The 61,970-nt window shown below is 47.2% G+C and overlaps 2 protein-coding genes across 5 annotated transcripts in view; both read left to right on the top strand.

Moving 5' to 3' along the window:
• Window positions 1-9,428, top strand: part of LOC141133827 (asialoglycoprotein receptor 1-like) — a 51,782-nt gene extending 42,354 nt beyond the window's left edge. For all 3 annotated transcript variants that reach the window (XM_073623389.1, XM_073623391.1, XM_073623390.1), the window contains exons 8-10: window positions 556-707; window positions 8,278-8,384; window positions 8,834-9,428. In XM_073623389.1, the coding sequence (XP_073479490.1) occupies window positions 556-707; window positions 8,278-8,384; window positions 8,834-8,981 (407 nt within the window). In that variant the 3' untranslated portion in view covers window positions 8,982-9,428. The remainder of the gene's footprint in view (window positions 1-555; window positions 708-8,277; window positions 8,385-8,833) is intronic.
• A 28,207-nt stretch (window positions 9,429-37,635) lies between these two features.
• LOC141133826 (asialoglycoprotein receptor 1-like) lies at window positions 37,636-61,639 on the top strand. Of its 2 annotated transcripts, XM_073623387.1 has the most exons (9): window positions 37,636-37,832; window positions 42,207-42,320; window positions 45,603-45,698; window positions 45,787-45,843; window positions 46,018-46,089; window positions 48,640-48,714; window positions 53,237-53,388; window positions 57,399-57,505; window positions 60,987-61,639. In XM_073623387.1, exons 1-9 carry the CDS (start codon window positions 37,643-37,645, stop codon window positions 61,144-61,146), a joined length of 1,023 nt encoding a protein of 340 aa, XP_073479488.1. In that variant the 5' UTR covers window positions 37,636-37,642; the 3' UTR covers window positions 61,147-61,639. The 2 variants fall into 2 exon arrangements, with proteins under 2 accessions (XP_073479488.1, XP_073479489.1); XM_073623388.1 differs by lacking the exon at window positions 42,207-42,320.
• The last annotated feature ends 331 nt before the right edge of the window (window positions 61,640-61,970 follow it).

Raw genomic sequence — 61,970 nt, 5'->3', positions numbered from 1 at the left:
TCTCCCTATCTCTCTCTCCCTCCCCCTCTCTCTCTCTTTCCCCTCTTTCTCTCTTTCCCCTCTGTCTCTCTCCTCTCTCTCTTTTCTCTCTCTCTTCTCTGTCCCCCTCTCTCCTCTCTCGCTCTCTCTCTCTCTCTCCTCTCTCTCTTCTCTCTCTCCCCCCTCTCTCCCCCTCTCTCTCCTCCTCCCTCTCTCTCTCTGCTCTCTTCCTCTCTCTATCTTTTCTCTGTCTCTCTAACCTTCTCTCTCTCTCACTTCTCTTCTCTTCTCTTCTCTTCTCTTCTCTTCTCTTCTCTTCTCTTCTCTTCTCTCTCTCTTTTTCTGTCCCTCACTCTCCTCTCACCTCCCCCCTCCACTCTCTCTATCTTTTCTCTCCCTCACTCTCCTCTCACCTCCCCCCTCCACTCTCTCTATCTTTTCTCTCCCTCACTCTCCTCTCACCTCCCCCCTCCACTCTCTCTATCTTTCTCTCCTCACTCTCCTCTCACCTCCCCCTTCCACTCTCTCTATCTTTTCTCTCCTACCTCTCTCTCCCTCCCTCCCCCCATTTTCCAGGCACAGTGGACCCGTTGTGTGGTGAAGACTGGATACATCATGGCTTCAGCTGTTATTTCATGTCATGGAATGTACGTACCTGGGAGAACGCCGAGGCCTACTGTAAGAATAGGAAGGCGCACCTGGTGGTCATCAATGGCGTGGACGAGATGGTGAGGATAGGCAGGTTGACTCTTGTACTCCACGTAAAACCAAACATCTCTTTTAGAGAAGATAAGTGCTATCACTTTTATTGTAAAAAATTGCTTCTCTGTGCCCCTCTCAGGTTTAGTTTCACTTTGCTACTGTAGTCTAATATCCCTGATTTAAGGCTAAGCACTATCAACTGCCATATCCCCATCCATTATGAGCTTCTCACTCGGGCACACAATTTTGGGGTTTGCGTAAAAAAAAAAAAAAAAAAAAATAGAAAAACTGTGATGGTATGGTACTAAAAATTCAGTTAGCATTCACCCTGCACTGGTCTGAATTCAGTAAGGGAAGCCAGATTGGTTGTTACACTCTCTGAGTTTGGAAAAGGGTGATAATGAGTGGGTAGGAGTAGGGGGGGCACAAGAGACAAGTGGACAAAGGATCTATTGTACAGTAGATGTTAATAGATAGACCACACACCTCACATAGGAAAACAAAGTCCAATCTTTAAGGGACACTGCCTGCTCTTGATTCCCCCTGTCTGATTGAAGGGAAGTGTCTCCATGATGGCCTCTCAATGAGGCCAACGGAATTCCCAGGGAAGTATCTCCATGATGGCCTCTCTCCATGAGCCCCACTGAATTCCCAGAGAAGTGCCCTAATGATGGTCTCTCCATGATCCCCACCTAATTACCAGTGAAGTGCCTCCATGATGGCCTCTCCATGATCCCTGCTGAATTCCCAGGGAAGTGTCTCCATGATGAGTTTCTCCATGATCCCCACTGAATTCCCAGGTAAGTGCCTTCATTGTTGGTTTCTCCATTATCCCCACTGAATTCCCAGCAAAAGTGCCTCCATGATGGCCTCTCCACGATCCCTGCTGAATTCCCAGGGAAGTGTCCCCATGTTGGGTTCTCCATGATCCCCAATGAATTGCCAGGGAAGTGCCTCTATGATGGCCTCTCCATGATCTCTGCTGAATTCCTGGGGAAGTGTCTCAATGATGGTGTCTCTACAATCCCTGCTGAATTCCACAGGAAGTGTCACCATGCTGGTCTCTCCATAATCCCCACCGAACTTCCAGGGAAGTGCCCTCATTGTGGTCTCACCATGATCCCCACTGAATACCCAGGGAAGTGTCTTTATGATGGTCTTTCTATGATCCCCACTGAACTCATTGAAAAGCGTCTCCATGATGGTGTCAACATGATCCCTACTGAATACCCAGGGAAGTGCCTCCATGGTGGTTTCTCCATGAGCCTTGCTGAATTCCCAGGGAAATGTCTCCATGATGTTCTCTATATGTGCCTTGCTGAATTCTAGGGAAGTGTCTACAAAATGGTCTCTCCATGATCCCCACTAAATTACCAGAAATATGTTTCCATGATGGTCTCACCATGATCTCCACTGAAGTCCCGGGGAAGTCTCTCTCCATGATGGTCTCCCCATGAACCCCACTGAATACCATGGGAAGTGCCTCCATGATGGTCTCTCCATGATCCCCACTGAATTCCCCAGGGAAGTGTCTCTATGGTAGTCTTTCCATAATCCCCACTGAATTCCCAGGGAAGTGTCTCCATTGTGGTATCTCCATGATCCCCACTGAATTCCCAGGGAAGTGCCTCCATGATGGTTTCTGTGGATTTCTTGAAAAGTGTCTCCATGTTGGTCTCTCCATGAGCTTTATTGAATTCCTTGGAAAAGTCTCTTTATGATAGACTCTCCATAGGCCCATGAGAATTTCTGGGAAAGTGTCTCCATGATGGTTTTCTCAACGGAGGCCATCACTGAATATATATATAGACACTGCTCCATAAATGGGAAGGGAATTCACCACCTAATAAATTCCACATAATTTTTCCTGCCAGGTAAGAACCTCCAAGGCTCTTCCGCACTGTGTGGTCCAACTCTCAGCAAATCACTTCAAACACAAGATTGGTGCAATTTGTAAGGACACCCTCCACTGTGCGTATATCTTCCCAACATTCCTTGCCTAACAGCACATTCAACACTCTCCTCTTTTGAATTGGCTACTACTGAAGTGGTTACAAAACTTTTCTCAAATGCCCAGCTAACCAGTTGTCCCTTGGATCCTGTTCCCTCACAACTACTACGGTCACCTTCTTCTTCTATCCTATGCTCCCTCACTCACATCTTCAACCTCTACCTCTCTAGTGGCACCTTCCCCCTCCCCTCTAAAAGATGCGCAGATCACTCCCATACTTACAGTAAAAAGCCCTCACTGAATCCCACAAACCTGAACAACTTAAGACCCATCTCATTGCTCCCATTCACCTCTAAACTTCTAGAATGCTTAGTCTGCAACCGACTTAGCTCCTACCTCTGTGAAAATAACCTTCTTGACCCCTTGAAGTATGGATTTCGCTCGCAGCACTCCACGGAAACTGCCTTACTAAAACTCACTAACGATTTACTAACTGCTAAAAACCAACGGCCACTACTCCATACTCCTACTACTTGAGCTCTCTGCGGCCTTTGATACTGTTGACCACCCGCTCCTTCTCAATAAACTACATTCCCTTGGCCTCCAAGATTCTGCTTTATCCGGGTTCTCTGCCTACCTAGTCACAGCACTCATTCAGTGTTACCGACAAACTCTGTCTCCTCCTCTCCCTTGCCCCTTTCTGTGGGGGGTCCCCCAAGGCTCTGTTCTTGGACCCCTTCTCTTCTCTACACCTCCTCCCTTGGTCACTTGATAAACAGCACGCGGCTTTCCAATACCACTTATACTCTGATGACACCAAAATCTATCTGTCTACTCCTCACCTCACTCCTTCAGTCTCCTCTCGCATTAGTAACGTACTAACTGACATATCAGCATGGATGTCACACCGCTCCCTTAATCTAAATCTCTCTAAAACTGAGCTATTAATATTCCCCCCGCCCTCCCGTGCCCCCCCTCCATGACTTTTCCATCAAAATCAACAATGCAACCATCAGTTCCTCCTCTCACGCCAGGGGTACTAGGTGTAATCCTAGACTCTGACTTGTCCTTTCAGGATCAAATCAAATCATTGTCAAATGTTTGTAGAATTCACCTCCGTAACATCTCTAAAATTTGCCTCTTTTTATCAAATGGAATCACCAAGCTCCTCATTCACTCACTTGTTATCTCTCGACTTGACTATTGCAACTCCCTTCTCATTGGCCTGCCTCTCCATAGGCTCCTCCCCTCTTCAGTCTATCATGAATGCTGCTGCCAGACTTATCCACCTTTTCCAACCGCTCAGTGTCTGCCAACCTTCTCCTCCAATCCCTACACTGGCTCCCAATCACCCAGCAAATTAAATTCAAAATACTAACCACAACATAAAAAGCCATTCACAACTCTGCCCTGAGCTACATCACCAATCTTGTCTCCAAACATCACCCAACCCGTCCTTTCCGCTCTTCTCAAGACCTCCTACTCTCAAGCTCCCTCGTCTCCTCCTTCCATGCTCCAGGATTTCTCCAGAGCCTCTCCCATCCTCTGGAACTCGCTACCTCAAGCTGTTCAGCTATCCCCTACTCTTGCTACCTTGAGGCGATCCCTGAAAACTCATCACTTCAGGAAACCTATCGTGTCTCCAACTAATCTTTTACCACTTCCATCAGCTCATTCCTACAGTTACAACTTTTGGACCACCTGCCACACCCTATAAGATTGTAAGCTCTTCTGAGCATGGCCCTCTTAATCATCTTGTATTTTATTGTATTATAACTGTATTGTCTCCCTTTTATATTGTAAAGCACTGCGTAAACTGTTGGCGCTATATAAATCCTGTATAATAATAGTAAGAGAACCAGCCATGGAACATATATACTGTAAGAATAACCTGAACCGAGGCTTACTTGGGGGCAGTGGCATCTGGTGCTGGAGGATTTTTGGGGGGGGGGGCGTGGGCGGGCCCCTCCAGGTCTGCACTCACCCTTCGGGCGGAGCCCTCCAGCAGTCATGGCTCCCCTGGTGCCTGGCACCGCAGCTTCTGTGTTGACCTGATCTTTCTGGATTCTGCATTCTGGGTCTTCAGCCTCCTTTCCTGATTTGCCAGTGTAGGAAGCTGGAAGCTGATGGCGAGTGTTGATTCGCTGGTATCGCAGGGTGGGAGGGTTTGGGGGCGCAGTGCTCTGCGCCCCGAGGACAACATGAAACAGGCCAATTGGGGCATCGGGCTCTAGTCACGCTTGTGAGGGGGTGATGGACCTGGTGAAGAGCTGTTGGTCTGGCGCCCTGCACAGTGCACAGCCACACACATGGAGCAAAGATTGCGGGGGCTGGGGGGGGCAGCGCCCCTGTGCCCCTTGTGGACTGCCTGCCACTACCTAAGGGTCTCTCAGACATCAAGACTCATACTAGCACAGTGTAGGGAAAGTCCTATGCCTAAAACAGGCATCACCAGGCTTCATTTTACTCCTGTGCTGCAGAGACTGATGTGACTGGCTCAGTGATCTCTGTACAGCACTGCGGTATATGTCAGAGCTATATAAATGTATAATAATAATAGTGTGTGACTGTGGGGGAGGGGACATTAGAGTGTAAGCTCCTCTGGTACAGAGACTGATGTGACTGGCTCAGTGATCTCTGTACAGCACTGCGGTAGATGTCAGAGCTATATAAATGTATAATAATAGTGTGTGACTGTGGAGTGTAAATTTTGTTTATTAAAAAATCATACAAACATACAGCTCATTAATAAAAACATAAAAAACAATAACTAAACAATAAAAATATAATAATAACTAAACAAAAACAAGTGTGCTTACATCAGCAGGTAAAGAAAACAGCTTTCTGCTAAAATAACAGAGAAAAAAACAAAAAAGAGACTACAAACCCCGAACCTCAACTCAAACACAATCCAGGCTAAGAAACAATTTAAGATTTAACTGCCATCAGGATTTTTTAGATATACGCTTCTTAGTTTGCTCACCCTCTCTCCCTACTCGGAGACCCTACTCGTTTTAATATTGTCTGCGATTCCTCCTCCATAGAAGTCACCGACTTCTCAGCAGTTAAACCTTCACCCTCAGAAAACACCTCTAACGTATTTGACACCACCACCCTTACCGATTCCAACGCCCCCCCCCATTAACCCTTCTCCTCACATCATTCACCCCAACTTCCATATCATTCACCTTGCATTCTGCACCAGCCACTCTCATTCCCTTCCCAACTCCCCCCCACCATCATCCAATCCATCACCCACTCCACCTCTCGGTGTCTGCTGAAATTCAGCTGCACTTCTGCCACGCCAAGGAAGAGGGGTTGGCACAGCCATACACACTGGTCCAGAACCCTCCACTACTTTAGGAGAAACAACAGGTGTAGACACAGGCTTGAAAACCACACTTTCTGACACTGACTGTGGAACCACAGACTGGGGGGACACAGACACAGATTCTGACGGGACAGAATCCAGAAGGAAGAATTCCTCCACTAACTCACGCAAAGCCTCAGGTCACTGGCTATAAGGGTGACCAACCTTATCACATAGGTTACATTTAATGATCTTACAAGCCCTTACCAAATGCCCCAGTTCCTGACACAAAGAACACTTCTTTTCTGGACAGGAAGAGGAGAAATGTCCCTTGGCTCCACATTTATGGCACAGCTTAGGTTGACCAGGGTAGAAGATGGTTATCCTATCTCTACCAATAAAGGCAGAGGAGGGCAAATGCTGGACCACATTCCCACACACACACTCAACCTCATTGACACCGACCACCCACCCGTCCAGATTCCTCTATCGTCCACAATCTTTTTTCCAACGGTTGTTGTGAGATTACCTTGGGGACAAGCTGCTTCCAGTGTGGCTGGCCACTATATATATATATATATATATGCTCAAATCGCCCCCAAAACAGGTCCAGTGACTCTGGATACAAAAATGACAAATCTTATTTATAGGAACATGCCAGACTGATAAGAGCATAAATATCCTCCGCCTTAAATCCCATGGCCACAACCACCCTCTCGATAGGTGGAATAATCCCTCCTTCCCACCTGAGCTGTACCACATTCCTTCATTTAATGGAAAAAGGTGTGTTAGATGAAAGTCCCACAACTGGCTCCCTTCCTCCAGCATCGTGACTTTGTCCCGACACAGCCTTAGCATAGTTCCTACCTGGGAAAGATGACACATTAACTGGCTGTATAAGAAAATATAAACATTTTTCACAATTTATAAAATATAAACTGGCTGCATAGAAACCTCTGAAGTCAGGCTTGGCAAATTACCCAACACCTGATCCTCCCTCCTTCCCTCCAGCAATTCAGTCCCACTCACCATAGTCCCAGAAGTACCACAGTTACAAGCAGTCCCATTATCAAGTTAAGTCTTCTGTTTAAAAAAAACACCAACTGTTTCATCGTTCATACGGCATTCCTGCTCTGCAGTTTTAGTGTTCATGCGGCACTCCTGCTCTGCAGTCTTAGTGTCCATATGGGACTCCTTCTGGCAGCCAGCAGAAACTTCTCTGTCTGGATACATGCCATCTCCTCCTGCATTCTCTGCCGATTGCAAGGATCTTTTGGCAGGTGCAATCTCTTTCTTTGTAGCAGCAATCTCAGGAAAGTCCTCCACACACTGAGAGAGATTTTCAACAAGCGTTCCTTTACCAAGATCTTCATCTGCTGAGTCTGTGTCACTCAAGGGAGATTCCATTTCTGTAATGGCCTGCAGAAATCTTCCATTTTCCTCTACCTCCTCCTGAGATAGCCCAGGCTACTGGGGAGGGAGGGGGACATATACTGACTCAGACATGACAGATCCTGAGACAGGGATAGTACTGGGGCCACCATGTGAAGCCACTTCCTTACCCCCCAATACTGTCGCCATTGCTGTGGTATCCACCCTCTGGCTGGTACTGGCATAGGCACTCTCATTCATCTGTTGGAATCTCTCCTCATTCTCATTCTTCTTCTTGAACACACCTCTGCTTTGCTTCAGAGAGGTGACCAGCTTCTCCTGCTTTTTCTAAGCCTCCTCCAGAGACTTCAGCTTGGATTCTTCCCTCTTACTGCTTCCAGATTTACTATGCAGGGATTCCTTTTCCCTGAAATCTGCTTTCAGTACAGCAAGCTTCTGTTTCTCCTCAGTAATAAGTATCAGTATCAGTTTCAGTATCCTGAAAGTCTGGTAAGGACTCCTCTTGCATAGGGACAAGCCCAGGATCCAATGCAGCTTGAGCACATGGTGTAGGCCTCAGAGCCTCTGGAGAGCCTGCACTTTCGTCTTCCACAGCACGTTCCATGATGGCTGGGGAAAAGCCTGCAGGAGAGGCCCCAGGCTTATTGCTTTACTCACCTGAGACCAAAGCAGAATGCGCCAACAGCACCCTGCAGAACAGCACCACCTGGCAGAAGCTCCTCTGGTGTGGAGACTGATGTGTATGGCTCAGTGTTCTCTGTACAGCACTGCAGTATATGTCAGAGCTATATAAATGTATAATAATAGTGTGTGACGGGGGGTGGGGGAGGGCATTAGAGTGTAAGCTCCTCTGGTGAGCAGTATAAAATATGGATAATTATATAAACCTAGCAAATTTCCAGCAGTCACTTTCTAAGAATTTGTATTTTTTATTTTCTTTCAGAATTTTCTAGGTAACATTTCACACATATCAGGATGGTGGATCGGTCTCAGGCCTTTCGATGGAACCTGGACATGGGTAGATGGGACACCTTATGAGACGACTCCAAAGTAAGACGCATGAAAGCATGTCTCCAGTCCCCAAAAACCCTTATAGCATATCCACACTGACCATCTCCTGTACTATGTCTGCAGTCTCTGACCTCTCCTGCAGCATGTCTGCAGTCTCTGACCGTCTCTTGTTTCATGTCTACAATCTCTGACTGTCTCTTGTTTTATGTCTGCGGTCTCTGACCATCTCTTGTAGTAGTTCTGCAGTCTCTGACCATCTCCTGTAATATGTCTGCAGTCTCTGACTATCTCTTGTGGTAGGTTTGCAGTCTCTGACCATCTCCTGTAGCATGTCTGCAGCCTCTGACCTTCTCCTGTAGTATGTTAGCAGTCTGTGACCATCTCCTGTAGTATGTCTGCAGTCCCTGACATCATTTTTCAGCAATCACTGAATTTTATGTATGAAGAACGTGGACCAGCACTGTTGTAATGTATCTTGTTTCCTGCAGGTTCTGGAGGGAAGGAGAGATGTCCAGTGTGTACAGTAGCCAAGTATACGGATGGGAATATTGTGCCCACTATGGAGATAGAGGTGAATGGGAGAGCCGTATATGTTCTTGGGCCAATCCGTACATATGTGAGAAGAAGATATTGTAAGCCCAGAAATTCCTAATAATCCCCCATCCCCCGTGTTTCCTCCTCTGCCCTGCTTCAGTGGTCTGGAATCCACTAACACCATATAGACCCGACCCCGCTCCACATTCTGGGACTTGGAAAAGATCTACAGAGGAAAATGACAACTTCCACAATCTTCATTGTAAGAAAGACATGAACTCCACTACAACCAATCAAAAAAAAAAACACAGCGTGTGTGTAGTGGGCGGAGCTCTACTGTTTTCTTTGTTGCAAGGTATAACTTGCACTTGTTTGTAGACATGGGTGTTGCCAGGTCCAGAAAAAGAGAGAATACTAGAAACTGTGCTGGGCTAGGTCAGTAGGCTCCTCAGGGGCGGGGAATGTTTTTGATGCCTCCTGCTTTATGTCAGTATGTTGTACAGTGCAGTGTGCCTAGATAGCCTAAATCAATAAACTCAGCAAACTGTGCCTTTGGATGTACATACAGTTCTTTATGTGGCATTGTATGGGTGGTTCTGGACCCAGGTCAGTTCAGGAAACCACCAGAGGCTCAGAAATCAAAAAGGGCCCATGGTGTCCTCCACAATTCTACCAATGGCTTTACAGTAAGAGAAATGCCTAATTGCATTATATAATGAATAGGGATGAGCTTCGTGTTCGAGTCGAACCCATGTTCGACTCGAACATTGTCTGTTCGCCCGTTCGGCGAATTGCGAACAATATGGGCCATTCGCGCCAAATTCGTGTGGCGCGTCACGGCCCATAATTCACTGCGGCATCGCAGTGCATTGCTTGCTGATGATTGGCCAAGCATGCACTATGACCCGCATGCTTGGCCAATCACAGCGCCGCGTTAACAGAGAGCCGTAATTGGCCAAAGCCAAGGAGGCTTTGGCCAATTATGGCTCAGGGGATTTAGTACACGCCCCACTCTATATAAGGCTGCCTGCACGGCGGCCCTGTGCAGTGTGTTCCGGTGTGCTGAGAAATAGAGAGAGAGAGAGACAGTGTCATTTCATTTGAGTTAGCTAGATTAGGCAGGACAGTCAGTCAGTTAGCTGCACTTAAAGTGTATTGTCTATATATATGCATCCCAGGTGTTGCATATATATATATATACACTGTATTCAGTTTAGCTAGATCCGTTCCTGTTATCTTCTAGACTATTTACATTTAGTGCAGTGCGTCCTGCTCACAGTGTTCAGCTAGATCCGTTCCTGTTATCTTCTTACTGACAGGCAGGCTTGTCTTGTTACAGTATTTTGAAGAAAATTACTGGTGTTCTTTTGATCCTATTAGTATCACAGTCAGGCAGCTAGACTATTTACATTTAGTGCAGAGCGTCCTGCTCACAGTGTTCTGCTAAACCTACAAGTTAGTGGGGTGCGTCCTGCTCACAGTGTTCAGCTAGATCCGTTTCTGTTATCTTCTTACTGACAGGCAGGCTTGTCTTGTTACAGTAAATACAGCTACCTGAAGAAAATTGCTGGTGTTCTTTTGATCCTATTAGTACCACAGTCAGGCAGCTAGACTATTTACAGTTAGTGCAGTGCGTCCTTCTCACAGTGTTCAGCTAAACCTACAAGTTAGTGGGGTGCGTCCACCTCACAGTGTTCAGCTAAACCTACAAGTTAGTGGGGTGCGTCCACCTCACAGTGTTTAGCTAAACCTACAAGCTAGTGGGGTGCGTCCTGCTCACAGTGTTCAGCTAGATCCGTTTCTGTTATCTTCTTACTGACAGGCAGGCTTGTCTTGTTACAGTAAATACAGCTACCTGAAGAAAATTGCTGGTGTTCTTTTGATCCTATTAGTACCACAGTAAGGCAGCTAGACTATTTACAGTTAGTGCAGTGCGTCCTTCTCACAGTGTTCAGCTAAACCTACAAGTTAGTGGGGTGCGTCCACCTCACAGTGTTCAGCTAAAGCTACCTGTAGAAGGTTGGTGGTGTTCTCATACTACAGGCAGGCAGTTGATTTTGCTAGCTGCAGTATCAGTACATATATATATATATATATATATATACATATATATATATCCCAGCTTAGTGCAGCTACAGGCCATTAGTATGTCTGGAAGGCCAAGAAGGAGAGGCAGACAGTCACAAGCCAATAAGAGAGGGCAAGCAGGCTCTGTGTCTAGTGCTGGTCGTGGAGACGGTGCATCCTCATCAGCACGTGGCCATGGGACACGCTTGGCCTTTTTTCCGGCAGCTGGCCATGTTGAGCCGCAACATGCGGAAGACTTGGTCGAGTGGATGACCAAGCCGTCCTCATCCTCCTCATCCTCTCTCACCCATGCCTGGGGTACTTTGTCTGGCAAAGCAGCGGCCTCTTCCCTCAGCTCAATGTCATCAGTGACTCCTTCCCTAGCCCCACCATGTCCTCCTGAGGAGTCCCTCGAACTGTTTGACCACAGTGTTGGGTACATGCTCCAGGAGGATGCCCAGCGTTTGGAAGGCTCTGATGATAATACTGAGCTCGATGAAGGCAGTAACATGAGCACGGACAGAGGGGGTGCCCAAGAAGGACAGCAATCTGGCAGTCATGCTCCTCCTGCTGCAGCATACTGCCAGGTTTGCTCCAGTGATGAGGAGGGAGGGGATGATGAGGTCACTGACTCAACGTGGGTGCCTGATAGGAGAGAGGAGGAGGAGGAGGAGGCGGCACATCACCAACGAGGCAGGATGCCCTCCAGGGGCCAGCCTAAGGGCAGCACATTGACTGCATCACACCCCAAAGCTCCACATGTGCAGGGCGCTGCAGTCTCTGCGCGTTATTCAAAAAGTTCTTTGGTGTGGGCCTTTTTTGAGACGAGTGCATCAGATCGCACCGCAGCTATTTGCAACATATGTCTCAAGCGTATCTCGCGTGGCCAAAACATCTCCCGCTTGGGTACCACATGCTTGACCAGACATATGTTGACCTGCCATGCAGTTCGTTGGCAAGCGTATCTAAAAGACCCACACCAAAGAACAAAGAGGACCTCTCCTTGCTCCTCATCAGCTGAGATTTCCAACCCCACTAGACCTTCAGTCCTCTCTGAGACCTGCACTGAGAGGAATGAAGGTGTAGAATTAGGTGTGTCACAGCCAAGTACTTGTGGGCAATCTGATTTTGGTACACCGACGTCAGATTGTACCAGGCAAATTTCCCTGCCCCAGCTGCTGCACCGCCGAAAGAAGTTTGCTCCCAGCCATCCACATGCCCAGCGGTTGAATGCTAGCTTGGCAAAATTGCTAGCACTTCAACTGCTGCCTTTTCAGTTGGTAGACTCTGCCCCCTTCCGTGAGTTTGTGGAATGTGCGGTTCCTCAGTGGCAGGTACCCAAACGCCACTTTTTCTCACGGAAGGCGATTCCGGCTCTCTACCAGCATGTGGAAGGCAATGTCCATGCCTCGCTGGACAGGGCAGTCAGCGGTAAGGTGCATATTACCGCTGACTCATGGTCCAGCAGGCATGGACAGGGACGTTACCTAAGTTTCACGGCGCATTGGGTGACTCTGCTGGCAGCTGGGAAGGATGCAGGACAAGGTGCAGTAGTGTTGGAGGTTGTTCCGCCAACACGCCTCCAAAATGCTAATGATTGTGACACACCTCTCTCCTCCACCCCCTCCTCTTCTTCTTCCTCCATGGCCTCTTCCTCGGAACCAGCGGTGCTCCGTAGTCGTTTAAGGGGCTACGCAAGTACGCAGGCCAAAAGATGCCATGCGGTGCTTGAGCTGGTGTGCTTGGGGGACAGGAGCCACACTGCGGCAGAGGTTCTGTCAGCTCTGCAGGGGCAGGTTCAGAGGTGGTTGACGCCACGCCAACTTTAGGCAGGAATGGTGGTTTGCGACAATGGCACCAACCTCCTCTCTGCCCTCCGACAGGGACAATTGACCCATGTGCCCTGTTTGGCTCACGTCCTTAACTTGGTGGTGCAGCGGTTATTGGGCAGGTACCCGGGCTTACAGGATGTCCTGAGGCAGGCCAGGAAAGTCTGTGTGCATTTCCGTCGGTCATATAATGCCAGTGCTCGGCTGACGGACCTCCAAAAGGAGTTTAACCTGCCCAAGAACCGCCTAATCTGTGACATGCCCACCAGGTGGAACTCAACGTTGGCCATGCTGCAGCGGCTGCACACGCAGCAGAGGGCCATCAATGAGTACCTGTGCGACTATGGCACCAGGACAGGGTCAGGGGAGCTTGGTTTTTTTCCCCACGCCAGTGGGCCATGATCAGGGATGCATGCACTGTCCTGTCACCATTTGAGGAGGCCACGAGGATGGTGAGCAGTGACAGTGCATGCATCAGTGACACTGTCCCCCTTGTCCACCTGTTGGAGCACACGCTGCATGGAATAATGGACAGGGCACTTGAGGCAGAACAGAAGCAGGAAGAGGAGGACTTCCTTAGCTCTCAAGGCCCCCTTTATCCAGACAGTGTTCCTGCGTGCCCGCCGATCACACAGGAAGAGGACGAGGAGGAGGAGGAGGAAGATTGTGTCAGTATGGAGGTGGAGCCTGGCACTCAGCATCAGCAGCAGTCTTTAAGGGATCAGTCCCAAGAAACACATGGACTTGTACGTGGCTGGGAGGAGGTGGCTGCGGACCATGTTGTCCTTAGTGACCCAGAGGACTCCGGACTGAATGCCTCAACAAACCTACGCTGCATGGCCTCCCTGATCCTGCAAAGCCTGCGTAAGGATCCTCGTATTCGTGGTATCAAGGAGAAGGACCAATACTGGCTGGCAACCCTCCTTGATCCACGTTACAAGGGTAAGGTTGCGGACCTTATCTTGCCATCGCAGAGGGAGCAGAGGATGAAACATCTTCGGGAGGCCTTGCAGAAAGGTCTGTGCAACGCGTTTCCAGAGACTGGGAGGTTACAAACTCCTGTTTCTGGACAACGTGTTGCTGAGGCTTCGGTCAGTCAAAGAAGGAGCGGTGGAGAAGGTGGGCGTCTGACCGATGCGTTCAGACAATTTTTTGGTCCGCAGCCCCAAGGTATGATCGGTTCCAGCAACCATCGCGAGCGTCTGTTTTACATGGTGCAGGAATACCTAGGGGCAAGATCAGACTTGGACACCTTTCCCACCGAAAATCCTCTGGGTTACTGGGTCTTGAGGATGGATCACTGGCCAGAGCTTGCACAGTATACAATTGAGCTACTGGCCTGTCCTGCATCCAGCGTTCTTTCGGAACGCACATTCAGTGCTGCTGGAGGCGTGGTAACCGATCACAGGGTGCGTCTGTCCACTGACTCGGTCGATCGACTGACCTTCATAAAAATGAATGAGTCTTGGATCACCACCAGCTACCAAGCACCTGATGCTGATGTAACCGAATAATTTTTTTTGAAATCTCAGATCCCTTCAAAGACTGCCTATGCTGATACTGAGTGACTATCCCTGAGTAATTATCCTCTTCCTCCTCAATCATCACGCTGATAGCTTGTAAGAACATTTTTGGTTCTGGGCGCCACCACCAGTGCCTAAGGCACAATTTTTCAGCCCCTGTTTAACAGGGGCGTGTAATTACAATTTTTGATGTAATACTTTGCAGCAGGGCTCGTTCCTGCGTTCCAACTAGAGTGTCTGTGAGGGGTTGCAGTGTTGTGGCACCAGCACCAGTGCCAGTGCCTAAGGCCCATTTTTTCTGCCCCTGTTTAACAGGGGCGTGTAATTACAATTTTTGATGCAATACTTTGCAGCAGAGCTCGTTCCTGCGTTCCAACTAGAGTGTCTGTGAGGGGTTGCAGTGTTGTGGCACCAGCACCAGTGCCTAAGGCCCAATTTTTCAGCCCTTGTTTAACAGGGGCGTATAATTACAATTTTTGATGCAATACTTTGCAGCAGGGCTCGTTCCTGCGTTCCAACTAGAGTGTCTGTGAGGGGTTGCAGTGTTGTGGCACCAGCACCAGTGCCTAAGGCCTAATTTTTCAGCTCCTGTTCAACAGGGGCATGTAATTACAATTCTTGATCTAATATTTCACAGCAGGGCCCTGTGAGGGCTTACAGTGTTGTGGCCACAGCAACACCTAAGGCCCAAATTTCTGCTGAGTATATAGGGCAGGACCCTACTTTCAAACAACTAACTTACAAACGACTCCTACTTGCAAACGGAAGGAGACAACAGGAAGTGAGATGAAATCTACCCCTAGGAAGGGAAATTCTCTCCTGTAAGAGTTAATATGGGAAAAACATTTCTCCTTTCCACTGATGCTTTCCAATCCATTGGGACAAAAAGTGAGGTGAAATCTTCTGAAGAGGAGGAAAGACAGCAAAACAAATGTCACAGGGGTGATAACCCTTCCCTATGTTTTCCAAAAAGCTTAAAAAAGATTTTTTTGGCTGGAGCTAAACACGTTAAAATGTACCCGTTCAAAATTACAAAGAGATTCTACTTAACAACAAACCTACAGTCCCTGTCTTGTTTGCACCGCCTGTATACTGCTGTTCAGAGTATATAGGGCCTGGTAATGGACTGGGGGGTACCCATGCCGTTTGTCTCACTGATTTTCATCCATATTGCCAGGACCCGACATTACATTAAACCCGCAAGCAGTTTTAAATGAGATTTTTTCCTTTAAAAATGACATTTGGTGCAGGGACTGTTCTAAACACGGGAAACACGCGTCACTTTACAGGCATACTATAGACACCCCTCAGGTACGATATTTAAAGGAATATTTCACTTTTTTTTTTTTACTTTAAGCATCATTAAAATCACTGCTCCCGAAAAAACGGCCGTTTTTAAAAGTTTTTTTGCATTGATACATGTCCCCTGGGGTAGGACCCGGGTCCCCAAACCCTTTTTAGGACAATACCATGCAAATTAGCCTTTAAAATTAGCACTTTTGATTTCGAACGTTCGAGTCCCATAGACGTCAATGGGGTTCTAACGTTCGTGCGAACTTTCAGTCCGTTCGCAGGTTCTGGTGCAAACCGAACCGGGTGGTGTTCGGCTCATCCCTAATAATGAAATGGAAGGTGGGGGACAGGAAAACTCCCTTGACTGACAGAAAGTTTGTATATAAAGTATACAAGGCATCTGCCCTTCTTATTATAGTATTTTTAAAGGGGTCTTCCAGATTCTGAAAAGAAAAGCCTTCCTGCAGACCTCCACTACCACCAACCAGGTTGTAGGGAAGAAGCCCTTGTCCTCATCAACATACCATCAAAGTGCTTGCCAGTGATTTTGCCCTGGCAAGGTACCCTCCCGGTGTTGAGGGCACGTGGCCTGTTAAGGTTCGGGGAAGGGGGGGTGGGGGGGATCAGGGCATGCATTGATCCTCCCACTTTCCTCGTCAGCCAGATAATATACCCAGATAAGGGTCCGGTGTGGAATTTGAGGGTAACCCCATGCTGTTTGTAAAAATGTTTCTTTGTATGGGGCCCCCCTTGAAATCTGTACCAGGCCCTCATCGAGGATAATGTTCTGGTATGTTCTCTTAGGGGGAACCTCATGCTTTGTTGTGGAGTCCCCATTGACATCTTTGTAACGCCCTTAGTCTGGTATAAATGAAGAGAATCCCCACTTGTTTGCTTACATGCAGCCAGGAAATTTAATTTACTCACAATTTAAATGGCATTTTGCTTTTGTAGGTTTCATATATCGTACATGAATGAGTGGGGTGGGGTGGGGGGGTAGGTAGAGGGAGAATGAGAGTGGTGGGGAAGTCGATAGGTGGGGAATGAGTGGGGTGGGGGAGTAGGTAGAGAGGAAATGAGAGAGGTAGGGGGCTAGGTAGTAAGAAAATTAGTGGGATGGGTGAGTAGGTAGGTGAGGATGAGAGGGGTGGGGGTCTGAGTATCAGCTAAATTATTGTGACTTTCTGTATTTTACGTAGAGCTTTATAATCCTCCAGAGGATTGTATGTCATTAGGAATGAAGTGAACTTGTATGGCCATCAGTCATTGAATATAACGAGACGCCCTTCTGTAAATGGCTGGATACTTTCAGTACACGGGTCGGTACAGGTCCTCTTTACTCAGAATGGAGTGAATCAGGCCCGGAGGATTACACAATCCACGAAAGGCTTCAACAAGTTCAGAAAGTCAATAATGAGAGATAGGAAGATGAGGAACTCATTCATCTCAGTTTCCGTTGTATCTGGCTCAGGAAGTCAGGATGATGCTGAGCTTTCACATAACGTTCTCAGGAATAATATTTCCTTTCTCATGATCACACGAAGCTGACAGTTCTAATGGGGGGAGAATGGGACCATACATGGAAAAGGTGGAATGTTTTTGCTGTACTAATCCTACTACATGTAGCAAATTCAAAAACATAAACAAAGAACTTAGTCTCAGGAGCTAAAGATAAAGGGGAGGGGGGAGTAGGGGGGTTCCAAAACTCCACCAGAAAGTCTACAGTGCTGCAGCTAGCGCAGACAGTCACTGTGCACCTGAAGTTCTGCAGCTTCAGCCTGACGCTCCTCCTTAGCTCTGGTCACATGACACAACCAAGTCCCCTCCCACTGAAAACTGGTGAGTGCATTCCATGCACCAGGAAGATCTGTACTGGGGGGGATATCTGTACCGGGGGGCTGTACTGGTGGGGAAGATCTGTACTGGGTGGAAAATCTGTACTGATCGGGGTGATCCGTCCTGGGTGGCATCTGTAATAGGGAAGCTGTACTGGGGGGGGGGGGAGATCTGTACTGGGGGAAGATATGTACTGGGGACTGGGGGGGAAGATCTGTACTTGGGGCTGGGGGGGAAAAATCTGTACTGGGGGAAGATATGTACTGGGAACTGGGGGGGAAAGATCTGTACTGGGGACTGGGGGGGGGGGGATCTGTACTGGGGAAGATCTGTACTGGGGACTGGGGGGGAAAGATCTGTACTGGGGGAAGATCTGTACTGGGGGAAGATATGTACTGGGAACTGGGGGGAAGATCTGTACTGGGGACTGGGGGGGGAAAGATCTGTACTAGGGGAAGATATGTACTGGGAACTGGGGGGAAGATCTGTACTGGGGACTGGGGGGGAAAGATCTGTACTGGGGGAAGATATGTACTGGGAACTGGGGGGAAGATCTGTACTGGGGACTGGGGGGGGGAAAGATCTGTACTGGGGAAGATCTGTACTGGGGACTGGGGGGGAAAGATCTGTACTGGGGGAAGATATGTACTGGGAACTGGGGGGGAAGATCTGTACTGGGGACTGGGGGGGGGGGGAAGATCTGTACTGGGGAAGATCTGTACTGGGGACAGGGGGGAAAAGATCTGTACTGGGGGAAGATCTGTACTGGGGACTGGGGGGGAAAGATCTGTACTGGGGGAAGATCTGTACTGGGGGAAGATATGTACTGGGAACTGGGGGGGAAAGATCTGTACTGGGGACTGGGGGGGAAAGATCTGTACTGGGGGAAGATATGTACTGGGAACTGGGGGGGAAAGATCTGTACTGGGGACTGGGGGGGAAAGATCTGTACTGGGGGAAGATATGTACTGGGAACTGGGGGGGAAAGATCTGTACTGGGGACTGGGGGGGGGGGAGATCTGTACTGGGGAAGATCTGTACTGGGGACTGGGGGGAAAAGATCTGTACTGGGGGAAGATCTGTACTGGGGACTGGGGGGAAAAGATCTGTACTGGGGACTGGGGGGGAAAGATCTGTACTAGGGGAAGATATGTACTGGGAACTGGGGGGGGAGATCTGTACTGGGGACTGGGGGGAAAGATCTGTACTGGGGGAAGATATGTACTGGGAACTGGGGGGGAAGATCTGTACTGGGGACTGGGGGGGGGGAGATCTGTACTGGGGAAGATCTGTACTGGGGACTGGGGGGAAAAGATCTTTACTGGGGGAAGATATGTACTGGGAACTGGGGGGGAAGATCTGTACTGGGGACTGGGGGGGAAAGATCTGTACTGGGGAAGATCTGTACTGGGGACTGGGGGGAAAAGATCTGTACTGGGGGAAGATCTGTACTGGGGACTGGGGGGAAAAGTTCTGTACTGGGGACTGGGGGGGAAAGATCTGTATTGGGGGAAGATCTGTACTGGGGACTGGGAGGAAAGATCTGTACTGGGGGAAGATCTGTACTGGGGACTGGGGGGAAAAGTTCTGTACTGGGGACTGGGGGGGAAAGATCTGTATTGGGGGAAGATCTGTACTGGGGACTGGGAGGAAAGATCTGTACTGGGGGAAGATCTGTACTGGGGACTGGGGGGGGGAGGTCTGTACTGGGGGAAGATCTGTACTGGGGAGTAGATCTGTACTGGGAGAATGGGACATTCTCTAGTGGAAGGGGGGAGCAGGGGCGTAACTAGAAATCACAGGGCCCCATAGCAAAATGTTGTATGGGCCCCCCCCCACAAAAAAAAAAAATGAACGAATGCCATTGAACAACAGATTACCACACCCATGTGGTACAGTACCCAGGCAGCTTATATTAATTTCGAACAACAAAGTATGCAGTATACTGCATGCAGTAGAGCTGGGCGATTTTCTCCAAAAAAAAATGCGATTTAAAAAAAAAAAACTCAATTCACGATTCGAATCGAGTTTTTTTTTTCTTTTTGATAAACACCGCGGCAGTCCTGAGGAGCTGCGGGCAGGGGTTTTTAGGCGAGGCCGCGGCTTCGTCCTAGTCCGCAGCGTCCGGCCTCGCGGACTAGGCTGAAGCAGCGGCCTCGCCTAAAAACTTTGTTTAAAATTTGAATCGATTTGAATCTCAACTTGATTCAAGATTCAAATCGATTTTTCCCCAGCCCTAGTATGCAACCCCTGAAAGACACACATGCATACCCCCATCAGTACAGACCAGGGATGAGCTTCGAGTTCGAGTCGAACTCATGTTCGACTCGAACATTGGTTGTTCGCAAGTTCGCCGAACAGCGAACAATTTGGGGTGTTCGTGGCAAATTCGAATGCCGCGGAACACCCTTTAAAAGTCTATGGTAGAAATCAAAAGTGCTAATTTTAAAGGCTAATATGCAAGTTATTGTCATAAAAAGTGTTTGGGGACCTGGGTCCTGCCCCAGGGGACATGTATCAATGCAAAAAAAAGTTTTAAAAACGGACGTTTTTTCAGGAGCAGTGATTTTAATAATGCTTAAAGTCAAACAATAAAAGTGTAATATCCCTTTAAATTTCGTACCTGGGGGGTGTCTATAGTATGCCTGTAAAGGGGCGCATGTTTCCTGTGTTTAGAACAGTCTGACAGCAAAATTACATTTTGAAGGAAAAAACTCATTTAAAACTACCCGCGGCTATTGCATTGCCGACAATACACATAGAAGTTCATTGATAAAAACGGCATGGGAATTCCCCAAAGGGGAACCCCGAACCAAAATTAAAAAAAAAAAATGACGTGGGAGTCCCCCTAAATTCCATACCAGGCCCTTCAGGTCTGATATGGATATTAAGGGGAACCCCGGCCAAAATAAAAAAAAAAAAATGACGTGGGGTTCCCCCTAAATTCCATACCAGACCCTTCAGGTCTGGTATGGATTTTAAGGGGAACCCCGCGCCAAAAAAAAAAAAAAACGGCGTGGGGTCCCCCCAAAAATCCATACCAGACCCTTATCCGAGCACGCAACCTGGCAGGCCGCAGGAAAAGAGGGGGGGACGAGAGTGCGGCCCCCCCCTCCTGAACCGTACCAGGCCACATGCCCTCAACATTGGGAGGGTGCTTTGGGGTAGCCCCCCAAAACACCTTGTCCCCATGTTGATGAGGACAAGGGCCTCATCCCCACAACCCTGGCCGGTGGTTGTGGGGGTCTGCGGGTGGGGGGCTTATCGGAATCTGGAAGCCCCCTTTAACAAGGGGACCCCGAGATCCCGCCCCCCCCCCTGTGTGAAATGGTAAGGGGGTACAAAAGTACCCCTACCATTTCACTAAAAACCTGTCAAAAATGTTAAAAATTACAAGAGACAGTTTTTGACAATTCCTTTATTTAAATGCTTCTTCTTCTTTCTTCTATCTTCCTTCATCTTCTGGTTCTTCTGGTTCTCCTGGCTCTTCTGGTTCTTCCTCCGGCGTTCTCGTCCAGCATCTTCTCCGCGGCGTCTTCTATCTTCTTCTCCTCGGGCCGCTCCGCACCCATGGCATGGAGGGAGGCTCCCGCTCTTCTCTTCATCTTCTTCTCTTCTTCTCTTCTTCTCTTCTTCATTTTCTTCTCCGGGCCGCTCCGCACCCATGCTGGCATGGAGGGAGGCTCCCGCTGTATGACGGCGCTCCTCGTCTGACAGTTCTTAAATAACGGGGGGCGGGGCCACCCGGTGACCCCGCCCCTCTCTGACGCACGGTGACTTGACGGGACTTCCCTGTGACGTCACGGGGAATGCCACAGGGAAGTCCCGTCATGTCCCGTGGCCTCTGCTTTAAGGGGTTATACCGGGATGATGCCCCCCCTCCCGCCGCCTTCCGCCGCTATTCCCGGGCCTCCCGTCCCACCAGGAGACCCGAGACACGATCCGGCACTTCCACAGGCTAGAGTAAGACTGGAACAAAGCCGGAAACGGCTTCTTTCCAGTCTTCTTTCTGTAAACACGGAAGTGACGTCCTGTTTACTCGACTGGCGCAGTTTAAAAAAAACCCACAGTTTTCAGAATCGCTGTTTTTGGCAATCTGAATACTTTGAAGTGCAAAGGAGGAATTTGGGGGTCTTTTAGATCACCGATCTCTCCATAAAGAGGACCTGTCACCTCCTATTACTGTCACATGGGATGTTTACATTCATTATAGACCCCAGATCTCTCCATAAAGAGGACCTGTCACCTCCTATTACTGTTACATGGGATGTTTACATTCATTATAGACCCCAGATCCCTCCATAAAGAGGACCTGTCATCGTCTATTACTGTCACATGGGATGTTTACATTCATTATAGACCTCAGATCTCTCCATAAAGAGGACCTGTCACCACCTATTACTGTCACATGGGATGTTTACATTCATTATAGACCCCAGATCTCTCCATAAAGAGGACCTGTCACCTCCTATTACTGTCACATGGGATGTTTACATTCATTATAGACCCCAGATCTCTCCATAAAGAGGACCTGTCACCATCTATTACTGTCACATAAGATGTTTACATTCATTATAGACCCCAGATCTCTCTGTAAAGAGGACCTGTCACCTCTTATTACTGTCACATGGGATGTTTACATTCATTATAGACCCCAGATCTCTCCATAAAGAGGACCTGTCACCGTCTATTACTGTCACATGGGATGTTTACATTCATTATAGACCCCAGATCTCTCCATAAAGAGGACCTGTCACCACCTATTACTGTCACATGGGATGTTTACATTCATTATAGACCCCAGATCTCTCCATAAAGAGGACCTGTCACCACCTATTACTGTCACATGGGGTGTTTACATTCATTATAGACCCCAGATCTCTCCATGAAGAGGACCTGTCACCATCTATTACTGTCACATAAGATGTTTACATTCATTATAGACCCCAGATCTCTCCTTAAAGAGGACTGTCACCTCCTATTACTGTCACATGGGATGTTTACATTCATTATAGACCCCAGATCTCTCCATAAAGAGGACCTGTCACCGTCTATTACTGTCACATGGGATGTTTACATTCATTATAGACCCCAGATCTCTCCATAAAGAGGACCTGTCACCTCCTATTACTGTCACATGGGATGTTTACATTCATTATAGACCCCAGATCTCTCCATAAAGAGGACCTGTCACCACCTATTACTGTCATATGGGGTGTTTACATTCATTATAGACCCCAGATCTCTCCATAAAGAGGACCTGTCACCATCTATTACTGTCACATAAGATGTTTACATTCATTATAGACCCCAGATCTCTCCATAAAGAGGACTGTCACCTCCTATTACTGTCACATGGGATGTTTACATTCATTATAGACCCCAGATCTCTCCATAAAGAGGACCTGTCACCGTCTATTACTGTCACATGGGATGTTTACATTCATTATAGACCCCAGATCTCTCCATAAAGAGGACCTGTCACCTCCTATTACTGTCACATGGGATGTTTACATTCATTATAGACCCCAGATCTCTCCATAAAGAGGACCTGTCACCACCTATTACTGTCACATGGGATGTTTACATTCATTATAGACCCCAGATCTCTCCATAAAGAGGACCTGTCACCACCTATTACTGTCACATGGGATGTTTACATTCATTATAGACCCCAGATCTCTCCATAAAGAGGACCTGTCACCACCTATTACTGTCACATGGGATGTTTACATTCATTATAGACCCCAGATCTCTCCATAAAGAGGACCTGTCACCTCCTATTACTGTCACATGGGATGTTTACATTCCTTGTGACAGCAATAAAAGTGATCAAATTTTTTTTTTAAAGTAACAATGTAAAAATAGAAAAAGAAATAAAATAAATAAGAAAAAAAAATTTTAAATTTTTAAGCGCCCCCGTCCCCGCAAGCTCGCACCGCAAAGAAAACTCACACGTAAGTCGTGCCCGCATATGTAACCGGTGTTCAAACCACACATGTGAGGTATCGCTGTGATCGTCAGAGCGAGAGCAATAATTCTAGCACTAGACCTCCTCTGTAACTCTAACCTGGTAACTGTTATTAAAGGGCCACCTATAGAGATTTTTAGGTAACGTAGTTTGTCATCCATTCCACTTGTGTACGCAATTTCAAAGCATGACATGTTTGGTATCTATTTACACGGCGTAACATCATCTTTCACATTATACAAAAAAAATTGGGCTAAACTTACTGTTTCGTTTTTTTTTAATTCATGAAAATGTTTTTTATTTTTCTAAAAAATTGCATCTGAAATACCGCTGCACAAATACTGTGTGACATAAAATATTGCAACCATCGCCATTTTTTTGCTTAAAAAATATATATAATGTTTGGGGGTTCTAGGTAATTTTCTAGCAAAAAATACAGATTTTAACTTGCAAGCAACAAATGTCAGAAATAGGCTTAGTCATGAAAGGGTTAATAAGTTATTGATCAGTAAGTTAGCGCTGCACTTTTTTTTTTGTGGTGTGGGAAGACATAACAGTGCTTTGCGGCAGGCCTTTTACTGACAATTTTTTATTTTACCTCCAGTAGTTTATTGTAAATAGTAGTGTGGTGATTACCTTGATTACCTATTATACTAAAGATTGGCATTTGGCATTAATAAACAACAGATTTCAGTTGTGCCCCACCAGGCCGCCCCCCCTCCCCCATGAACAATATGCCTGGCTGCGGAGTTCATCTCCCCATCCCTGCAGTCAATGCACTGATGGGCACTGATTAGCAGCACTGATTGGCACTGGTAGGCGGTACTGATTGACAGCACTTATGGCCACTGATAGGCGGTAATGATGGGCACTGATTGGCAGCACTGATGAGCACTGATAGGCACTGCTTGGTAGCACTGATAGGCAGCACTGATTTGCACTAATAGAAAGCACTGATTGGCAGCTCTGATTGGCAGCACTGATGGGCCCTGATTGGCACTGATAGGTGGCACTGATTGGCAGCACTAATGGCACGGATAGGCTGCACTGATTGGCACTAATAGGCAGCACTGATTGGCAATGATAGGCAGCACTAATTGGCAGCATTTAGTGGCACTGATTGGCAGCACTGATGGGCATTAATTGGCAGCACTGATGGGCAATGATGGGAAGCACTGATAGTAAACACTGATGAGCACTGATGGGTGGCACTGATGGGCATTGATAGGCAGCACTGATGGGCACTGATTGGCAGCACTGATGGGCACTGATAGGCAGCACTGATTGGCAATGATAGGCAGCATTAATTGGCAGCATTTAGTGCATTGATTGGCAGCACTGATGGGCATTAATTGGCAGCACTGATGGGAAGCACTGATAGTAAACACTGATGAGCACTGATGGGTGGCACTGATGGGCATTGATAGGCAGCACTGATGGGCACTGATTGGCAGCACTGATTGGCACTAATAGGCGGCACTGATTGGAAGCACTGATTGGCACTGATAGGCAGCACTGATGGGCACTGATAGGCGGCACTGATTAGCACCCACTGATGGGCCCTGATTGGCACTGATAGGTGGCACTGATTGGCAGCACTAATGGCACTGATAGGCTGCACTGATTGGCACTAATAGGCAGCACTAATTGGCAGCATTTAGTGGCACTGATTGGCAGCACTGATGAGCTCTAATTGGCATCACTGATGGGCAATGATGGGAAGCACAAATAGTAAACACTGATGAGCACTGATGGGCATTGTTAGGCAGCACTGATGGGCACTGATTGGCAGCACTGATTGGCACTGATAGGTGGCACTAATAGGCAGCACTGATTGGAAGCACTGATTGGCACTGATAGGCAGCACTGATTAGCACTGACAGGTCGCACTGCTTGGCAATGACAAGCGGCACTGGCACTGATAGGTGGCACTGATTGTAAGCACTGATTGGCACTCACAGGTGGCACTAAATGGAAGCACTGACAAAAGAGAGGGGAGTATCACGTTGAGCTGATATTGGGGCTTGTAAGATCCGCTCAGAGTGTGACACTGTCATGTATTGTAACTGCATGCAGGGAGAGAGACCAGCTGTCAGAATTCAGCGGTGATGTCGGGGTGGGCGGGACCGAGCAGCTATCGAAACACCAGCCAATGGGATGGGGTCTAGGTGGGGCACTACGTGTATGTGGCTCTGCCCCCTTTCTTAAGTGTCCCAATAATTGGCTCTTTGATAGCACACGCTTGTCACCATCTGAACCAAATAAGTTTATCTTGGTCTCATCAGACCACAGGACATGGTTCCAGTAATCCATGTCCTTAGTCTGCTTGTCTTCAGCAAACTGTTTGTGGGTTTTTGTGTGCATCATCTTTAGAAGAGGCTTCCTTCTGGGACGACAGCCATGCAGACCAATTTGATGCAGTGTGCGGCGTATGGTCTGAGCACTGACAGGCTGACCCCCCCACCCCTATAACCTCTGCAGCAATGCTGGCAGCACTCATACGTCTATTTCCCAAAGACAACCTCTGGATATGACGCTGAGCACGTTGCACTCAACTTCTTTGGTGGACCATGGTGAGGCCTGTTCTGAGTGGAAACTGTCCTGTTAAACCGCTGTATGGTCTTGGCCACCGTGCTGCAGCTCAGTTTCAGGGTCTTGGCAATCTTCTTATAGCCTAGGCCATCTTTATGTAGAGCAACAATTCTTTTTTTTTCATATCCTCAGAGAGTTCTTTGCCATGAGGTGCCATGTTGAACTTTCTAGTGACCAGTATGAGAGAGTGAGAGCGATAACACCAAATTTTACACATCTGCTCTCCATTCACACCTGAGACTTTGTAACACTAAACGAGTCACATGACACCGGGGAGGGAAAATGACTAATTGGGCCCAATTTGGAGATTTTCACTTAGGGGTGTACTGACTTTTGTTGCCAGCGGTTTAGACATTAATGGCTGTGTGTTGAGTTATTTTGAGGGAACAGCAAATTTACACTGTTATACAAGCTGTACACTCACTACTTTACATTGTAGCAAAGTGTCATTTCTTCAGTGTTGTCACATGAAAAGATAGAAGAAAAGATTTACAAAAATGTGAGGGGTGTACTCACTTTTGTGAGATACTGTATATATACAGTATATATGTGTAGCACGGCCCCCTAGGGGACTGCTGAGAATGACCTGCTCATCTGCACAGCCATGACCAAGTGAACCTTCCAACCCAACTGACACTCTGGGTTCAGACATCCTTGTAGCACTGTGTGGTAATAATCAAACAACTCAGTATAATTAGTTTCTGAAATATTTTACTTGAACCAAATAAGGAAAAGTTATTTCACAGAGAGAGGTAATCAATCTGCTGAGCCGAGATAACAGCGCCAACTCAGCAAACAAATTCCTCGGAAAGACACAAGATAATGGTTCAGCAACAACAATATTATATACATAAATGTGCACTCTCTTTAGATCAGAAGTCACCTCCTAGCGGATGTTTCAGTTAACTACTCATGCTGCCACACTGAGAAAGATGTCATCTAGCCAGCTTATGCTATCCTAATGAAAGGAGCGGGTCTACAGAGGGTCCTATAAATAATAGTAAAAGAGTTCCACGTTGCAGATCTGATGTTCTTCGCTAGCTAGTTGGAGCTCGTTAATTGTAATCTGTTTGGTTATAATGAAAGCATAAGATTCCTAGTGGTGACAATCTAGTCGTCTGAGCACAGTGTTCAAGCAATGCAGTAAAGTGTTCTTGGGATAAAGTTGCCTGTGCACAGGGTCTCTGTAATAGCGGTAATGAATAGATAAAGGTCGAGCAATTTTGCCTCCTCACTAACGACCAAATCGCTCCGATGTCTTCTGGACAAGACTCGTGTAGCGGCACTCATGCAGTGGATCCGCTGTCTCGGTCTTCCGAAGTGAAACTTGCCGCATGCACCCACACCGACAGGCAGGCAATCCGAATGATGTTGGCAACAGGATGTCCGACAGCGAGTAACAGAGCTAGGCCCCTTAGGCCTCAGATTGGAAGTAAGGCTCCGCATGGTAGGCCTCAACCTCTCTCCCTGTTGCACAGAGAGGTCCGTCTTCCATCAGGCCAAGAGGAAGAGACTTCTGTGTGGGCTTTATAGTTACTCCCATCAATCTTCATATTACAGCAAAGATCCCTGGGTTGTGTAGTCTTAAGGGAACAAGGGTGCAAAGCAATGATCTGAAGGAGAACTATACGTCCCATAATTCACTTTGTTGGGCACGCAAATATGAGGTCACTGGTTACACTGATAACCAAAAGGACAAGCGATGTCTAAAAACACTGAAAGGTATTGCTTTCTGCTGATAGTCCATATCACTACATCTAGAACAGGCAGGCCCAACCAATGTGCCTCCTACCAATGGTTTAATGACCTTGTCTTCAGACTGAAACCGGAAAAGGTGGGGGAGGAGAAAGAAAAGGAAGACTCTTCTTGGGAGCATAGGGACTAACGTTTCTACCCCTCGGGCAGTTGAGGATTCAGGTCCACTACTATCACAATCCTTCAATCTTGATGTTTAACCCCAACAGTTACCATCACCATGAACAGATATGAATCGGTGTGGACAAGAATTAGAAAAGGCAGGTGGTGGGGTACCCTGTATCTTCCCTTTTAGACATAGCTATTTGCAAAAACCTGAAAATAGGGGGCAATGACTGTTGACATACAAACTACAAATGTCCCCTTATTACAGACAGCCTATTCTCTGTCCATTGCTGCTCCAAATACTCCTACCTCATGTTTCCAAAACCCTGAATGACTTTGGTAACAGATTGGACTTTAAAGTCAATTAGACCCTAAATTTTTAGTTGCCCACATGCATAATCGCACAACACATAGAACAATTCTCTTTTTTCTCGGAGAACCCAATATACTGTCATATGTAAGAGTCAACTTAGGCAGCAACATTTCTAAATTTTACAGAACAATCCATAATCTTCTATATATGAAAGGATTGGAGGTAGTGTAGACAATCTGTCAGGAACCTGTGAAGCAATCTGTGTAGCACCCTCTAGTGTACAAAGTTGGTAGAAACATTTTAATGATTTACAGAAACACTGATTTTGACAGGTACCCGCTCCCACTTCTGGCCCAGTTTGCTGCAGTGAACTGAGCTGGAAGTTCACCCCCCCATCCTTTCCCTACAAGCTAATTTACAAAGCACAGCATGCTTTGTGCATGAGCATTAGGAAACCAGCCGCAACTCTTCACTGCTGCTTTCCCTTAGTCAAGATGGCAGTGCCAGCACCCAATTGAAGAATCGGCTTGGGTGAGGACATCGATGGATGCCTGGACAGGTAAGTGCCCTAATATTAAACGATAGCAGCTACATTATGTGTAGCTGCTGACTTAATTTTTTGAGGGGAGCCTGGATCTCCTCTTTAGGCAAGTTTGGGTAATTGCCATGGGTTCAGATTTATGACAGCTGGCAGGCTCTTCAGGCTGAGTCTCTAGTACCTCTACCTGGCTTTTGGAAGCTTCTAGATGTTCCAGAACTTGGGAGAGTTGAGTTGGCACTTGGCAGCTTGAATTTTTTAGGGATCTCTCTCTCTAATCCCTGGGCAAGGACAGCCCTGAAGGTGGGGAGATGGTCCTTAAATATTGCAGAGTCTGGCCAGTGGTTGTTGTGGTTGCTGATTGAAGTATGGAGTGGTGAGCTTAAAATTGTGAAGCCTGGGAGGGGACCCCGGAGGTTGGGGGGCTTTGGCTCCAGGCTCAAGCTGAGGAAGAAAGAAGAGGAGGCTGATTAGCGGGATCTTCACAACCCTTCAGTCTTATGGCATGGGAAGCAGGGCTGCTGTTAGAAATTACAGGGCCCCGTACAGCCTACCTGATGGGTTAAATTATATTTTTTGTAAAATGCCATGGACACCATACTATGCTTTGCAACCATAGCAGAAATTATACCATCATAGAACATGACACATTCAGGTGATTAGTGCTGCTCTGTGGTGCGCTAATGCAGGGATGGCTCTTTGAAGAGCGATTTAATTTCCGACTGCTCTTCAGAAAGCAAAGCACATTTGAATAAATCTTGAATTTTTTAAGTTTACTATGCTTCAGTGATAAATGGACACAGGAGCGGTTAAGTACCAATCACTCACTGTGTTCATTCAGAAAAGGAAGGGGCCCCCCCACTCTCCATCCCGAAACATCCCCTTGTGTGCCCACAGCTGCTGCCAATGGGAGAGTAGAGTAGGGAGGCTGGCAGCGCTGCAAGGGAGGGGGGCACACAGGGGGCTCTGGACAGTGGGGGAGGGGTATGGGCAGATACTGATCTCCCCCTGAAGAACAGCATAGTGGAGAGGCACAAGAGTCTGCAAAAACATCAGTACAGCTGACAGGTGCCTGGGCCCCCCTTTTGAACTAATGGGGTCCCGGTACAGGAGGGCTGGCTGTACTGCCTTATCAGCAGCCCTGATGGGAAAACCTGTACAGCAGGAAGTCTGACCGGCAGTCTTAGCCAAAAGAAGCAGGAGTCAAAGGGACAGTGTGGGTACCTCTACCCAAAACCCCCCTGAGCCATCTAAGGGTGAAGGCAGCTTCTTTAAAGGGACAGTGTCACAGCTTACCCAAATCCCTTGCTCTGGGACACTTTCAAGGAAGCCAGGTGGGCTGATATTTATTCAGTATCTCATGACTCCTTTTTCCTATCTGAGTTGTTATTCCCCTAATAAAACAAACAAAAACAAGCCAAGGACTGGTTTATTGACCGTGAGTGCAAGTTGGAGAATGCATGTTGCCTGTCTGTGCAGGAGTAGGGGGACCCAAAATCCAGCGGCCCTTTAAGGGGTAGCTATACACATCATATGGAAAAATTACGTCCCCCATTGAAAGTGTGAGAATCAAACCTAGAGATGGAAAACAGAGAAGGAATCTTGGAATAAATGGAATAATACAATAAATCAGGGAAAATTTGATGTGTCCTTTATAGAGACTCCTTACAAAGTAACTCACGCTGGTATCTGATGCCTTCTACACTATTTTCCTGACGCCTCACCAGTTTAGGAACTGTGGAAAACAGGGAACAATGTTCTATATCTGATGAACGTGCCCAAAATCTATCACTCCAGGATCAGAATATTTGGTAATATATTCTGTGACTAATATTAATGTCCCCAAATTTGCTGGATCAGCCTTATTCTAAAGCTATCCCAAACATTTTTCTTTTTTTTTTCACCACAAATATCTGTCACATGACCTCGGAAATCCTCCAGGATAAACACTGACACAACTAAAACAGAATCTCCTGAACAATACTCTGTGAAAAATTGGCAAACATAGTACAGGGTAAGCAAAAGGACATTCGAGAACCTGAAGACAAGTGACATGCACTGATTTGGGGACTGATGGGGGGGGGGGGGGGGATATGTTTCTTCTATCTTCTATATCTGTCTATCTCACAGTTCATCTTTCTCTACCAATATTCTCGGGGGGACAGTAAGTTATGTACACGCCACTAAATCCCAGCTGAAACTATAATGTTCACCACCAAGATAAGTCTTCTTCTCAGTTTCGTGTGACGCATTCTTTAGTTGTCCTCACAGTAACAGATGTAGCACCCTCCTAGTGTAGGATTTTGGCTCCTTCTGCAGCCAAGGGAGCAGTGATTGTTTGTTCAGGGTTTCGCAGGCTGGGAGTTTGATTGCTTCCCCCTGTCTCTGGAAGAAGGTTCCAGAACATGGGGCAGGAGATTAAAAAAACAAGACTGAATATTTATTGTGCCCTAGTCGATCCCTAGAGGGGCATGTCCAGAAGAGGACTGGAGATGTGTTAATTTGTCTGAAGCCCTGGGGAGAGGGTTCTTTCCCCAGCAAGGAGGGTTCCAAAGCCTCTAATGCCATATACACACGAGCGGACTTTTCGACCCGACTGATCCGACGGTCTATCAGACGGACTTTCGGCGGACTTCCGACGGACTTTCAGAACAAACGGACTTGCCTACACACGATCACATCAAAGTCCGACGGATTCGTATGTGATGACGTAAAATAAGGAAGTTGATAGCCAGTAGCCAATAGCTGCCCTAGCGTCAGTTTTCATCCATCGGACAAGCATACAGACGAGCAGACTTTTCGATAGGAACTGGGTCCGGCGGAGTTCCGTCGTAAAGATTTGAAACATATTCCAAATCTAAAGTCTGTCAGATTTTTGACCGAAAAAGTCAGCTGCAGGTCCGATGAAGCCCACACACGGTCAAATTGTCCGCCGGACTAGGTCCGTCGGACCAGTCCGGTCCAAAAGTCCGCTTGTGTGTACGTGGCATAAGGCTGCTTCCCTAGGAGGCAGCCTGTGGACTGAGCTACTGGTTTTTGAGGTCTCAGCTGTGGCAAAGCTGGGCACCTGGAATGATCTGGAGCTGGCTGCAGCACTTCACCACAAGGGATCGGGTCTGGAGAAAGATTGCCTCCCTCACTGGACCGTGTCCGGAGAAGGCTGGAAGGTGTGCACCTGTCCTGGGGACTTGTGAGTAACAACCCTCGATAAATTCCTGGTGACTGTGTGCTTTTGGGATTTAAGTGTCAGAGGTAGCTTGAACTGAGATGGCTCTCATAGGGTCTCAGAGTACTGGCCATTCCCTGTCCTCAGCAGAGTCCTGGAGTGGGAGCCTAGAGAGAAGTGTTTCCTCCTGTTACTGTGCAAGCGCTTTATAGTATCCATGCCCTAACCCTTCTCCTGTTTAAAGTTCTTCATGCAATAAATCCTAAAAAGGCAGTCCCTAGACTAAGTTATTGGATTTGGTGTGTATGGACTGGTACTTGTTGGGATGGACACCCTTTGTGCTATTTGGGATGAACCAGTTATCACCAGCAGCCCCCACGGGGGGTTGTGCCACACAAAGATAACACTCAACACCAAGAATGCAAATGTTTATAACCTTTTCTTTATTAAAACAATAAAATATTGACACATAATTGCTTTGGTCAAGTTCTCTTAAATGGTCAAGGTTCTGCTTAGTTGGAGGTTAAAGTTAGGGGTCAGGAAGGGGTGGAGGATTAAATTTACAGGTCAAATTAAGGTTAACAGTTAAGTCTAGGAGTAAAGTTGAGGTTTAAAGTTAGGTCATAGAGGTCAAGTTGAGCTTAACTGCAAGGTCTAGGGTTGAGTTCAATGTTAATGGCTAGGTCTAGGAGTCATAGCTAGGTACATGGTTCAGGTTGAAGTTAAATGGATAAGTCTAGGGTCAAGTTGAGGTTGAGGGTGAGATTTAAGGATCAGGTTGAGGTTAATGGTTAGGTCTTGTGTTCAGGTTGAGGTTAATGTTTAGTTCTAACAGTAGGAGTGAAGTTAATAGTAGGGATGAGCTTCGAGTTCGAGTCGAACTCATGTTCTACTCGAACATTGGCTGTTCGCAAGTTCACCGAACAGCGAACAATTTGGGGTGTTCGCGGCAAATTCGAATGCCGCGGAACACCCTTTAAAAGTCTATGGGAGAAATCAAAAGTGCTAATTTTAAAGGCTTATATGCAAGTTATTGTCATAAAAAGTGTTTGGGGACCCGGGTCCTGCCCCAGGGGACATGGATCAATGCAAAAAAAAGTTTTAAAAACGGACGTTTTTTCAGGAGCAGTGATTTTATTAATGCTTAAAGTCAAACAATAAAAGTGTAATATCCCTTTAAATTTCGTACCTGGGGGGTGTCTATAGTATGCCTGTAAAGGGGCGCATGTTTCCCGTGTTTAGAACAGTCTGACAGCAAAATGACATTTGGAAGGAAAAAACTCATTTAAAACTACCCGCGGCTATTGCATTGCCGACAATACACATAGAAGTTCATTGATAAAAACGGCATGGGAATTCCCCACAGGGGAACCCCGAACCAAAATAAAAAAAAAAAATGATGTGGGGGTCCCCCTAAATTCCATACAAGGCCCTTCAGGTCTGGTATGGATATTAAGGGGAACCCCAGCCAAAATTTAAAAAAAAAATTGACGTGGGGTTCCCCCTAAATTCCATACCAGACCCTTCAGGTCTGGTATGGATTTTAAGGGGAACCCCGCGCCAAAAAAAAAAAAAAAACGGCGTGGGGTCCCCCTAAGAATCCATACCAGACCCTTATCCGAGCACGCAACCTGGCAGGCCGCAGGAAAAGAGGGGGGGACCAGAGTGCGGCCCCCCCCCCTCCTGAACCGTACCAGGCCACATGCCCTCAACATTGGGAGGGTGCTTTGGGGTAGCCCCCCAAAACACCTTGTCCCCATGTTGATGAGGACAAGGGCCTCATCCTCACAACCGTGGCCGGTGGTTGTGGGGGTCTGCGGGCGGGGGGCTTATCGGAATCTGGAAGCCCCCTTTAACAAGGGGACCCCCAGATCCCGGCCCCCCCCCTGTGTGAAATGGTAAGGGGGTACTTACCCCTACCATTTCACTAAAAAACTGTCAAAAATGTTAAAAATGACAAGAGACAGTTTTTGACAATTCCTTTATTTAAATGCTTCTTCTTTCTTCCTTCATCTTCTTCTTCTTCTGGTTCTTCTGGCTCTTCTGGTTCTTCCTCCGGCGTTCTCGTCCAGCATCTTCTCCGCGGCGTCTTCTATCTTCTTCTCCTCGGGCCGCTCCGCACCCATGGCATGAGGGGAGGCTCCCGCTCTTCTCTTCATCTTCTTCTCTTCTTCATCTTCTTCTTCATCTTCTTCTTCTTCTTCTTCTCTTCTTCATGTCTTCTCCGGGCCGCTCCGCAGCCATGATGTGGCATGGAGGGAGGCTCCCGCTGTGTGACGGTGTCTCTTCGTCTGACGGTTCTTAAATAACGGGGGGCGGGGCCACCCGGTGACCCCGCCCCCCTCTGACGCACGGTGACATGACGGGACTTCCCTGTGGCATTCCCCGTGACGTCACAGGGAAGTCCCGTCAAGTCACCGTGCGTCAGAGGGGGGCGGGGTCACCGGGTGGCCCCGCCCCCCCGTTATTTAAGAACCGTCAGACGAAGAGACGCCGTCACACAGCGGGAGCCTCCCTCCATGCCACAGCATGGCTGTGGAGCGGCCCGGAGAAGACATGAAGAAGAGAAGAAGAAGAAGAAGATGAAGAAGAAGATGAAGAAGAAGATGAAGAAGAGAAGAAGATGAAGAGAAGAGCGGGAGCCTCCCCTCATGCCATGGGTGCAAAGCGGCCCGAGGAGAAGAAGATAGAAGACGCCGCGGAGAAGATGCTGGACGAGAACGCCGGAGGAAGAACCAGAAGAGCCAGAAGAACCAGAAGAAGAAGAAGATGAAGGAAGAAAGAAGAAGCATTTAAATAAAGGAATTGTCAAAAACTGTCTCTTGTCATTTTTAACATTTTTGACAGTTTTTTAGTGAAATGGTAGGGGTAAGTACCCCCTTACCATTTCACACAGGGGGGGGGCCGGGATCTGGGGGTCCCCTTGTTAAAGGGGGCTTCCAGATTCCGATAAGCCCCCCGCCCGCAGACCCCCACAACCACCGGCCACGGTTGTGAGGATGAGGCCCTTGTCCTCATCAACATGGGGACAAGGTGTTTTGGGGGGCTACCCCAAAGCACCCTCCCAATGTTGAGGGCATGTGGCCTGGTACGGTTCAGGAGGGGGGGGGGCCGCACTCTCGTCCCCCCCTCTTTTCCTGCGGCCTGCCAGGTTGCGTGCTCGGATAAGGGTCTGGTATGGATTTTTAGGGGGACCCCACGCCGTTTTTTTTTTTTTTTTTGGCGCGGGGTTCCCCTTAAAATCCATACCAGACCTGAAGGGTCTGGTATGGAATTTAGGGGGAACCCCACGTCAATTTTTTTTTAAATTTTGGCTGGGGGTCCCCTTAATATCCATACCAGACCTGAACGGCCTTGTATGGAATTTAGGGGGACCCCCACATCATTTTTTTTTTTTTTATTTTGGTTCGGGGTTTCCCTGTGGGGAATTCCCATGCCGTTTTTATCAATGAACTTCTATGTGTATTGTCGGCAATGCAATAGCCGCGGGTAGTTTTAAATGAGTTTTTTCCTTCCAAATGTCATTTTGCTGTCAGACTGTTCTAAACACGGGAAACATGCGCCCCTTTACAGGCACACTATAGACACCCCCCAGGTACGAAATTTAAAGGGATATTACACTTTTATTGTTTGACTTTAAGCATTATTAAAATCACTGCTCCTGAAAAAACGGCCGTTTTTAAAACTTTTTTTTGCATTGATTCATGTCCCCTGGGGCAGGACCCAGGTCCCCAAACACTTTTATTGACAATAACTTGCATATTAGCCTTTAAAATTAGCACTTTTGATTATTCATGTTCGTGTCCCATAGACTTTAACGGTGTTCGCGTGTTCGAACGAATTTTTTTCCTGTTCGCATGTTCTGGTGCGAACCGAACAGGGGGGTGTTCGGCTCATCCCTAGTTAATAGTAAGATCTATGAATTACCGGTATATCAAAGTTAATGGTTAAGTCTAGTGTTCAGATTGAGGTTAATAATTAGGTTTAAGATTCAGGTTGGGGTGATGGTTAGGTCTAGTGTACAGGTTGAGAGTTAGATCTGGGGTTAAGGCTGAGATTAATGGTTAGGTTTAGGTTTCAGGTTAAAGTTAATGGTTAGGTTTGGGTTCAGGTTGAGGTTAATGGCTAGGTCTAGTGTTCAAGGTGAGGGTTCCATTCAGGGTTCAGGATGAGGTCAATGGCTAGGTTTAGGGTACAGGCTTAGGTTAATGGTTAGGTATAGTGTTCAGGTTGAGAGTAATGGTTAGGTTTAGAGTTCAGGCTGAGGTAATGGCTGGGTCTAGTGTTCAGGTTGAGGTTTAGGTTTAAGGTTCAAGTTGAGGTAATGGTTAGGTCCAGTGTTCAGTTTGAGAGTTAGATCTAGGCTTCAGGCTGAGATTAATGGTTAGGTATAGTGTTCAGGTTAAGATTAATGATTAGGTTTAGGGTTCAGGCTGAGGTAAGGACTAGGTCTATTGTTCAAGTTGAGGGTTAAATTTAGGGTTCAGGTCGAAAGGTTAATGGATAGGTTTAGAGTTCAGGCTCATGATATTGGCTGGGTTTCAGGAGGTTTGTCATTAGGTTTAGGGGTCAGGTTTAGGTTAGTTGTAATGCCGCGTACACACGGTCGGACTTTACGGCAGACTTTGCCCGGCGGACTTTGACGGACTTTATGACGGACGTTCTGAATGAACGGACTTGCCTACACACAATCCACCAAAGTCTGTCCAATTCGTACGTGATGACGTACAACCGGACTAAAACAAGGAAGTTCATAGCCAGTAGTCAATAGCTGCCCTAGCGTGGCTTTTTGTCCGTCGAACTAGCATACAGACGAGCGGACTTTTCGACCGGACTCGATTTCGACGGATTGATTTAAAACATGTTTCAAATCTAAGTCCGTCAAACTTTTGAGAAAACAAAGTCCGCTGGAGCCCACACACGATCGAATTGTCTGACGAAATCCAGTCCCCCGGGCAAAGTCTGCCGTAAAGTCCGCTCGTCAGTACGCGGCATTAGGTCTAGTGGTCAGGTTGCATGTAAGGGCTACATTGAGAGGTCAGGTTGAGGTGAAGAGTTCGATTTTTAGGTTTTAGGTTTTAGGAATAGGTCTACAGGTCATATTGAATTTAGGAATTAGGTTTAGGGGTCATATTGATGTCACAGTATTAGAGAGGAGTAGAGGTGAGTGGTGCAAGAGGGGTGCAGAATTGAGTAGTGTAAGAAGGGTGTAAAGCTGAGAGGTGTGTGGATGGTCCAAGAGGGTGCAGAGGTGAGTGGTGCAAGAGGGGTGCAAAGCTGAAAGGTGCAGAGATGAGTGCTGCAAGAAGGGTGTAGAATTTCGCCCTGTAAGAGAATGCAAAGCTTAGAGGTGCAGAGCTGAGGGGTTCAAGAGGTGTGATGGGGGCAAAGAGGTGAGTAGTGGAAAACAGGTGCAGATGTGAGCTTTGGACAAAGGGAGCTGAGGTAGCCAACTGCTTTTTGGAGGGATTTTTCCTGGGATAAATTGCAGAGGTCAGGTGTATACAATATATATTTATATGCTGATAGTAATTATATACTCCTGAACCCTGATCTATATACTGTATACACCTGACCTCTGCACTTTATATACTAATAGTAATTTTATACTATTGATCAGAGTGTTCATTGTCTCAGAAGTTGCCGTCTCTTCAATGGGGAACTCTTCAAATAAAGCAATAACTGGCTTACATTACTCATAATATACATTTTATAGATATAAATAAATCTTCCCCCACCCTGATCCTCACACTGGGGGGGGGGGGGGTTGCGGTGATGGGAAGTTGCCGCTTTCATACTAGTGAGAGTGATGATGAAATATCTCTGGATGGGGAAGGAAGGAGGAGGGAGGGTGATGGCTCACTTCACGAGACGAGCCCGGGACAGACACTAGGAATCAGAGGACACCAACAACGTACTATAATATCTCCAGCTTGGAGGACTTCACACCACTGCAGGACACAAGGTAAGGGAGACAATCTGTCACACACTTTACAATCTGATTGTACAATTTCAGTGCGATCTCTTTTCAATTTACTATATATTACAAGACATCAGCACATTCACATGTGTATGGTGTATCTAAATTCAAGAACAATTCTTTAATATAACCATTCTCAACCCGGTTCCATGGAAGCCCAGGGTTCCTCCAGAGGCTGCTGGAAGCTCATTGAGTTGTGGTTAATATAGAACCCCCCACCCAACCCCCCCCCCATGTGATGGTGCTTGCTCAGTTCCAGGTCAAACACTTGGCAGAGCCAACTACATGATCTTTTTATTTGTTTGTAAGTGTAGCATGCTGTCCACTCTTTCCACTGACCACCAATGTGAGGGACATTCTTCCCACTGACCACCAATGTAAGGAACATTCTTCCCACTGATCACCAATGTAAGGAGCATTCTTCTCACTGATCACTATGTGAGGGACATTCTTCCCACTGATCACCAATGTAAGGAACATTCTTCTCACTGATCACCAACGTAAGGAGCATTCTTCTCACTGATCACTATGTGAGGGACATTCTTCCCACTGACCACCAATGTAGGGGACATTCTTCCCACTGACCACCAATGTAGGGAACATTCTTCTCACTGACCACCAATGTAAGGAGCATTCTTCCCACTGACCACCAATGTAAGGAGCATTCTTCCCACTGATCACCAATGTAAGGAGCATTCTTCCCACTGATCACCAATGTAAGGAACATTCTTCCCACTGATCACCAATGTAAGGAACATTCTTCCCACTGACCACCAATGTAAGGAACATTTTTCCCACTGACCTCCATTGTAAAGTGGCATTCTTCTATGTGGCCAACAATGTATGAGGGATCTTTCTCCTCACCCCCAATTAATTGGTTTCAGCAGGGGTTCCTCAAGACCAAGAAATTATGTTATGGGTTCCTCTAGGGTAATGAGCTCAGCTCTTACCCCTCAGTAAAGCTCTCCCCCAGTACTTCTCCCCCAGTACAGATTTCCCTCCAGTACACTTACCCCAAAGTACAGCTTTCCTCCTTCAGTACAGCTCTGCCACATCAGTACAACTCTTCCCCCAGTACAGCTCTGCCCCCTCAGTACAAATAATCCCCCAGTGCAGCTCTTCCCCCAGTACAGCTCTTTCCAAGTACAGCTCTGCCCCCTCAATACAGCTCTTCCCCCAGTGTAGCTTTGCCCCCTCAGTATAGCTCTCCCCCCAGTACAGCTCTGTCCCCTTGGTAAAGCTCTTCCCCAGTATAGCTCTTACCCCTCAGTACAGCACTTACCCCTCAGTACAGCTCTTACCCCTCAGTACAGCTCCTACCCCTCAGTACATCTCTTCCCCCAGTACAGCTCTACCTCCTCAGTACAGCTCTTTCCCCCAGTACAGCTCTGCCCCTTCAGTAAAGCTCTTCTCTAGTACAGCTCTTCCCTCATTACAGCTCTTCCCCTCAGTACAGCTCTTCCTTCAGTACAGCTCTGCCCCCTCAATACAGCTCAGCCCCCCCAGTACAGCTCAGCCCCCTCAGTACAGCTCTGCCCCCTCAGTACAGCTCTGCCCCCTCAGTACAGCTCTGCCCCCTCAGTACAGCTCTGCCCCCTCAGTACAGCTCTTACCCCTCGGTACAGCTCTGCCCCCTCAGTACAGCTCTCCACCCAGTACAGCTCTGCCCCCTCAGTACAGCTCTTACCCCTCAGTACAGCTCTACCCCCTCAGTACAGCTCTGCCCCCTCAGTACAGCTCTCCCCCCTCAGTACAGCTCTGCCCCCTCGGTACAGCTCTTACCCCTCGGTACAGCTCTTACCCCTCAGTACAGCTCTTACCCCTTGGTACAGCTCTTACCCCTCGGTACAGCTCTTACCCCTCGGTACAGCTCTTCCCCTCGGTACAGCTCTTTCCCTCATTACAGCTCTTCCCCCTCAGTACAGCTCTTACCTCTCAGTACAGCTCTTCCCCTCAGTACAGCTCTTCCCCCTCAGTACAGCTCTGCCCCCTCAGTACAGCTTTTCCTTCAGTACAGCTCTGCCCCCTCAGTACAGCTCTGCCCCCTCAGTACAGCTCTTCCTTCAGTACAGCTCTGCCCCCTCAGTACAGCTCTTCCTTCAGTACAGCTCTGCCCCCTCAGTACAGCTCTTCCCCTCAGTACAGCTCTTACCCCCCAGTACAGCTCTTACCCCTCAGTACAGCTCTTACCACTCGGTACAGCTCTTGCCCCTCAGTACAGCTCTTCCCCTCATTACAGCTCTTCCCCTCATTACAGCTCTTCCCCCTCAGTACAGCTCTTACCCCCCAGTACAGCTCTTACCCCTCAGTACAGCTCTTCCCCCTCAGTACAGCTCTTCCCCTCAGTACAGCTCTTCCCCCTCAGTACAGCTCTTCCCCCTCAGTACAGCTCTTCCCCCTCAGTACAGCTCTTCCCCCTCAGTACAGCTCTGCCCCCTCAGTACAGCTCTTCCCCCTCAGTACAGCTCTTCCCCCTCAGTACAGCTCTTCCCCCTCAGTACAGCTCTGCCCACTCAGTACAGCTCTGCCCCCTCAGTACAGCTCTTCCCCCTCAGTACAGCTCTGCCCCCTCAGTACAGCTCTTCCTTCAGTACAGCTCTTCCCCCTCAGTACAGCTCTTCCCCCTCAGTACAGCTCTTCCCCCTCAGTACAGCTCTTCCCCCTCAGTACAGCTCTGCCCCCTCAGTACAGCTCTTCCTTCAGTACAGCTCTGCCCCCTCAGTACAGCTCTGCCCCCTCAGTACAGCTCTTCCCCCTCAGTACAGCTCTTCCCCCTCAGTACAGCTCTTCCCCCTCAGTACAGCTCTGCCCCCTCAGTACAGCTCTTCCTTCAGTACAGCTCTGCCCCCTCAGTACAGCTCTGCCCCCTCAGTACAGCTCTGCCCCCTCAGTACAGCTCTTCCCCTCAGTACAGCTCTTACCCCCCGGTACAGCTCTTACCCCTCGGTACAGCTCTTACCCCTCGGTACAGCTCTTACCCCTCGGTACAGCTCTTCCCCCTCAGTACAGCTCTTACTCCCCAGTACAGCTTTTCCCCCTCAGTATAGCTCTTACCCCTCAGTACAGCTTTTCCCCCTCAGTACAGCTCTTCCCCTCATTACAGCTCTTCCCCCTCAGTACAGCTCTTCCTTCAGTACAGCTCTGCCCACTCAGTACAGCTCTGCCCCCTCAGTACAGCTCTTACCCCTCAGTACAGCTCTTACCCCTCAGTACAGCTCTGCCCCCTCAGTATAGCTCTTCCCCCTCAGTACAGCTCTTTCCCCTCAGTACAGCTCTTACTCCCCAGTACAGCTTTTCCCCCTCAGTACAGCTCTTACCCCTCAGTACAGCTTTTCCCCTCAGTACAGCTCTTCCCCTCATTACAGCTTTTCCCCCTCAGTACAGCTCTTACCCCTCAGTACAGCTCTTACCCCCCAGTACAGCTCTTACCCCTCAGTACAGCTCTTACCCCTCAGTACAGCTCTTACCCCCCAGTACAGCTCTTACCCCCCAGTACAGCTCTTACCCCTCAGTACAGCTCTTACCCCCCAGTACAGCTCTTACCCCCCAGTACAGCTCTTACCCCTCAGTACAGCTCTTACCCCCCAGTACAGCTCTTACCCCCCAGTACAGCTCTTACCCCTCAGTACAGCTCTTACCCCCCAGTACAGCTCTTACCCCTCAGTACAGCTCTGCCCCCTCAGTACAGCTCTTACCCCTCAGTACAGCTCAGCCCCTTCATGCAGCTCTGTTCTCCCCCCCGATACAATTCTGCCCCCTTAGAACTGCTTCCCCCCCAAGATTAGCTCTACCCCCTCAATATAGCTTCCCAAGCACCGCTCTAGAATGGCGCCTCAATGCACTTTGCATTGGGAATTTTAATTGGTGCATTGCGTTCTGTTGGAAGTCCATGTTAAATGTGATGGTGCAAACACAACATAATTAGTGAGAGGTATGTGTGGCAGTGTGCAGATGTTTGATCGTTTCCTTATACAGACCGGGTGGCTGCTGTTGGTGTCTTTTAGGAGATCTGGTAATTGGTTCTTCAGCAATAAGTATTGATAGAGCCCCGGCCCTTGCTTAAGGAGCCCCAATGTTTAGAGCCCAATTAACATTTTAGCATATTTTGCTTTAGACAGACCATTCTTTTTGAATAATTAATAACTGGCCAATGCACTGCAACCCAGCCAAATACCAACATGCACCATTTGTACCAATGCGGTGGTGTGCTGCAGCTTCTGTATTAGTTTATTGGGGGTTAAATAAATGGCACTGCAGCACACGGCGGTACACACTTTGCAATATTCATGTTGCCCGAAAGGCATAGATCTGAGTGAATCCTAAATCTTTATCTTTCTTCTCTCTTCACTTACCTATCAGGAGTCATCATGACCAGGTGGATTCCCCAACCCTCCTCCGTCCTAATCTGCTTCCTGTCATCTCTCTGCACCGGACTCCTCATCATCACCATCATCCTCCTCGTCACCATCACACGTGAGTCCATGCTTGCTGCCTCTCCACACAGACACCAAAGTCACATTCTATCCATGCTGTAAGAATTCTAAACAACACCCTTTCTAAAGAGCATATGTGGGAAGGGGTGCAGTGTGGTTTGGCGGAAATAACTCGAAACAGTCAGGTACAGTAAAAAACTTGTATTGAAGAAACACTGCCAACCGGGTGCAATCATGGCTACCAGTAACATGACAACAGCCGGAGTAACAGCATCTGCTGAGAGGGGCAGAAGGCAGCCTGGCTGTCTCATGCCCGGTCGGGAAGGTATCCAGAAGAGTCCCTATGCTTTCCCTCCTCATCAGGAACCTTTTCCTATCACTAGTGATGTCCCTAGCAACTGGAGTATCTTTCCCTGTGCTACCCACTTGCATAAAAGTGTGCAAAACTAGGTAACTGGGGCCCTAAATAGGCTCTGCCTGACCCAAAATGGCTGCCAGAGCCACATGGGGCAACATCGCCCAACTGGATTGTTTCCCCAGCGACCCCAGAAAACCATAGAGGAACCCTGTTCCTCATGACTTCCTCTCCAGCTGCAGAACTGCTACAGATGAGCGCCATCTGCAGTGGAGAAAACAGACTGCACCTGCTAGAGAGGGTATTGTATTCACTGAACCATTGGGAGAGGAGAACAGCAAAGCACAATCACTGAGCAGGACACACAGCCTGTATATGTAATTAGGAAAAAATGGCTGCCCCTACCTATATTATCGGATGTTGGTTTCATCTCCAGTCTGGATGGACAGATAGAGTGACAAATATGGCGACTCACAGACAGAAAGATGGGTAGATAATCAAGAGTTTTTGTTGTCTTAGTTTGGACATTGAGCTGGATGTATGTGAATAGGGCGGGCCGATGACCTGGTTTATCTGTGTCACATGTGTGGTGACGTTGATGGGAGGCTTCATCATCTAAGGATCTCCTCCGACCTATAAACTAGACATGTGCGCTTCGTTTCGTACGAATTTCTGAAAAATCGTTTATTCAGAAGCATCCGAAACACAAATTTCTATGCTTCCGAATTGTATACGAAATATGAAATTTCCTTGATGAATTTCGGATCCAAATTCCGTTACAACGGAAACGTGACTGGTGTTTTGTTGACCAATCAGAGGTTTTCTTCTGCTGCTGAGTGGGGGTTGAGAAAATGAACCTTTTTTAATATGGGAGTGGGAGACTGGTACTGGTAGTCGATGGGAGATTCAGAATCAGACAAAATAAGAATGTTCGTTAATATAGTTTTATTATTGTCATAATAATTACGATTATTCGTTATGATGAAGTTAAAAACCCAGGAAGTCAGCACAGCACAGGGATGGTGGGAGCCCCTCATAATGAGAGCAGCAGGGGTACAAACCCAGGAAGACAGCACAGAGATGGTGGGAGCCCCTCATAATGAGCACAGCACAGGGATGGTGGGAGCCCCTCATAATGAGCACAGCACAGGGATGGTGGGAGCCCCTCATAATGAGCACAGCAGGGGTACAAACCCAGGAAGCCAGCACAGCACAGGGATGATGGGAGCCCCTCATAATGAGCACAGCAGGGGTACAAACCCAGGAAGCCAGCACAGCACAGGGATGGTGGGAGCCCCTCATAGTGAGCACAGCACAGGGATGATGGGAGCCCCTCATAATGAGCACAGCACAGGGATGATGGGAGCCCCTCATAATGAGCACAGCAGGGGTACAAACCCAGGAAGCCAGCACAGCACAGGGATGGTGGGAGCCCCTCATAGTGAGCACAGCACAGGGATGATGGGAGCCCCTCATAATGAGCACAGCACAGGGATGATGGGAGCCCCTCATAATGAGCACAGCAGGGGTACAAACCCAGGAAGCCAGCACAGCACAGGAATGGTGGGAGCCCCTCATAATGAGCATAGCACAGGGATGGTGGGGGCCCCTCATAATGAGCACAGCACAGGGATGGTGGGAGCCCCTCATAATGAGCACAGCACAGGAATGGTGGGAGCCCCTCATAATGAGCACAGCACAGGGATGGTGGGAGCCCCTCATAATGAGCACAGCACAGGGATGGTGGGAGCCCCTCATAATGAGCACAGCACAGGGATGGTGGGAGCCCCTCATAATGAGCACAGCACAGGGATGGTGGGAGCCCCTCATAATGAGCATAACGAGTCTGACGGCTGCCATATTGAGAAAGGTATTTTTTGCTTTTTAAATTCATCATAACGAACGTTTGTAATTGTTACGAAAAGTTAACGAACCTAGCGAAAATTCGTATTTCTTTTGAATTGAATTTCGGACACGAATTATGAAATACGAATTAACGGCTAATACGAAACGGAACGGAACGAAACAAATTTATTGACGGCGCACATGTCTACTATAGACCTGCAGTATGTAAGAGGAATGTTTTCATTGCCCTGAAATTTCTGCAAACCTTTGAAGAGGTAAAATTCTGTATTTTGATGAAAATCATTGGACCCAAGGGGGTAGGTGAAAGTATGATGGTTGTTGGTGTTTTGTAACAGTGCAATTAACTTTAAAGAGGACCTTAACTCAAAAAAGTAAGGATTTGATACCCTAAAGAGAACATCTAGAAATGGTAGTAGTGCCTAAGTAGTCCCCTGAGAAATGTATTCTGTCTTAAACTCCTGAAAAATATCAGTTCACTTCCTTTGCCTAGGCACTCCTCTTCTATACCCCTCATAGCAGTGTATCTGACCACTGTTTGCTATCTCACCAGATTTGGAGGGTGATGTGGTGATGCCACTATTGTGCTGTTCACTCTTCTCCTTGCTAGAAAGGAAGCTGTACATAAGGATCTGCAGTGCAAGAATCTCTCTGCTCCTGCTTCACTCATTATGTGGATCTGTGCTTCCTCAACCACTATCATTACCCCATCAGTCATCAGATTATCTGTCATCTATGGGGGGCAGCTCTGCCATGAGGAAGCAAAGCCCTGCTCCTCTACCAAAATGGTTACCTCCACACAGAGACATAGCGCAGAACAAGACATGGTAAGTCAGTAATGATGTCACGGTCAGGGGTCAGGAGACCAGTAGCTGGAGCAGTAGAGAGGCTCCCACCTCTCCTCAGTCACATCATTGACTACATTGATCCATGAGTTATTTCCTAAGTGGTGTTCCCTGCTAAGGTATTTGGCATTCTGCTCAATACAAGTCTCAAGTTTTACTACAACCAGATTCTGTGTGTTCACTGTCACCACACTACGCTGCACTTCCACACAAATAGACAGGGGTGACTAATGTGAAATATTGCCTTTGTCTCTGGCAGGTCAGGGGGTAGATCAGACAGAGCACATCATGGAGGTGAAGCTGAGGAATCTGAGTCTAGGGGTGCAATCCAAAGTGAAGGAACTGTCCCAGCATGGTAAGATGGACCTCCATGTGGTGATAGGAGTGACACTAGGCAATTGGGGGTCTGCTCTACTCACCAACTATATGTTCTCTTCCACCAGATTCCTTGATGATGGAAAAACTGAAGGCCATGGAAACCTTTGTGAAGGACTTTAGAAGTGAGTTGGTGGTGGTGGGGGTTGTTGTAAAGAGGGGTTATGTACAGAGTGGGGAGCGATGATCCCTCAAAGCACTCAGGATAATTCCAATGTGCTATGTGTGTGGCACACAGGGATGTATGAAACTGAGAAAAATGTATTTATAACCCAATATTGGTGTTTCTTTTTCTGCAGAATCTGAGGTGATAAGTAAAGTGGCGGAAATTGAGTCTTCCATGAAACATATTTTATCTGATGAGATAGCAGGTAATTACAGATTCTAATAATGAATGGGGGACCTATAATGGGCTCTGTAGATGACCCTATTAAAGCCTCCAGATGTCCCTATACCAACAGGTCCTGATTACTGGACCCACATCGATGGGAAAAAGTTCCTGGGAATGGGTGGGATTTTCTGGAACAGGACAATGTGGGGAAGATTTTAGGGAACTCTTGGGTCTAACAGTAATGCTCTAATGCTCCAATTTTAGGACACATAAACGCTTAAAATTATCAGATTTTTTAAAAAATATATAAAAGTTGAGGTTGCACCAGTAAATAGATACCTTAAATTTCCATGCGCTCGTAAAATGGCGACAAACTTCAGTACCCTATATTATCCACAGGCGGCACTTTAAAGGGTCATCAGCTTAGCGTTACAGAGGAGACCTGGTCCTAGAATTATCTTTCACTCTGGCGTACTTTTTTGTTTCATCAAATAGGGGACAAAGTCCCCTATGTGAGAATTTTGTGGTGACAGGTTCTCTTTAATGAGACATCAGGGGTCTAAAGGACCACAATTTAAACAAATGGGATGGGGAGCTGGACACTGCCCTGGGGGATATGCACCAAAGCAAAAAAACTGACTGGCAGCACCTGTGGATTACATCAAGGTATAAATAAAGGGCAGGGTCTCCCGGTGATGTCATTGACCAAATATGAACATGACCATATTTGGTCAATGATGTCATACTAATCCCATACTTTCAATTTTTCTGATCTTTGCATGGAGTTCCCCCTTAAAACCCATACCAGGCCTAAAGGGTCTGGTATGGCATTTGGGGGAACCATTTTGTTTACATGACTGGCGATTCCTGGTCTGTAAATTAATGTTGGTAAGGACACAAAAGGTGCCAGAACGCACTGATAATAAGGAAGTTGTCATGTGTAGTAGTGGTAGAAATATCTCTTCTATACATGCCATTTGGCTCCCATTGAATTATTAAAAGGTCCAGCTTTAGGATGGACACTAAAACAGCCAAATCTCAATGCTAACTTGTGCTTGGATAGAACTTTAAACTCCTCCCTAGTGATCATTGTAGAAGTGTCTTCTTACATTGGATGTCAATGGAAAATTGCCTTGTACATTTGGGGTAATTGTGGGTGGGAGATCAATCTGTCACAACTAAAGGAACTCCTTGCAACCTCTGGAGGAACCCTAGGGTCCCAGGGACCACTGGTTGAACAAGCCTGGTATAGACAATTGTGCTCTTCCGGCATTGTGGTAACAGTTTGGTGAAGACCCTTTTCTGTTCCAGCATGACTGTGCCCCCGTGTACAAAGCCAGCTCCATAAAGACATGTATAGAAACTTGATGGTAGACCTTTGTTACCCATGGTAACCATTTGCTGTTCTGCACCAAGATGGCTCTTTAAGTGCTGTCTCTTCATACCCCAGTATGCTAGTGAGCAAAACTTATAGAAGAGTGCAGGTTACTTGCATTACACCCCTCTAGTAACTTCAGACCAGGCGGAAACAAAGTTTCAAAGCTTTATTTAGAAAAGTGCAAATTACCATCTCAGATCCAACATGCAAAACCAGGATTATTCCTACATCCCTATTCCTAACTCAAGCAATGTGCTGCAAAGGTAGAGTTCATGTGCATTCAAATCCATTAGTGACATTTCCCAGTATCTGGTATCTTTTGGGAGGAACCCCAGGTACAGAGGACCATCTACGTTACAGCAGTAGTAGGTGAAATTCTTGTACTCCTCACGGGTGCGGTTGTCCAATACTCTCCCTTATGGGTGCTCATTTACGTTCTCTCAGGGGCTCTTAAGCTCTCAGGCCTGGGCTCTGGGGTTCTCAGGCCTGGGCTCTGATAAAGAAATGAAAAGAGATGGGCTCTGATACTCTTAGGCCCTGGCTCTCAGTTCCGGACCACTGTCTTTTATATCAAATGACCAGTGGGTCTGACCTAAAGGCAACCCGCCAAAACCAGAGAACCGGGAAGGACATTAACCCTTATCCTCCCGTCCGAGACAGCACCTAACTAGCACATGCTTGAACCTGCCTACAAACCTAAAATGTCCATCTCCTAATCCCTGAATCAGGCTTTCCTGGTGGAGATGTGAAGAACCCAGATCTGTGGATCTCCTCAGTAGAGAGAAGGCTTTGCTTTCTTCAGTTCTACTTGGATAGTGAAATGTCTTTTTAATAGAAATAGACACCTAAACAAAAACAAATGAAACACATCTCAAGCAACCCCTCCTCCTTCAAAAAGCACAATCTAAATAAAAGTTAGGTTGCTTTTTTTTTTTTTCAAGCCAATTTTTATTTAGGCAACTGAGAATTTCCGTTCCATCAAAATTTTACTAACGGCAAAATCTATCATTTTTCTAACCGTTTTTAACTGAACTGGTTACAAATGAAGCAGTGATCTTTTCCTCCTAACAATCTTTTTTGCCGGGGTCCTACTTTTGGGGTCTGCTCCATCTTTTCACACATTACATTAAAGCCCCATCAGAATCATCTACCCATCTCTCCTCCCCTCCCCTGTAAAGAAAAAGCTGACGTATTCATTTCTTTTTATTTCAGGTTCTTTATCCAATGATCATCAGAGGATTTTGGCAGCTCTGGGTGACTTGGCTGAGGAGATCTGGAAAGGGAACAGTAAGTTTACCTTATACACCTTACCCACCAAGCCATCATTTCCCCAAATGCCAATGAAGTCAAAATGCTCCACTCTGCCCTGACTGGTATTTGGCCTCTCCAGGTCTGAGAAGCCCCATAGTGTACAATTTTGGGTGGATTCTGATAATGGACAAGTTTCTTCTATCTGAGGAGCCGAGGATAAGGATCGGGATATATGATGTAGCCGTGCCCCTGTAGGGTTTTGCTGAATTTTGTGGTTCACCTGTCACCCTGCCCAGCCAGACATCCATCTCTCAAATCACTCAGAGACACAGAACAGTCCATAAGCTTTGTTTTTTTGTTTTTTTATTGAGGGGATTGAACTTGGATGAGAAAAGGAAATTCTGAGATGCCCAGGAGATTCAGGGTGCTTTCACACCAAGGCATCAGCGGCGTCGGCGGCAAAGTGCCGCTAAAAAATAGCGGCGCTTTACCATAGTTTTAGCGGCGATATTCAGCCTCTAGCAGGGCGCTTTTAACCCCCACTAGTGGCTGAAAAAGGGTTAAAACCGGAGGCAAAGCACCGCTGCAGCGAGGCTTTGCCAGTGGTGCTGCCCCATTGATTTCAATGGGCAGGGGCGCTTTTTTTAAGCTTTTTTGCAAGCGCACCGCTCCAGTGTGAAAGCACTTGAGCTTTCACACTGGAGAGACAGGAGAGGCTCTTTACAGGCGCTATTTTTAGCAATGTAGCGCCTGTAATGCGCCTCAGTGTGAAAGCAGTCTCAGTGTAACTTGCTTGGGACTTCTATATACACTCCAGTCTTCCCTCCAGCACAAACTCTTGCTTAAGACCTCTTTCCCTTACTGCTTCAGCACTTCACTTGCTGCAGACCGTTACTCCTCCAGCACTTCACTTGCTGCAGACTGTTACTCCTCCAGACTAGCTAGCACCGCATGGTTAGGCTTAATACTAACTCAGCCAGGCCTCAGTGGATTGCCTTTTGCCTATTTCTGGCTGAGGAAAGGATCTCCGTCTGTCCCTCCAGGTCTCCCAGATGCGACCAATGTCTGTGGATATCCTGCTTGTTAAGAGCCTACTCGCAGCTCGAACACTCCAATGGCTTTTATGGATCTCCCAGGGAATGCAGAGGGGAGTTGTTGGCTGGTGGGTGGGTCTGAGCACTCGCTACGAATACCCCCTTTCCCTGAACCTAACGTATAATTCCCTTGCCTCCCAAAGTCCTCTTCCTGTGAACAGTTCCGTTTAATTCTAAGGAACTGGCCCACTGGTATTCCCTGGATGAGTGATTGAGGATGATGGCTATTGGCTTGTAGCAGCGTATTGGCTGCTGTCTGCTTGCAATAGGTTTTTGTTGTAATCCTACCGTATTTCAATCCTATGGTTAAATCCAGGAAAGATAGGGTTTGTTGAAGATAAGAGAAGGTGAGTTTAATGTTTCTGTTATTAAGGTTCAGTTCATTAATAGACTGAATCAGTTCTTGGGGTGTGCCCCCCCCATATCATAAGCATGTCATCAATGTACCTCAGCCACAAATGGCTGCGGTTGAGGTACAGTGGCGACGAATAAACCACTTCCTCCTCCCAGAGACCAAGATGGAGAAAGGCGTATGAGGGGGCCCATGGTTCACCCATCGACGTCCCCCTAGTTTGTTGATAATTAGCACCCAAAAATTGGAAACAATTATGTTTCAATAATGAACGTAATTTATCTGTGTTCCTTGCACCCTAAGTCCTGATATTCTTTATCCTCTTCTCTTCCTCCCCCCCCTTCCCCCTCCCTCTCCCCTTCCTCTCCCCTTCCTTCATTCCTTCCTCCCCCTCCTCCCCTTCCCCTCCTTTCCCCTCCCCCCTTTCCCCCCTCCCCTTTCCCCCCTCCCCCCTTTTTTTCTGTGTGAATGGCCGTATAACTGGAAGTGGACGCCTGCTGATCCCTGCGCAGACACCAAACGCTGTACTGCGTGTGGGCTATTTAAGGATACTTACCAGGCGTCCACGCATGCCCTGAAGAAGCTCGGGTCACGAGTGAAATGCGTCAGAATGAAGCCATCACGCTCCCTGTAGCGAGGGCTCAAACCCACCCACCAGCCGACAAATCCCCTCTGCATTCCCTCTGGAGATGCGAAAAAGTCATTGGAGTGTTTGAGCCCTGAGTAGGCTCTTAACAAGCAGGATATCCACCGACATTGGTCGCATCTGGGAGACCTGGAGGGACAGACGGAGGTCCTTTCCTCAGCCAGAAATAGGCGGAACTCCGGCTTTCCACTGATGCTGTGGACATGGTGGATATCGGGAGAGCGGTGAGCCGTATTGTTTGTCACTTCCCGACTGGGAGGAGTTCATACATACACACACCCACCTGCCCCCTAGAGATTCATTAGCCCGTCTGCATCTGCTGTTAATAGCCTGAATAATCATTATACATATATACACTCTGAAGGAACTTTGAACATTCATGTTCTGTCTACCTCCTGATCTGCATTACCAGGGATTTTGCCTTCACTCCATCATTAGCTTTGTGAACTGTCTATGATCCATCATTATTTGATGTCACTGGGGTCAATTGCTTCTACCTCTGTCCACTGTCATTGTTTAACAGACTTATGGACAGGATTAATTCTCTGTGTGTGGTATACATGCAATATTAAGCGAACTGCTTTGAAACCGCTATTATTAATACCAACACAGTGATTCCAATATATTCATCAGTAAATAATGATATTGGTGAGGGGTGAGTGTGGTGGCCATCTGTGTCTTTAGGCAACGTAGTCTAATTTTATTGTATTTGGTGGAGGTATATCATACCATTTAAAAGCGATTAGTGTTAAGTGAATTTTTGTAATAAAAACTTTTTATTTTTTGATAAATTTGCCTGTTCCTTTCTGAAGAATTGCTTTGGGAAATTCCCTCCCCCCTTTTTTTTTCTATATGCTTGCCTCAATTTAGAGGAACACACCTCAGACTTCTTAGGAAGACACTTCCATCCTGAGGTGATGGCTTATATGAGGAATTATCTTTACGATTTTTCCTCTTGAGTCCAATTATTACTATATATAGGTGTAGCCGTGTCATTTTTTCCCTCCCCTCTGTTTTTTGTTAGATATGCCATCCAATTCTGTTCACCAATCCTCAGAAAGGATTTGCTAGAACTGGAGAGAGTCCAGAGTAGGGCAACAAAGCTAATAAGCATGCTGGAGAACCTTAAGTTATGGGGGATAGAGGACCATGGTTATGGGGGATGGAGGAACTCAGTTATGGGGGATAGAGGAGCTCAGTTATGGGGGATGGAGGAGCTCAGTTATGGGAGGGATGGAGGACCATGGTTATGGGGGACGGAGGACCTCAATTATGGAGGATCTCAGTTATGGGGGATGGAGAACCTCAGGTATAGAGAATGGAGGTTCTCAGTTATGGTGGATCTGAGTTATGAGGGATGGAGGACCTGAGTTATGGGGGACGAAGGACCTGAGTTTATGGGCGATGGAGGACCTTAGTTATGGAGGATCTCAGTTATGGGGAATGGAGAACCTCAGTTATGGGGCTGGAGGACCTCAGTTATGGAGGATCTCAGTTATTGAGGATGGAGGATCTCAGTTAGGGGGGGCTGGAGGATCTCAGTTATGGGGGCTGGAGGACCTCAGTTACGGAGGATGGAGGAGCTCAGTTAGGGGGGCTGGGGGACTTCAATTATGGGGGATGGAGGAGTTTAGTTATGGGGGATGGAGGACCATGGTTACGGGGGATGGAGGACCTTAGTTATGAAGAATCTCAGTTATGGTGAATGGGGGACCTGACTTATGGGGGATGGAGCACTTCGGTTATGGAGGATCAAGGACCTGAGTTATGGGGGATGGAGGACCTTAGTTATGGAGGATCTCAGTTATGGGGGGTGGAGGATCTCAGGTATGGGGGATGGAGAACCTCAGTTATGGGGGATGAAGGACCTCAGTTATGGAGGAGCTCAGTTAGGGGGGCTGGAGGACCTTAGTTATGGGAGATAGAGGACTGCAATTATGGGGGATGGAGGATTTCAGTTTTGGGGGATGGAGGATCTAATTTATGGAAGATGGAGGAGTTCAGTTAGGGGGGCTGTAGGATCTAAGTTATGAGGCCTTGAGGAACTTAGTTATGGAAGATGGAGGACTACAGTTATGGGGGATTGAGAACATCTGTTAGGGGGTGGGGGGACGGGGTGAAGGACCTCAGTTTTGGGGGATGGAGCATCTCAGTTATGAAGAACAACTACAAACATTAAACATATTCTCTCTGGAAAAGTGATGCTTAAGAGGGGGTATATAAAATAGTGATACTATCAGAGGGGTAAGGATAGTAGTAGGATTGGTAGTGTAAGTGGGGAGTGTAGATAACTTCAAAAGACTTTTCATTATTCAACACAGTGTACAGGTATATGGAAATGGTAGTGATATAAACGCACACACACACACAGGTTGAACTGGAGGGACTGATATCTTTATTCAACCTTACTAACTATATAACTCTCTCTCCCCTTCTCTGTTATTTTCCTTTCTCTCCATCTCTCAGGTACCGTTGATCCATTGTGTGATAAAGGCTGGTTGCACCATGACACAAGCTGCTACTACCGGTTCCCTAAAATACAACCATGGATGGATGCCAAGAAAAGCTGTGAGGACAAGAAAGCCCACCTGGTGGTCATTAATAGCCGGGAAGAGATGGTGAGTGTAGACACGAGGGGAATGTAATGAATATTTATCTTTTTTGAGGATACCTCCGATAGTAGATGTGTGTAGCACGCTGGGGTTTAGTCAGGGATGCTCCTCACAAATTTATTTGCCAGGAGTAGCTACCCTGGTCAATTGTTAGAGATCCATTGATTTCTCCCTAAGCTTGGCCTGGTTGTACTTTTCTCTTCTACCACTAGGTGGCCGGGCACTTGGTGGTATTAGATATGAGAAGGACAAATCAAGGTCAGGTTATGGGTATATGGGGTATCTCAGCCAATGAGCAGGGGTTTTCTTGAATCCCTTGGCCTGCTGGGAGAGCCTATAAATTTGGGTGGAGTCAGGTGATCTATGTTCTGTGCCACATGGACGGCTGTCTGGGTGGATGTGTGTCGTGTGCCCTGGGCTGCTAGGCTGGGGATTGGGCCTATCCCGGGGGAATCTGGCTGCTAGGCTGTGTGAGGGCCTATCCAGAAGTAAGAGAGCAGCGCAGGGTTGGGATTGCGGTTTGCAGTCCAACCAGAAGTGACGGTTCTGCCGGCCGGAGAACCTGTCAGTGTTCGGAGGTAGAAGGGAAGCTGTCTCCACAAAAGGACAAACCACCTTATTACCAGGGATCACAGTGAGTAACTGAAGCAAGTACCAGAGCAGCATTCTCACCGAACGGGCATGGCGGAGAATCAGGAAACTTCAGGCGGTGATCAAGTCAGGGACCCAACCAGCGGAGGTGATGCTTGCAGAGCAGCCTTGTGAGTCAAGCCAGGGCCCGAGCCGGTCAGCAGGGGTGAAGCTTGAGAAGTATCTGGAGTGCCAAGCTAGGGACCCAGCAGAGAAGCAGGGGTGACACTTGAGGGAGATTCCACCGCAAAGATTGGAGGAGCTCAAGGGATTCAGAGTCAGTGAATCAGAGGGTCTAGTGAGAGACCGGGAGCTCAGTGTTGAAGAACTACAAGAGGCAGTTGTAGTGAAGCCGAATGAACTGTTATGTTTGAGTTACGAACTGGTAAAGACTGTTGCCATAGGAGACAACATTCCTGCATGTGCAGATGTGGTGCCTTGCTGGGGCCTTTTCCTGCACAACTGTCCTCCTATTGACGTCTCGGAGTCTGCCAATTGAATCTACAACTACTTAAGAGTGTTCTGGCCCTAACCCTCTTTCCCCCAAAAATAAAAAAGGGACTGTTAAGAGAAATAAAACCTCTTTTACATCCAAGAAGTGGCTGGCGCCCAATAAGTTTATCCACCTTGCACCCACTATGCCCCACAACCCACCACATACAGAAGGATGTCATCTTTGGCCTGGAAAGTTCTCATTAGACTGGACAAGGCCAGAGACCTTGTTACATGTGTAATAAGGTGGTAATGAATAGTAGAGGGTGTGCATGAGGACAAGAACTGCAGATGTTAACAGATTTCCTGCAGACAGAAGAACACAAAATCCCTCTATAAAGTAGAGCTCTGTACATCAGTCTGGGAGGACTCTACACCCATTTCTGTTTTGTGCTCAGATAGACATGTGCACATTTTCGTTATGTTTCCGATGCGTTTGTTCTTTGAAGAATTTTGTTTCATTGTATTCATTATGTTGGCCTGATTTGTTTCGTATCGTCACCAATCATTTCATATCTTCCTTGGTCCGGGTGGATTCAAAAAAATTTTGCAGTTTTTCCAGATGATTGTTATGAATTCAAAATATGGAAATCGGACAGTTTAGAATCGGAAGGATTCAATATTTTCGAACGCTGGTCCAACCCACCAAGAGAAATGGCATGAGGTGATTGGACAAATATTAACTGGCTTCATGTGCATCCAAATGAATAAATGGAATGAGATTCGGATCCATTCGTTATCCGAATCCAAGTTATCAAATAGATTTGAAAGTTTAATTAATTTCTCCATGGGTCTAAATTACTATTGCATCATGTGACATTATGAGAATGAAACAAATCCATTCATTTATTTCGCTATAGCTTTTATCAGAGTCATTGACAATCGTTACTACGTCCACTCGGAGATTCGTATCCATCCAGTGGTGGCTAGTGCTCAAAATTTTTGGGTGGGAGCAAACTGATAAATTCTGAAAAATATTGTAAAAAAAGCATCAATTGCAGCCTCGTTTTGCTCATCAAATGCAGCCACTATGCCCATCATATGCAGCCACTATGCCCATCATATGCAGCCACTATGCCCATCATATGCAGCCACTGTGCCCATCATATGCAGCCACTATGCCGATCATATGCAGCCACTATGTCGATCATATGCAGCCACTGTGCTCATCATATGCAGCCACTGTGCCCATCATATGCAGCCACTGTGCCCATCATATGCAGCCACTGTGCCCATCATATGCAGCACCTATGCCTATCAAATACAGCCACTGTGCCTAGAAAATGCGGCCACTGTGCCCATCATATGCAGCCACTGTGTTTATCATATGCAGCTGCTGTGCCCAGCAAATAGAGCCACTGTGCCTAGCAAATGCAGCCACTGTGACGATCATATGCAGCCACTGTGGCAATCAAATACAGCCACTGTTCCTAGCAAATGCGGCCACTATGCCATCAATTGCAGCCACTTTGCCATCATATGCAGCCACTGTGCCCAGCAAATACAGCCACTGTGCCCAGCAAATACAGCCACTGTGACATCAATTACAGCCACGGTGCCTAGCAAATACAGCCACTGTGCCATCAATTGCAGCTACTGTGCCCATCATATGCAGCCACTATGCCCAGCAAATACAGCCATTGTGCCCAGCAAATACAGCCACTGTGCCCAGCAAATACAGCCATTGTGCCATCATTTGCAGCCACTATGCCCAGCAAATACAGCCACTGTGCCCAGCAAATACAGCCATTGTGCCATCATTTGCAGCCACTATGCCCAGCAAACACAGCCACTGTGCCCAGCAAATACAGCCACTGTGCCCAGCAAATACAGTCACTGTGCCATCATTTGCAGCTACTGTGCCCAGCAAATACAGCCACTGTGCCCAGCAATTACAGCCACTGTGCCCAGCAATTACAGCCACTGTGAAATCAATTACAGCCACTGTTATGTCAAATTCAGCCACTGTGCCATCAATTACAGCCACTGTGCCCATCATATGCAGCCACTGTGCCCAGCAAATACAGCCACTATGCCCAGCAAATAGAGCCACTGTGCCCATCAAATACAGCCACTGTGCCCAGCAAACACAGCCACTGTGCCATCAATTACAGCCACTATGCCTAGCAAATACAGCCACTGTGCCCATCATATTCAGCCGCTGTGCCCATCAAATATCCACCCCCACTGTGGCTGGGAAACCAAAAGTGACGAGTGTCCCAGTCGACTCCACCCCCCCACAAGTCACTCACTGTGGCAGTGATGAATAAAAACACACGCCCACTGTCCTCTCCTCTGGTCCCTGCTGCCCCAATCCTAGTCAGTTAATCTGGTATATTAACAAATAAGAGAATAGTGGGGGTGTTTGTGGGGGGCACATTGCGTGCGCCCCGACCACACCCTAAACATGGGCAAATCGCCTTCCCAGCCTGCAATCAGTTGATTGCAGGCTGGGAAGCTACCCATAGACCGCCGCATGTCCGGCGCTTGGTCACTCTTAAAGTGACAGTTTATTATTTTTTTAAATTTTTTTTTCAACAGCTTGGGGGGGGGGGGGGGGGCGTTGCCCAAGCGCCCCCTATGGACGGACTGCCACTGTATTCATCCAAATCTCAGAAAATCAAATTTGCGTTCGAAAATCAATTGGTAGCAAAACGAAATGCACGTCTATGCTCAGAATGCCGGTCTTGCTGTAACTTTTGGGGCGCCTAATCCTGGTTTTGCCTGGCAGGGTTCAGATCTGCTGATTGGTGTGTGTTCCAACTGACTGTGATGAGGAGATTGTAGGGTAAGCTACTGTGGTGCAGAGATTGGCAGTACTGTGGGTTGATAAGAAAATAAAAAACAGAAAATATCAAAAGTCACATTGTAACATTTTCCATATTTTTCTGAAGGATTTTCTACGTAGAATATCACGCTCATTCACTTCGTGGATCGGTCTTAAAAAAGAACATGGATCCTGGAAATGGGTGGATGGGACTCCCTTGGAGAAGACTCCAAAGTAAGACACTGACAACCCAAATATTAGACTACCTCTTATATAGTTGCACAAGCTGAATGTTCCATCAATGCAAAGTATTTTGTTTTCTAGTAGAAACGGGTGAACAATTTGGGCTGGAAATTGTGATTGTTCGCCCCTCGGGCGCACAGTAAACAGCTGGTTGCTAAGGAGCGGGCTGGGAAGACAGCCACCACATCCTTAACAGTGGCTTCCCCACTGATGGCTGAATGAAAAAAAGACCATCGCCGGCAATACAAAATGTTAAAAATAATGGCACGTGGGTCCCCCCCAATCCATACCAGGCCGTTTGAGTCTGGTATGGATTTTAAGGGGAACTCCACGCCAAGCGGGCTTTCCCACTGATGGCTGAATGAAAAAAAGACCATTTCCAGCAATACAAAATGTTAAAAATAATGGTACATGGGTCCCCCCCAATCCATACCAGGCCGTTTGAGTCTGGTATGGATTTTAAGGGGAACCCCACGCCAAATTTTAAAGAAAAAACGTCATGGGGTCCCCCCATGAAACTATACCAGGCCTTTATCTGAGCATGCAGCCTGGAAGACCAGGAAATGGGGGGGGGGCGAGTGAGCGCCCCCCTTCTGAACCATACCAGGCCACATGCCCTTAACATGGGGGGGTGCTTTGGGGCAGGAGGGGGCTCTGGCCTTCCCCCAACCCAAAGCAACTTGTGCCCATGTTGATGGGGACAAGGACCTCTTCCTCTCAAACCAGGTCTGCGGGCAGGGGGCTTAATCTGGATGCCCCCTTTAACAAGGGGGCCCCCAGATCCTGTCCCCCCATGTGAATGAGTATGGGGTACGTAGTACCCATACTCATTCACCAAAAAAAAGTGTAAAAAATAAATAAAAACACACACACCTTTATTAAAAAATAAATGTAGATGTAGATCCATCATCAATCACGACGGCCGGCGCACCACCGGACCCAAAAAATAAAAAATAAAAAATCTCTGGCCACGATGAAGGCTAACCACCGACTGCCTGCTTCGCCATCTGACAGTTCTTAAATTGGTAAGGGGTGGAGCCATCTGGCAATTTTTAGCCTTCATCATGGGTGGAGTTTTCTTTTTTGGGACCAGCGGTGCAATTCTTTAAATAAAGAAATTATCAAAAACTGTGTGTGTGTTTTTATTTCTTTTTGACACTTTTTGGTGAATGGGTAGGGGCACTATGTACCCTATACTCATTCACAAGGGAGGGACGGGATCTGAGGGACCCCTTGTTACAGGGGGCTTCCAGATTCTGATAAGCACCCTGCCTGCAGACCCCCACAACCCCTGCCGGGGGTTGTGGGGAAGAGGCCCTTGACCCCATCCACATAGAGACAAGGTGCTTTGGGGTGGGGGGGCAAAGCCCCCCACTGTCCCAAAGCACCAACCCCCCATGTTAAGGGCATGTGGATTGGTATGGTTCACTTGCTCGTCCACCCCCTTTTCTGGTCTACCAGGCTGTGTGCTTGGATAAGGGTCTAGTATGGATTTCAGCGCGGGGTGTTTTTTTTTTTTTTTTTTGCTATCACAAGAAATGTACAAAATTACAAATTACAAATTTTTTGTCAGGTTTGTTGCAGCAGGTTCTATACATGGTACAGATGCGCCACTTTACAGGCAGACTAAGGGGACCCCTCAGGCACTACATTTAAAGGAATTTTTAATTTTGATTGTTTCCCTTTAAGCATCAATAAAATCACTGCTCCTTTAAGAAAAAAAAAATTGCATTGATATATGTCCCCCAGGGCAGTACCCGGACCCCCATAACCTTTTAATGGCCAATTACTTGCATATGAGCCTTCAAAATGAGAACTGTTGATTTTTCGAGTTCAGGTCCCATAGACTTTATTAGGGTTCCTAGTTTGGGTTCAAACTCTTTCAATATTCAGGAGTTCTGGTGTCAAACCGAACCCGGGGGGGGGGGGGGGTTCTGCCCATAACTATTTTTTAGACAGATGTCATTCATGATGTTCCATTGGTGAGATGCTCGCTGAACTCATCAAAAATCTTTTAATAATGCTCAATTGGGAAACATTAACCACTTCCCAACCGGGCCATAGTAAACAGACGTCCTCGTTTTGAAGTGGAATACCAGGGTTGTGGCTGCAGCAATGTGCCGTAAACCCTGTATTGTTTTTTTCAGTCGGCGATAAAAGTGATCCACTGGATCACTTGTACAAGCGCCGGGAGGGGTCACCCCCCCCCCTTCCCTCGCCGCTTTCCGGTAGTTCTCAGGCTTACCTGGATGATCGGGAAGCCCGAGAACTGATTCAGCAGTTGCGGTGGCTGACCACAGAGATTAGCTGAGGAAAGATAGCCTCAGCTAAACTCTATGGCCTAGGTGGACTGGAGCGACGTCATGACATCACTTCTGTTTTTTTTGTTTTTTTTTATCTAATGCTTTCTATTGTAGAGGAGAGATCTGGGGTCTTATGTGACCCCAGATCTCTCCATAAAGGCGACCTGTCATGCTGTATTGTTATCGCAAGGGTAGTGTACATTTCTTGTGATGGCAATAAAAGTGATAAAAAAAATAAGAAAGAATGACAATCAAATTACATTTCCCCTGTTTTCTTTACAAACACAAGGGAGCAGTGGGGAAATGTCATTTAGTGGCAACCCTTCATCCATATCAAACCTCCATGCGAGGGTCTGATATGGATTATAAGGGAGACCACAAGAAAACAAAAAATGCCCCGCCCCCTCCCCTTTTCCTAGCCAGCCAGGATACATGCTTGGAGAATCAGGACGTGTACTCAAAAAAAAGAGTTTGGGGATACCCCACTCTTTTTTCTGCATGGGGTTCCCTCTTAAAATCCATACCTGACCCTCATCAAGGATAAGGGTCTGGTATTACTTTTGGGGAAGGGGGGCCTTTGCTATTTTTTTTTTCCAAAATCCACACCAAAGAATACAGTCTGAATACAGTCTGCATGGCCAGGAAGAGGGAAGCGGGGCAGTGAACATGCGCCCTGTCTCACCATCTCTGAAACGTGCCAAGTCACATGCTCTCAACTTAGGGAAGGTATGTTGGCAGGGGGGCCCCTCCCTGGCAAAAGCACTTTGTGTCTATATTGATGAGGACAAGGGCCTCTACCACCCATCCCTGGCCAATGGATGTGGGGAGCTGTGATGGGGGGATATGGAAATTTGGAAGCCCCCTTTAAAATAAGGCATCTATCCAATATCTGGTCTCCCCCCAGGTAATAATAAGGGATACATAGTACTCCTTCTCAGACACTAAAACAAATTAAGAGGTAAAGAGCTGAATGTAGACAAGCTTGTGAATGGGCCAAGCGGTTTAGTTGGTCTGCAAAAAGCTAACACGCAAGGTTTGGTGTGACCCAACCCCCATCCCTACATTCATAGATTGTACTTATTTATAGACACCTCTTTATAAAAAAAATAAAAATCACCAGTTCTAGTCAGTACTTTGGCCTGGCCACTGATTTCTCTTTTTTCTTGCAGTTTCTGGAAGCCTGGTCAGCCTGATAATTATGTTAATCATTACGAGGATGAAGATGAATTCCAAGGTGAAGACTGCGCTAACCTTGTTGATGCAGATAGCTGGTATGACACTAGGTGTTCCCTGAGTTTTGCATATATATGCGAGAAGATATTATCTTGACTGGCTCTGCCGAATTCCTGAAAGCATCTGACATCTCCTTCTGCTCATGACCTCTGCACCATCAACAGCGAAGGACAATCTATTGACCATGCAGGACAGACTGGGGTTTGTAGTATCTGGGGAATGGGATGGTCTTTGTGTCCACAACTGCTCCAAAATCTTCTTCTCATGAAGGAACTAAATTGTCTGTTTGTCAAAGTGCAGTTTGTTCCCAGACCCTTGTGTCCCATGTGTCTCTAGGCCTATACACAGGGAGCATATAGTCCCTCTTATTGAAATAGCATTGAAGTATCACCTCACAGATGTGGTCAGAGCAAAGCCAAGGGTGGTGCCACCCACTGCTCTTCAGAGACCACACCTAGTGTGCAGCTATGTATCTTCTGTCTACCTACAAAGTCTCTGAAAACACTGCTATATTCAGACCCTAATCGAAATGTATGGAAAAAACAAAATAAAATAAAGAAATATATTAAAATTGATTTAAAAAAAAAAATGAATACATTATAAAGAGCAATTATTCTACTATAGCTTTTTTACAGAGATAGATATACCCGTATTGAGTGGAATTTAGAATACAAGGTGGGGTATAATTGGTTTTGTAGAATGGTTCAGATGCCTGATGTGTAATGCGTTCCTGTAGGTCCTGTTCAATGCATTTCGTCAATGGACTTCATTAGTGAAAAGCCCCTTTTGGGGGATCGTTTTAAGCATTTGTATTTACTTTTTAAATTCAAAGGCAGCCTTTCAAAACCAGGGTTCTATGAAACTCAAAAGGTTCCTCCAGAGGTTGGTAGGGGTACCTTGATCAATATAGAATATCCATC

This window comes from Aquarana catesbeiana, linkage group LG03, assembly GCF_042186555.1.
Source record: "Aquarana catesbeiana isolate 2022-GZ linkage group LG03, ASM4218655v1, whole genome shotgun sequence".
Taxonomy (NCBI): domain Eukaryota; kingdom Metazoa; phylum Chordata; class Amphibia; order Anura; family Ranidae; genus Aquarana; species Aquarana catesbeiana.
Note: the sequence above shows the minus strand (reverse complement) of the source record. Positions and strands in the feature narration are given on the sequence as shown.

Excerpts from the sequence above, each read along its gene's own strand:
- LOC141133826 (XM_073623387.1), top strand. The coding sequence starts at position 37,643 with ATGGGAAGTTGCCGCTTTCATACTAGTGAGAGTGATGATGAAATATCT. Across the intron at positions 42,321-45,602 it reads CCTCCTCGTCACCATCACAC|GTCAGGGGGTAGATCAGACA; the intron begins GTGAGTCCATGC and ends TGTCTCTGGCAG. Across the intron at positions 45,699-45,786 it reads GAAGGAACTGTCCCAGCATG|ATTCCTTGATGATGGAAAAA; the intron begins GTAAGATGGACC and ends CTCTTCCACCAG.